Here is a 60948-nt window from a genome sequence, read left to right as displayed (position 1 = left end):
CTCGGTGAAGCTTGTAAAGCATCTCTGGGTGGATAACGCTGGAGAAACACAAGATGACCTCTCATTACGTCTCTCGGCCGTGTCATGCACGGAATCCCCATTGACACAAAAAGGCTTTGTGCACAAGGAACTAATGAAGAGTACGTGGTAGGGAGCTGTACGGTGGATAGCAGAAGAGACTCAAGCTCACGATTGCTTTGTTTGTTTCTATTTGCTGGAAGAACCAATCTAGTTTCTTGTGATTGTGATTAGGTTGTACCACATCAAATAAGACGATGTCACAGCAAAATGGGGCAGATCAGAAGGTCTTGTCTAAAATGAAACCCTTTTCTTGTAGTAGAACGAAGTGCCCAGGAACAGCTAAAAAGACTTTGGCTACCCAGTAATTTTCCCGTGTCCTCATTTTGCCTGTAAAGAATTTTTTTTCTAGCTGGGTATATAACGTGCACACACGTGCACAAATGCACTACCTTAGTGCACCGTCTCCTTCAGTCCCCAAAATACATTTCAGTCCATTAAAATTACAGCAGTAACAGCAAAGTGAATTCAAGCCCTTCGGAAATAAACGGGAGCCTCTCTCTCAGAGCTATGCTGACTTAAAAGACTGTCCATCCCTGGTGATCACAAAGTATAACGGGCTTGCATCGAACTCCAGCAATCACAACAGCCGCAATCTTTCCCTAGCTCCGGATCTGACAAGCAGGCCACACCGCCACCATTGTGCGTTCCCGCGCCCCGTGTCATTTGCTCAAGGTGTTTGTGCAACTGGATCTGCATCACTGTGGATCCACTAGCCACTGGTTGAGTCTGCCTCCGACATTATCCTCTCAATAGGGATTTCCAGGGCCAGGAAAAAGCTCACTTTGCATGAACAGAACCTGCCACATGGGTGCACTGCCCCTCTTCCCAACCTCTTTTTCAGCCATCAAAATTGGTTACACTTCTGCACATGCTTCAAGTCCCATGTTCTCCCATAAGCATTTATGGTGGGGGCAGTGAGCACTGGAGAAGTCTATTTTCTATGGGGAGTTCTACAGTGGGAAGGGTTAGCTGCCTCATTCCTTGGGATAGGATGAGCAACCTGTCCTGTTCCTGTTTTGTGGATGAAACTGAATGTTCCTGTTAAATATTAGACTGACAGAGTGCATCTACACAGCACCCTAAACTTGAAATAAGATACGCAATTTATGCTACACCAATTGCATATCTTCTTTTGAATCTATTTCAAAATAGTGTATTTTGAAATTTGGCGCGTCTACACAGTGCCAGATTTCAATATAACATGCTATTGTGGGCCATCCCTTATCCCTCGTGCAACGAGGTTTACCAGGATGGCGATATAGCACACCCGTTATTTTGAAAAATATTTTGAAATAATGGGTGGCTTGTGTAGACATGGGGTAGCTATTTTGGTATACCTCAGAGAAGAAGAGAAAGCACAGGTGCCATGGTGGCCACTGCATCCATAGAAATCATAGCTTAAATGCGAGATAGCATCCATTCAGCGTGGACGCTATCTTTCAAAAAAGCAATCTGCTTTTTTGATGCACTTTTGCTGTGTGGACACTGTCTTTCAAAAGCAGCTTGCAGTCTAGATGTACCCTCAGAAACTAACAAAAATATATAGTTTCGTAGGTAACACCCACTTCATCATATTTATATTGTTCAATATCTTCATCGATGATTTAGATATTGGCATAGAAAGTACACTTATTATGTTTGCAGATGATACCAAGCTGGGAGGGGTTGCAACTAATCTGGAGGATAGGGTCATAATTCAAAATGATCTGGACAAATTGGAGAAATGGTCTGAGGTAAACAGGATAAAGTTTAATAAAGACAAACGCAAAGTGTTCCACTTAGGAGGGAACAATCGGTTTCACATATACAGAATAGGAAGCGACTGTCTAGGAAGGAGTACAGCAGAAAGCGATCTAGGGGTTATAGTGGACCACAAACTGAATATGAGTCAGCAGTGTGATGCTGTTGCAAAAAAAGCAAACATGGTTCTTGGATGCATTAACAGGTGTGTTGTGAGCAAGACACGAGAAGTCATTCTTCCGCTCTACTCTTCACAGGTTAGGCCTCAATTGGAGTATTGTGTCCAGTTCTGGGCACCGCATTTCAAGAAGGATGTGGAGAAATTGGAGAGGGTCCAGAGAAGAGCAACAAGAATGATTAAAGGTCTGGAGAACATGACCTATGAAGGAAGACTGAAAGAATTGGGTTTGTTTAGTTTAGAAAAGAGAAGATTGAGGGGGGACATGAGAGCAGTTTTCAGGTCTCTAAAAGGGTGTCATAAGGAGGAGGGAGAAAACTTGTTCATCTTGGCCTCTGAGGATAGAACAAGAAGCAATGGGCTTAAACTGCAGCAAGGGAGGTTTGGACATTAGGAAAAAGTTCCTAACCGTCAGGGTAGTCAAACACTGGAATAAATTGCCCAGGGAGGTTGTGGAATCTCCGTCTGTGGAGATATTTAAGAGTAGGTTAGATAAATGTCTTTCAGGGATGGTCTAGACAGTATTTGGTCCTGCCACGAGGGCAGGGGGCTGGACTCGATGAACTCTCGAGGTCCCTTCCAGTCCTAGTATTCTATGATTCTATGATCAGCGGTTGTTTTTAAAGTTATTGACTAACACGGCTACCCCGTCTGAGACTTTGTGGAAAGTGTTCACCCACAGGTGACAGCATGTTTTTTCTCCGTTATTTTCCTGTGTGAATTCATTCCTGAGTGCAGTGATTATTTGGCTTACTCTCATCATTGTTATTGGGGGCATTTTAGTGGATGCTCAATGTTATCAGGGCACCTCCAGCATGGGATGGATGTCTTTTAACAAAAAAACACCTGTCCATAAATCAAAATAAATCAATACATAAGCAGCTGAGCAAAAGGGCTCCAGTCTGGGTTTGTTTTTGTCCCCATGGAGTCAGGGCTCAGGGGCCTATCTAGAATATTACATAAATTGCTCACAGGTGACAAAATGAGATAGTCCCTTGAACAACACAAATTCACCTCCCAGTTCTTTCAGATTCATTTCTTGTTTTCCTTTCTCCAAGAGCGTGGGGAAAGAGGGTGGTTGATGTTGTTGGAGGGGGGGCTGGTTTGGGTTTTTTGGTTGTTTTTAGCTGCCTCTGCTTCCCAGAACATATCCAATTTGTTATACTCTATTACTCTCAGCTTGGCCAGATTGCAGAGTGACACGGTCAGACTCTGACTGTGTCTATAAAGTGTTTTGAGATGACTCTCGACAGAAAGGTTAGGCAGAATGAATGTGCAAGGGCAGAGGTTATGCTTGGAAAGAATCAATTGTACAAAGTCCTTCAAATCCTGTTACTTGGTGCAGACATGACATATTTATATTGGCAACAGTGGGCTCAGATTACCTTTCATTTAACTTTCAACTAAAGCAGCAAGAAACTCTGTGGTTTTGGTACCTAGAGGTTGAGTCAAACTTTTTTTTTCCATTTTGCTTTTCATCAGTGCTCTCCATTTGAATTTCACTTTGAGTTTCAGGTTCAGACAAGTGTCAGCGCTTAAAACAACACTCGACCCAAGCTGCTGCTTAGAAACCAACCAGAGTCAAATGCTTCCCAGTGAAAATAATAAATCACATTGGGCTTACTCACAAATTTATTTCCACCAAGCTCAGGCCCCAGGTTTTCTTCAGGCCTTTCAAATCTTTATCAGCCCTTCAGTGAACCTGACTAGCAATTTGGAGTTTGCAAAGGGACCAAAAATGGGACTGTCAAAGTTTCACAGAGCTTTCATTTTAACTTTAAACAGCAGACAAGATAGCCAGTGCTTAGCTGCAAGCTATTTTTTAGATGGTCAGCCCTTTGAGATTGGTTTCCTTCTAGGTACAGCAAAATTCTGGCTGGCATCTTTAGGTGCTACTGCACTATAAAATATAATAATGGAAATTGACTTGAAATAAACAGATGTATCCATATACATAGACTTCACGGATGAATATAATTGAGATGTTCGGAGGTGAATGTTTGTTAACAGTGAACAGAAAAATGTCATTTGTTACTTTAAAAGAAGCCAACCCATGTTGGAAACAGCTATCTCTGTAAAGCACTTGGGCATCTTTAGATAGAAATCAACTCGAATAGGCAGAGAGATGAGTTATAAAGTGAGCTATTCTTAGAGCTCTTGCAACTTGTTGGCAGATGTTTTGATGTGCAGGGGACTGAGGGTATGTCTAGACTGTGAGCGTCTTTTGAAAGAAGCTTTTTTGGAAGAGACCTTCCAAAAAAAAACTTCTTCCGAAAGAGAGCGTCCACTCTTCAAAAGCACATCGAAAAAGCGATCTGCTTTTTCGAAAGATAGCGTCCACACTCATTGGATGCTCTCTCGCATGTAAGCTATGATTACTATGGACAAAGTGGCCACGAGGGCACCTGTGCTTTTTCCTGGAGGCCTCTTATTTCGAAAAAACTCCCTCTTCTGCCTCCACACCCACCTTTTTCCGAAAGAGCTCTTTCAGAAAAGGCATTCTTCCTCGTAGAATGAGGTTTACCCATGTCAGAAAAAAACCCTCTGTTCTTTTGATTTTCTTTCTAAAGAACACAATAGCAGTGTGGATGTAAGTGACTTTTTGGGGGGAAAACTGCCGTTTTTCCAAAAAAACCCTGCAGTCTAGACACACCCTGAGTGTATAATTCTGGACAAGCGTGAGATAGATTTGCCTTACGATGTGTCAGGTCTAGTTTGGAGAAATTGAGTCAGATGAAATAGAACCCCCTTCCCACCTGAACCTTTTGGTTGTTTTGAGAGCTTGAGTCCTACCCCCCTAACTTTTTTGAAGGTTCTAAAATATTTAGTGTCCTCCTCTCCCATTGTTCTCCATACCTCCAGGTTTTTTTCCAGGACTACATGGGGATGCACCATGATCTTCCAAGAAAGGCTCTTTTTGCCATATACCCAGCTTGAGCAGATGCAATGTGATGCAAATCTCATGCAAAGGCCTCTTCTTGTGGGGCATCCTGGATTGTAGGTGTGGTCCAAACTGTGTCCAAACCAATCCTGGAGGTGAGTGATCCTTCTAAACTGGAATTCTTAAATGTTCTCAGAGTGGAAAGCAGCTTTAATGGTGAGTGTTTCATAGATACCTTCCCTCTCCCGTGCTCTCATGCAGGTCCTCTCCTCTTTCAGTCCATGTTACAGAGCATTTCTGAGGCAACTGCATGGAAAAGTAACAATGGGAAGTATGTCATGTGGTTTTGGCTGTCTTCAAATGCACTTGAGTAACAGGAAATAAACCCATCAGCTTTTTCCGTCCACCACATCTTGAGACCCAGGATTTTAAAGTTCATGCAGCGTTTGGGGATCTCATGCCGGATTTTTCATTTAACTGATTTAAGGAACTCCCCGTAACCAGAGATAGAACTGTTCACTCATCACAGTGGAGTGGGGACACACATGCAATCCTGTTAGACAACAAGACAGTGCTTCCCATAAGTGGGTGAGTTAACACTTTTAGTTGCCTTTAATTCCCCCGGAAACCCCAGTAAAACTCGGCCAGAGTGCCAAATTATCTGCTATTGCATGGGTCAGAGGCTGCCTGTTGTGTACCAACACCTCTTCGGAGGGGAGAAACCACTTACAAGACCCTTGGTCCATGAATGGTTGTGTTGTATTTAAAGGACTTGCGAATAACACAGTCACCACATGCCTGTCTAACCCACATTCCCGGTAGAGCAGATGATGGAATCATTCTGATGCAGATCACTGGACTCGTTTAGTTGCTAAACTGCAGTGTCTAAAGTTTTCAGATGCAATCATTGCCACTGTGAAGTTGATGAAGGCTGAGCTGTTTCATCTCCCCGTGGAGCAGCATTAGCAGCGATGAAGAACTCTGGGCAGGTAGAACACAAGCTTCAGTTCCCTTCACAGTTCCTGATATTCCTTAGGAATTATAGAAGACAAAGAAATTTCCCTTTCATGCTTTCTAAGCTGTAAGATCAAAAGAAAAATGCCCAGTGGTGTCCATACTAACACTGAACATCCCTAGCCAGAACCGCTGCAACTCTTTGTCACTGGAAGCAAGAATCTGCCTTAAAATGGTAGGTGACTGTATAAGACATTTTCAGAGGTGCTGAGCATTTACAAATACCATTAATTCAGCATTGAATTAATTCCTTGATTTAAGTTACATTCTTAACTTTGCCCATCCAAGTCAGAACATTTGAACTCCAGCACACATGGCTGACGGATGATCATGAAGTGGAAGGGAGTTTGTGATCCTTAAATGCACCAAGTACAGCAGCCCCAGGGCCCGACCCATACCTTAGCCCAGTAAAGCAAAAGCCAGGAATAACTACATCCTTTGAAAAGATTGCTCCATTAACTTTTCATAGACTTCAGTTAGGATGGGCAGCTCCCGGCTTCAGTACATAATGGTCTCTTGATTGAAATAGTTCTGTCCCGCAGGCGTTTCAAAGACATGGCTGCACCTGCGCTTCTAGTTTCTGACTTACTGAAATGGTTTGGTTCTATCCTATAACTTTCTAGGCATCATTGCTTGTCGAGGGCAGTGAAGTGGGAGGCACACAGGTAATGTGTCACCTTCCCCTGGCATGCAGAATGCACCCCTTTCTCTCTGGTGGGTAGTGAAGGAAGGGAGTAACCTTGGTAGTGCCCAAATGGATAGTTTGCTATTGATTTTAGGAGGGAGGAGATATGACAGGGAGGGTGATCGGCAGCAGCATACCACTCCAAGACTGATCAACTGACAGAATAGGATAGAGCATTGGGAGAGAATGCTGCAAACCGTCCCTTGCACGGAAAGCAGATTTGCACTCAGGTCCTTGTACAAGGCCTCCCCTTGTGCCAAGCCTGTGCAAGTGGAAGGTGAGGAGAGCTCCTTGTTCCTTTATTTTGTCCACCTGGGAATTAGGCACAATGTCCCCCTTAGTTATTTTGGAATACTTGCGTGGGACAATGCTTCTTTATCAGAGGCTGGTGTGCTTTACAATGGCTAATTATATCATTGTCGTGCTTAGAGGTCCCAGTCAGGGATCAGAATCCCATTGATCTAGGTGTTATGCAAATGAGTAAAACAATGAGCTCAGAGAGCTCAAAGTATAGGACTTTGACAAGGAAACTGACTGTGGTAGCCTCTAGACACACTGCAAACCCCATTTTCCCCACTTGACATTGGGGAGTGTGGGAGTGGGTGTCATGGCTAGAAGCTGAAAGAAGATTTGGGGCAGGAGGTGTCTCACCATGTGGTGAAGAGGAGCAGCTTTGGACATGGTTCTCATTGGAAAATAGGTAATTTCCATCTGTTTATTTGTTTGTTTCAAAATAGGATGAATGGAAATTTGGCCCTGGAAATGTGAGATTTCTGTTTGCTTGTTGGGAGGTACTTAGTGGGCATGAGTGAAATTGAAAATATAACTGAACCCACTACACTCAGAAAAATCCTGGAATAGTAATTGATAGACCAATTTTATTTCCTAGCTTTTTGGCTTCTGGGGCCAAAGGAAAGGTGCTGAGGTTTTACTTTACCCAGCATCAGATACCTCTACATTTACCTAAAATCTCCAAATCTGCCCTGTGACTTCCAAACCTAAGCCCGCCTGTCCTAATTACTGGAAGAAATGCCCAAGAGTTTTTTAACTACTCGTGCTGGGGCTAAGGGAAACCTAGCAGGAGCGCTACTCCTTCATTTCAGTGACTGGAGTTGCATTGTTTTGCAGTTGGCCTGAATTTTGGCTCCTGTACTTGTACAGCTGGCAGGGACAGAACAGCTATAGTATAGAGGAAAACTTTATTCAGCCATTCTGCATAAGTCTGTAAGTGTGATCCAGTCTGTGCATAGTCCCCATCGCTGGAGGAATTATCCATAGGCAGCTTAGCTATTTTAGTCTGCCTTTTCCTGATTATAGCTCCTCAAAAATAGCCAGTTGAAAAGGACACAATTAAATCCTATCATTTCATTTTGTAGTTTGTTTTTGGAAGGGAGAAGGAAGAAACAGAGCTCAGAATATAAACTGCACATTAGAATCAGTACTAGGTATAATATAGTGATATATTTAACTATATAATGGCCAGTGACATGTAGGTCACAAGAGGGTGCTATATACTTATACAGAAAGCTGACTGGACTCACTGTAAATAGCACAGAGCAGGCTAGGTCTGTGTAATACAAATAGAGAACCAGACCAGTTACTCTGTCTTACTGGATTACTAGATAATTCTGCTACATCTCTGTCCTCGTACTAGGTTTCTGTAGTGGCGTAGCAAGGGGTGGCAGAGAGGGGCAGTTGCCCCCAGGCGCCATGCTAGGGGGGTGCCAATTTAGTCCCTCTCTACTCCCCCTGTCATCTCTTGGCTCGCCTGCTCCTCCTCCATCTGCTGCTGCCAGCTGGAGCCTCCTCCCTGCCTCTCTACCCCCAGCCCAATCCTCTCCATCTCTGCCAGCCGGCTAGTGTGTGCAGGGGCCCAGCCCCAAACTGGAGGGGACGGGGGAAGACACAGTACAAGCTCCCTCCCCCACCCAGGGTCGGGCTCAGCTGTGCGCCAGGTTTGGGGCCCTGCCACACGGCGATGGCCGGGGGGGTCACAAATTTTGCCTTCGCCCCCAGGTGCATAACACCTTCGCTATGCCTCTGGCTTTGTGGGACTGTTTTTTGGGGGGGGGGGGGAACATGAATGCCGAATGAAGTTTCAAAAGGAGGTGGGAGAGAGACTTCCAGTTCCAAGAGAGATGGGAAAGAGCCATCCAAACAAGTGATAGCCAAGGAAAGAGCAGAGCAAAGCAACAGAAAGAAGAGACACAGAAATGTCAAGACAGATTAAAAACAGGTCAGGAGGAAAACAGTAGAAATCAAGGACAGTAGAGGAGAGATCCCCGACTAGGGCGTAAGAAACAAAACAGCTGCTCCTCTATGGCCAAAGAGCAACTTTGTTATCCACAACCCGTGTTTGGATTGGCTGTAAGCTCCTTGGGGCAGAGGCTGTGTACTACATACTCACACCACACAGGGCCAGGCATTCTCCTGTCTGCCACAACATCACTGCAGTCTCTCGGCTCCCTGCCTTCCTCTGCATGTCTTGGACATGGAGTCTGCCTTCAAGCCACACGGAAACCTCATACCACCTTTACATGCATGAGGCACAAGATGACAAGCTAAGGACATCTTTAGCCACTGGCAGCCTCTTCTATCTTAAGGAAAGGAAGTGCTCCTTGTACTGACCACAGGCTTGCTGACAGTGGGAAGTGGGAAGCGAGCAGTTGTCCTGGGGCCCGGCAATTCAAAAGGAGCCCCGAGCCCGTTAAATTGCTGCTGGAGCGCCAGGTGGTATGCTCCAGGTGGCACCAAAAGACTGGCAGAGGGGAAGCTAGCTCCCAGCCCCACCCCTACCGCCTAGGGCCCAGCAATTCAGATGGCACCTAGCAGGCAAGAGAAGTGAATTCTGTTCCTATTTCTGCTGATAACATAATCTTTGGCAATTCAAGGGTTAATGTCTCCACGTTTCCCCTTCAATAGTATTGAGCTTTCTTTTGAATGAAAAGCATTATGACCGAGATTCTGCACTATGCACGTCAATATTGACATCAGTGGCTATAGGAAAAACCTCTATGTAAATTAAATGAATTATTATTACTTATTTACTTACAGAGACTTACATGACCAGGCATTGGGTCGGCTCTGTCTTGTGCTTGAAGGAAGCAGGAACAGCATCAGCTCTTACCTATTCACTAGGCTAAAGACAGAGAGGAACCTGTAACCCCAATGAGACTACATTCTGGGAGCAATTGTTTTCAAGTGGACCACAAGCTAAATATGAATCTGCAGTAGATTCTGGGAGGCATTAACAGGCGTGTTGTGAGCAAGACACGAGAAGTCATTCTTCTGCTTTACTGTGTGCTGATTAGGCCTCAGCCGGAGTATTGTGTCCAGTTCTGGGCACCACATTTCAAGAAAGACGTGGAGTCAAGAAAGACAGACAGACGCCTGTTCAGCCTCTGAGATTATGGACTCAATAGTGTTAGAGCAGTATTTAGATATCCTGCCAACAACTATGCAAACTTGGGTGCGCTGGCAGAACCCCGTTTCCCTGGCTGCAGTGGTCCAGAGCTCCGAGGATTTCCTGCTCGCAGCTGATCCTACTAATCCCACCAGGCCTCACTTGGAGGGCGGGCTGCCCCCTGGTGCGAAGAACGCCCCCGGGGCACAGAAAGAAGTATCTAAGCAACGATCGAGTGCTACCCCGCGCATGACCGCTCGGGAGCATCATACCTCGCCGAGGCCCTTTTCTCCCCAACCATCACCAAGTCCAGTTCCAGGGGGTCAAAAGGGGCTGAGTCAGATGGGTCCCACTCTGGGACCATTAATGTGCTTCCGCTGCGGGAAGCCTGGAAATTATAGCAGGTCATGCTCCATCATGGAGTGTGACTTTTTGGACTGTGGGGTTGCTGAGATGAGTGGTGGTTTGGACCCAGGGACTGACCAGCAGCGTAAGGCTTATGTGGTACTAGTCACCGTAGAGGGTCGCAAGGTACTGGGATTAATAGACTCAGGGTGCTCCCAGACCCTGGTTAGGGAGTCAGTGCTGGACCTTAGCACCCTCCTGTATGATAGATCTCTAAAGGTGACGTGCGTGCATGGGGATGTGCATCCCTAGCCTACTGCCTGGGTCCAAGTGAAGGTGAAGGCTTGTGAGACAAAAATCAGGGTGGGTATAGCCAAGTGCCTTCTCTGGCATGTCATAATTGTCTGGGACTGGCAACAGTTCCCCTCATTGCTCCCCTCACCAGACAGGGCTTCCCCTCCCGAGGAATCAGCCCCACAGTCGTTGTGGGAACTGTTTCCCATAGTGCAGCGGTTCTCAAGCTTTTGGGACTCTGGAGCCCTTTACATGCATAAAAATGTACACGGAGCCCCAGCGGTCCACTGCTTGTATGTGTTGTACTTATGCAGAGCCCCAGCGGTCCACTGATTGTATGTGTTGTACCTATCGATGTTTCCAGTTTGTCAACCTCACGGAGCCCCTGGAGATGTCTTGCAGAGCCCTGGGGTCCCATGGAGCACAGTTTGAGAAACACTGCGCGTAGTGGATTCTGACCTGTGTGAAGGACCTCCATCCCCTGAGATGCCAAGGAAGTCCCGTCGGGCCCGATGGAAGGAGGGTAGGGCTTGGCTCCAGACCCATCTGGTGGGGGAGATTGTCCCCGTTGAGGAACTGTCGCAGGCAGGAGATGCCTCCTCCTCCGAAGAGGGTACCCCAACAGTCCCTGGGCATCCCTCGCAAGAGGGCCTCCTCCTGGAGATGGATTTACAATATTTAACTAGCTCATATGATTTTATCCAAGGGCAAAAGGATGATGAAACTCTGAGGAAGGCATACTCTCAGATCGCAGTTACTGATGTGGTCATTATCCTGGAGACCCTGTCCTCCCAGTTTCCCCACTTCGAACTCCAAAAGGACCTGCTTTATCGAGTAGACAAGGAACTCGCTACTGGGGAAGGCAGATGCCAGCTCTTGGTACCTCTAGTGCTCCGATGCCCCGACTTCTCCCAACCATTCATCTTGCATACGGATGCTTCAACAGTCGGTTTGGGGGCAGTGTTGTCCCAGAATTTCCAGGGAGTGGAACATCCTATCCTGTACCTAAGCAAAAAACTGCACCTCCGGGAAACCAAATATTCGACAGTGGAATGAGAATGTCTAGCTATTCGCAGGGCAGTGGTAGCATTGCGCTACTACCGATTGGGAGCCCCATTTCACCTCATCACGGACCATGCACCATTAAAATGGCTGCAAGAGATGAACGACACAAATCCCTGAATAACATGGTGGTATCTCGCACTGCAGCCGTATGCCTTGACGGTGGAGCACCGACCAGACTCCCACCATAGGAATGCAGACTTCTTCTCCAGGGCAGTTGCAGAGGTGGTTTGTGGGGATACCCCACCCGAACCTCTCTGAGGGGGGAGGAGTGTGATGAGGTGGACAGAGCCCCATCATCCACTGGACGCCGTTCAGCACCCTGGCCAGCAGCAGGGACAGTGGAGAGGGCCTCCAAGCAGGGCAGAAGGGCAGCCAGCCCTGCAGCCAATCAGAGTTCGGCAGCCTGGTATATAAGGAGCTGCTGAGTAACAGTCAGTTAGTTCCTTCCTGGAGCTCAATGTGGTCAGAACTCTGGGCTGGCTGGGAGCATCAGCACTTGGGCCAGCTCTGAATGGGAGCTGGACCTTTTTAATGAACCAAGGCTAGATCCTACAACATGGAAGAACCCCGGGCAAGGGGGGAACCCTGGACCTTGACCACCAGTTAGACTGTATCTCACCCCGAGTGGGAGAGGTCATTGTTGTGAGCCCCCTTGTAGCCGCTAAGGGGTGCTCGCTGACAGGACTGAACCTGTTAGAGTGTGTCACAAGGAGGAGGGAGAAAAATTGTTCTCCTTGACCTCTGATGAAAGGACAAGGAGCAATGGCCTGGGTAGGTTTAGGTTGAACATTAGGACAAACTTCCTAATTGGCAGGATGGTTAAACACTGGAATGAATTGCTTTGGGAGGTTATGGAATCTCCATCATTGGAGATATTAAGAGCAGGTTAGATAGACATCTATCAGGGATGGTCTAGATCAGGGGTGTCCAAACTTTTTTCAAAGAGGGCCAGATTTGATGAAGTGAACATGCGTGAGGGCCGACCATTTTGCCTGACATTCTTTGAACCATTAAAATTAAATGCAAATTAACTATTTTATGCAAAGTTTATTGCAAACGGCAAACGACATAACACCAACTATACATGTTGTGTCCAAATATATTTATAACTGATTTAGACCAACTGACATTAACTGAGATTTTACAATGTATTCATCTCAATTGGAAAAAAAACTTGCCTACACTAATGTGAAGGGTGAAACTGAGATCTGGACTGCAGTACATAGGCTAGGTCTGGTTCAAAGGCAGTCCCTGATCTCAGCAGCTGCGGAGTCCGTCCCTGCACTCTCAGCCCCAAGGTAGAGGGCTTGCAGGGTCAGAGGCGGGTGGAGAGCGCAGGGCACGCTGGCCTCACGGCGGCCCGGGGGCAGGGCGAACCCGTAGCCAAGCGGGGGAGCGGGGCTGCGGACGTGCCCTACACGGAGGACTTTAGGACCGCAGCGGCCGCCATGGACGGCGGCGGCGCGGCCGGAAGCGGCGCCAGTCAGAGGAGCGCCGGGGAGCCAGGGGAGGGGGAGGAAGCGGGGGCTGTCCCTGCACTCTCAGCCCCAAAGCGGAGTGCAGGGGCAGGGTTTGGGACCGCCGCGGCGGCGGCGGCCCGAAGCGGCGCGCTGAGCGCGCCAGTTAAAAAAAGCACCGGGGAGCCGGGAGAAGTGGGGGGCCGTATTAAATCCGACCGCGGGCCACATTTGGCCCGTGGGCCGGACTTTGGACATGCCTGGTCTAGATGGTTTGTGGTCCTGCTGTGAGTGCAGGGGACTTGATGATCTCTCAAGGTCCCTTTCAGTTCTAGGATTCTATGATTCTGTCATTCTAAGACTGGACCTTTAAAGGTTAAAAGCCTGCAATTCTGCACAAAAAATATCCGTTCTAGTTCTTTCATGATGTTGACTGTGGATGAAGTCCAGGCCAGAAGGGATATGTGTTCTGTGGCAAGTTAGCAGCTGTCTCTGTGTGTTAATTTACTTATGGAATTTTTAAAGTCATGGTTATAAGAGTTTGTTGGACTTCTCTCTGTTTTAGGCCCACATGCAGGAAGTAAGTGGGGAAATCAGCCCCAGCCTGGGCTGGCCAGAGCAGGCTTACTTGGTACACCATCCACTCCAGCTTACGTCATGAAATGGATTTTAACTTTTTACCCATGGCAACTCATCACCTAATACATGTGTTAGTCCCTAAGGTGCCACAGGACTGCTCGTTGATTTCAAAGGGGGAGGGCGTGTGCCTTCCACTTCTTGGGGCCACCAGTATTGCCCCTCGTCAGGCTGGAGCAGCCCAGAAGAATGCCTTAATGTGTGTCCCTGATGTAATATTCGCTGGGCAGTTTGCAATGAGGAATAGCCGGAGTAGTGGGATATCCGACTCATGCCTCCTTTCTCCCATGCCCACTCTTCCTGCACCTGACACACCTCCTGTATGGATGCACATGGGGATTGGTGTAGCACTTCCTGAATTGTCTTTGCGCCCGCAGGAAAAGTCCCCTTGCTGGGATATTCTCAAGGGAGGGGGACTTCATGGCTGTTCTGCAACCCCATTTACACTGGCTATTTTTGCTTATCAGGATTACTTAACCAGGATGAATTCTCTTCTTAGTGCCTTACCCTGGCCTCCTTCAAATTCCTGCTGTAAACATCCTTTCCTTCACTTTCTCTGCACTGGTGTGCTCTATTCTGGTGCTGCACGCTCACCGCAACAGCTAGAAAACAATCAGAGCTAGCAAACGTGATATGAAACAAGACAAATCCCCAGTGAAGGTCAGTGCACCCCTGTGATCCATTTGTCATCATAAACACCTTGCCTCAGACCCGAAAGCACCACTACGGTGCAGTATCATCTAGCCAGAGTGAGAGGGAGCATCACTGCACCTGGCCATGCCTGTCTAACTTTCTTATGCCAACCCCAGTGAGACGTGGCATAATAACGCACAATGCGGTAAAGCAGGGCACTCCGTCTAAAAGAGCAGAGTGTGTGGAGCAGCCCCAATTTCAGGCAGTCCTACGTGGAGACATCTTCTTAAATTAAAGGCCAACGGGCTGTCTATTTCTAAGGGGCAAATAGCATAGACCTGGCAAATGCAGATGCTGCTCCCTTCACCGTTCCTAAACTCTGCTTTCCCTAGTCAGATGTAGCTCTAAGCATGGTCACATGTACAGGCTTGTTTAGAGAGAAAGGCACGTGGGCAGCCTGTGTAAAGTAACAGGGACTCCAGACACATTTCTGTAATCCACTATCTATTTGAAAGGGTCTGTCCATCTGTCGGTCTGTTTGTTCAAAAACTCCTAAACAGTAAGAGCTAGGACCACCAAATTCAGTACACAGCTTCCTCTTCCACCCTATAAAGCAAGGTCAGGGATTGGTTGTGCCAGGGAAATGGGATGTGCCTAGAATGGGATTGTGTCTCATAAAACCGTACAGAAAAGAGACTGAATCACCAGGCCGGTGAAAGGGTCTGGCTGGGGACGTGCCCCCATCTCTGGGGCTGCCCAGCTCCAAGTCTCCCACCCCTCAGGCTGTCTTTAGAGATAGTGGAGGAGGAGGGGACTGAAGCTCCCCTCTTCGATTCATATGGGAACATTTCTGGCTGTTCCCCTTTCTCAGGGAGTGAGGGGTAAGTGCACAGTTTGCTGCATTCCTCACTCTGGCTGGGGAGTGCAGAGGGCAGGCAAACCTGGACCTGCCTCACCTGGGGGACATGCACCCTTCCCCGGCTGTGTCTGCTGCAGCTGTGCCCCAGCTGTGCCCACTGTGCTTCTCACCTGGCCCCAAGCTGCTGTGGTTAAAGAGGGCTGAGGTAGGCCACCTGCATACTGAACCGCTCATCTTCGGCCCTACCTCAGAGCCAAGATTTAACCCAAGTGGACATTTTCATTTTCTTTTCCAAAAACAAATATGAATTGGGTTAAGGACCTGAGCGACACTGGGGACATTTTCTAGTGTGATGATAAACCAATGTTGCCAGCTCCCCTGGGAGTTTAGGGGGAGCTACTCAGAGGCAAAACTGGGTAAGCTTCCCAGTTCTGCTCTCTCTTCAATGGGAGCTAGGTGCCTAATGACCCATTGTGGTGTTGGTACATCTCTCCCTTTGCTCTCACACTGCTGATCCAGTGTTGGGGCCACCAGTCTGGCACTCAGCTCCCAGCAGCCGGAGGCAGGGCTATGTCCCACCGTGAGCGCTACTGGGGCTAGTGGCAGGAAGACACCAATGCTTCCATACAAAGGCATGCCTGCTGGGGGTGGGGAGCATGGCAGAGAGCTCAAAACCCCTGCAGCCTGATCTTCAGCTGATGTAAATCCATGTAGCTGCAGGACCTCCAGTTTACTCCAGTAGAGAACGGGACCCATATAAGCCAGGCTTGTGTCTGGCCTCCTGGGAACATGAGCAGTGCGAAAAGTACCAGCAGAGGATCATAAAAAAGTAGCATGTAAAATGCCTAATAGATCAAATGCCCCTGAGTTATGGGCCTATTCCCTTTGGGGAATGTAGGTCCTTTAACTGACATTACACTTGAGCCCAAGCATAAGAAGCCAGTGCTTTCCGGAAGGGTGCCCAGTTCGACCTCAGCTGAAAAGCTGGTCTGTGTCCTGGAAAAGAAAGGAGAACTCAGCAGTTGTCCAGGTTGGCTTCTTCCCCCTGCCCTCCCTGGCTGGTTTGGGGGCTCTGAACACTTAGAACTGGGGGGAGGAGAGGGCAGCCGGTGGAGGGGGGAACTAAAACTACTGGCTTCCTCAGCTTTCCCTGCCCGCTAACCAGGAACTAGTTAAACTTTCGCTGCGCCTTGCAGAGCCGCACAAGGGCTTTGGCTGGAAGAAGCAGGCTGCAGCCTTTGCAAGATCAGCCCTTCGCCCTGTCCTCCCCCCTTGCTCCGGCGTTATACATCCCCCAGCTTGTAGATCCTCCCCTTGCTCCCCTCCCCCAGCCTCCCCTCCCCTTTCCTCCCCAGCCTGCTGCTATCTGAGCTAGGATGGTACGTGATCTCTTGGAGACCAGCACACGCGCGCCAATACGCACACGCCCCGGCGGGCACTGCTACCCCGCGGAGCAACATGTCTTTCTCCTAGCAGCGGTGCCCCTCACAGCCTGCCAGTCCTTGACGATGTGGCCATGCTTTCCTCTCTGCCTCCTGCTTTCCCTCTCGCTGCTCCTGCCCCCGGGGCATCTCTGCCCCCCTCTCTGTAGCTGCCTGGACTACCACACCATAGACTGCCGGGACCAAGGGCTGCCCAGTGTCCCGAACCCCTTCCCGCTGGACGTGCGGAAACTCCTGGTGGCTGACAACAACATCCAGGCAATCCCGGCGGATTTTTTTATCTTTTATGGCGACCTGGTGTACCTGGACTTCAGGAATAACTCCATCGCCGCCTTGGAGGGCGGCACGTTCAGCAGCTCCGCCAAGCTGGTGTTCTTGGACCTCAGCTACAATAATTTAACCCAGCTGGAGGCCGGGATATTCAGGTCGGCGGAGAAGCTGATCAAACTGAGCCTCGGGAACAATCGCCTGGTGGAGGTGGACGAGGCTGCGTTTGAGAACCTGGAGCAGCTGCAGGTGTTGGAGCTGAACGACAACAACTTGCAGAGCCTCAGCGTGGCGGCCCTGGAGGCGCTGCCCGCCCTCCGGACCATCCGCCTGGAGGGCAACCCCTGGGTCTGCGACTGTGACTTTGCCAACCTCTTCAGCTGGATCCAAGAGAACGCCTCCAAGCTCCAGAAAGGTACAGCTAGCTGCAGGACTGGCAAGGGGCAGCCTGTGTGTGTGTGTGTGTGTGACACGTGTGTGTGTGTGTGTGACACACACACTCTTTCAGGTAGTGTGTGAGACAGGTGCACTCTTCCAGTCAGCTTGTGTGTGTGCGCATGTGTGAGACGTGCACTTTTCCAACCAGCGTTTGTGTGTGTGAGAGACAGGTACCCTCTTCCAGGCAGCATGTGTGTGTGTGTGTGTGTGTGACACGTGCACTCTTCCAGGCAGCTTGTGTGTGTGCACATGTGTGTGAGACGTGCACTTTTCCTGGCAGCGTTTGTGTGTGTGAGAGACACGTGCCCTCTTCCAGGCAGTGTGTGTGTGTGTGTGTGTGTGACACGTGCACTCTTCCAGGCAGCTTGTGTGTGTGCGTGTGTGTGACACGTGCACTCTTCCAGGCAGCCTGTGTGTGTGTTTCTGTGTGTGTGAAACACGTGTACTCTTTTAGGCAGTGTGTGTGAGTGTGAGACACACACTCTTGCAGGTAGCTTGTGAGTGTGTGAGACATGTGCACTCTTCCAGTCAGCTTGTGTGTGTGCATGTGTGTGTGACGTGTACTTTTCCAGGCAGCGTTTGTGTGTGTGACACATGCCCTCTTCCAGGCAGCTTGTGTGTGTGTGTGTGTGTGAGTGTGTGAGACACGCACTCTTTTAGGCTGTGTGTGAGTGTGTGAGATGCACTCTTTTAGGCTGCGTGTGAGTGTGAGACACATGCACTCTTCTAGTCAGTTTGTGTGTGAGACAGGTGTGTGTGTGTGACAGAGAGAGAGAGATGCGCACTTTTCCTGCTAATCAGCTTGTCCGTCCAGTGACCTTTTAGTACTAACATCCTCCTCCCAGGAAATGGGATATTTGGGCCCTGTGATGAAACCTCTCCAGGTGGAGAAGAGCCTTTTCAAACCAGGTGGCCGCACCCTGATTCTCTTCCAGGCTTTAGTTTCTATTAAGTAAATGCATAGATTGCCTTTAATAAGCCCTTGGAATGGCTGACTGTTTGTGCCAGCACACGGGGGAACTTGATTTTACCCTGCCTCGATTTTCTAGGAAGCAGCCCCGAGAGCTCGAGCTGCCAAATCTGGAATTACCCGACATGGCAAAGCACTTAGTCCTGGGGTTTGGCTGGTTATTTTCAGATGCACTTTGAAATGATATTAAAGGTGCCATGTGCAGGAATCCAGACATGCCCTGCCCAGCCCAAGGCTCTTCATAATCTGACAAGCTTTAGCTGGAGATCAACCACAGGTCAGGGTTCCCAACAAGCACCGGGGTGAGAAACTCCTGCCATTAACCCCCTCAGAGGCCCATGGGTACCAAACAGCCAGGAGTGGACGTGGTGATGGGGCTACTGGAGGGCACACAAGGTAACACCCCTCATGAGATCACTGCTGCCTAGTCTGCTTCTGAGCTAAGCTGTGTTTGGCTGGGGTTGGGGGGAGGGAGGGGGATAAAAGGCTGAGGTTTGATCACCAGGGAGAACAGGAGGTGGAGAAAGGAAGAAGCCATTCTCTAAAGAGCATCTCTGGGTATTTCCTGCAGTGTCGGAGGCAGAGGGAGAAAAACACTGAATGAGCCAAGAAAACAATATCAGGAGCTTTTCCCTCCTGTTTGTCACTAGAGGCTGTCACACTTGTGTGAGCTCTCCTTGTGCCCGTCCCCTTGGGGGGCACGTCTGATACATGAATTTGCTTTGCCCTAGATGCTCAAGGATGTCATGAGACCTATTAGAGATGGATGAAGTGATTGGGGGAGAAAAATGTTCGTCTCCCCACCCCTGCTGGGCGGGAGCCTAATCTCGACCAGCTTCCCCCAGCAAGTCTGAGCCAGCTTGAGTCTGTCTTGGACTCAGAGCTGTGTGTTGGCCCACCTCCCCTGAAGCATGTGAGCCCATCTCTTCCCCTTATCCAGGGCAAACCTCCAGTCGGCGGCCCCTCTGTGTTCCAGCTGAACCTTCTTCCATTTCCCCTACCTGCTCGTCTGAACAGTGTGCCGAACCTTTAACTGATTGAAGATTCTGATCATTCCTCCCTTCCTCCATACACAACACTTCATCTGAGCCAGCAATTTATCCCTCATTTCCTCCCCATTTACTTAGTCAATCTTTTATCCATCCCCCCTTAACCCAAACCAATCTGTTCCACCTTCAAAAATATCCTAATAATGACACTCTCTTTTCCCCAATTTGCATCCCCTTTCAGCATAGCTACTTTCACCCTCCCATTGCTTTTATGCCTGTTCCTAAGTGTGCCTGTGTTTCTTAGATCTGCAAATCCCTAGAGATCAAGTTTTCTTACAGGCTTTCCCCATATTTACTGGGGTCAGCCAGGCTAGAAACACCTTGGCAGCGTGTTTTGTTTCAGCCATTTCCAACCCCAGATGAACCCAAGAATATCTATACATTTGTTCGGAGGTTCAGAAGGAGTTAAGAGGGAAATCATCTGTAAGTCTCAGACTCTGGGCAAAAGTAAAAGAGGTAAATAACTACGGTAACATGGTAGGGAGCTGCCAAATCAGAAAGAGCAGGTAGAGGAGACATTTCTAGAACAAATAACAGACAAATCCAAAACACAAGATTTAGAAGTAACGGAGGACGTTAGCTATCCAGATATCTGTTGGAAAAGTAATATAGTACACTCCAAAATTCCCAGTAAGTTGTTGGCATGTATTGGGGACAATTTTTTTGTTTCTAAAAGTGGAGGAAGTAACCAGAGGATGGCCATTTTGGACTAGATTCTGACCGACAAGGATGAATTGGTGGTGAATCTGAAGGTGGAAGGAATTTTGGGTCAAAGTGATCATGCTGAAATCATAGGCGCGGGGAGTAGGATGCGAGGGGGGCTGTGACAGCACCTCCAGGTTTGGCTTCTTGGTGCCCATAGGTTGGCCATGTTTCCGACCTGCTGTCAGCTCTGCTAGCCCTGCGTCCTGGCCTCCAGGTGGCCCCACCCATCCCAGGGTCCCACCACCAGCCAGCCTCAAGGTCCAGGCCACTGGCCCTGGAATCTCCGCTGCCACATGGGGTTCCACAGCCAGCCAGGCTCTGCTCCTCACCTGAGCTCTGCAGCCACTTCCAGCTGTGGCTAGATTTGCAATTCCCCTGGACCAGACACATCAGACTGAAGCTATTTGTTATTTGCGTCAATGGCATCCGATCTGGGAGAGTTGGCAGCCCTACGTGTGACCCCAACTTGGGGTGGTGAGGTGAACAGAGATAAGGGGGGCACAGCTCAGCACCCCCACCCTAAAATAGTTCCAGCACGACTGTATGACTTGATAGATTTCATTACTCTAAGGCAAGGTGTGATCATCAGAATAAGGGTAATGCAGCTCCTAAAAAGCTGACTTTAACAAACTAAGAGAACTGGGAAATAAGATCCCATGGGGGGGGGAAATCTACAGGAAAATGGAATTCAGGAGACTTGGGAGTCTTTCACACAGATGGTATTAAAAGCCAAACTGCCAACTAGTCCAAAGTGAAGGAAAGAAAGGAAGAATAATGAAAAATATGGCTCCATCTTTAATGGCCTGAAAATCAAGAAGGTATTCTACAAAAAGTGGAAACAGGGACAGATTGCTAGGGAGGAGTTCAAAAAATAGCACAAGCACGTAGGGACAATATTAGAAAGGTAAGGCAGAGTGTGACTTACACCTTGCAAGGAACATAAAAGAGTAGGAGGTTCTATAAATACATTAGGAGCTAGAGAAAAAAAGGAAAGGATCTGTCCTCTTCTTAAGGGGGGCAAAAATTAGTAATTGATGACATCAAGAGGGTTGAGGTATTTAGTGCCTATTTTGCTTCAGTTTTCACTACAATGGTAAATTGTGACCAGGGATTTCAACAATTTCCACCCCAATATCAATCTCAAACTGGACCAGTCCAGACAAGAGATCCCGTTCTTGAAAGCTACAGTACAATTAAATGATGGTCACATAAACACCACTGTACAAGGGTGGTCCTTCGCCCCCCCCCCTTTATACGTCCTTCAGTTTGGCTTTGTGACCCGAATAAATAGGTTCAAGCCTAGCCACGCCCCTTTGTCCGGTGTGTGCGTCTAAATTCGGGTCTACCACCCTTCTTTTCCTCTGGTCTATGGGATGCGGGGTAGGGGGGCCCAAGACTGCCCTCTCTTATGGGCCCCAGACCAGGGCCCTAAGGACAGGCTCTCGTAGTGTCCTGTCCGGCTGGTGGGGTTAATACCCGAAACTCCTCAGCCCACCTGCAAGTCCTCAAATGCCTTGCCCTGGGATGCTTCCTATCCCGCTAGCCGCGGTGGCGCTCTCCTTCCCTTGCTCTCCTCCTCTTCTCCAGACTCACCTCTCGCTTTCCAGACTCTCCTCTTGCTCCCCAGCCTCTCCAGGCTCTCCTTTCTTTTCCCAGTCTCTCCAGGCTCTCCTCTCACTCCCCCCAACCTCTCCAGGCTCTCCTTTTCATCCCCTCCTGGAGTCGTTCTCCCTGACATCACCCACTGACCCCGGGGTTGGGGTGTTCTGACACCTCCGACGTAGCCCGGAGCGTGGGATTCCCCCCGGCGTCCGGCCCCCGCGTCCATCAGCTGGGCCGTGGCCACCGAACAGCACGCAAGGGGCCTGTGTTTTCCGGCTCACCCCGAGGAACTCATACACCACCATGGGAGTAGTGCAGGGCGGCTCGGCCCCAGCTGAACGAGGCAGCTCCGACCCGTCACAACCACCCTATACCAGAAACCTACTGACTGCTATTCTTACCTACATGCCTGTAGCTTCCATGCAGGACACATCACATGATCCATTGACTACAGCCAATCCCTAAGATACAACCGGATTTGCTCCAATCCCACAGACAGAAACAAACACCTACAAGATCTTTATCGGGCATTCTTAAAACTTAAATACTCACCTGGGGCAGTGAGGAAACAGTGACAGAGCCAGACAAGTACCCAGAAATCAGGTACTTCAAGACAGGCAAACAAGGAAAATAACAGAACACCACTGGTCATCACCTTCAGCCCCCAGTTTAAATCCCTCCAGCGTATCATTGACAATCTACTGTTTATCCTGGAAAACAATCCCTCATTCTCACAGGCCTTAGGAGAGAGGCCAGTCCTTGCCTACAGACAGTCCCCCAACCTGAAGTAAATACTTAGCAGCAGTCACACACAACACCATTGATACATTTACCCAGGAACCTACGCCTACAACAAACTCCATCGCCAACTCTGTCCACACGTCTGTGTAAGCGACTCCATCAAAAGATCTAACCATATAAACCACAACATCAGGTGTGCATACACCTGTACATCCACTAACATGATATATGCCAGCAATGCCCTCTGCCATGTATATTGGGCAAACCAACAGTCTCTCCACCAAAGGATAACTGGACACAAATCAGACATCAGGAATGGTAACACATATAAAGCTGTACGGGAACATTTTAATTCTGTGGAGATCATGAATTTAAAAGTATCCATCCATTAACAAAATAGTTTTATCACCTGATTACAGAGGGAGACAACTGAACTGTAGTTCATTTACAAGTTCAACACTATCAACTTAGATTTGAATAAAGATCTTAACTGGTTAGCACACTACAAAGGCAATTTTTCCAACCTTTGATATTTCCATATCACATGCTATGAATGAGACACACCCAGCCTGACTTAATTAACTTCATTAACATTGGTCCTACAATTGCCAGGTAACTTCTTTTACTATTATATATACCATAGATTCTGTAATTTCTACTCCAACTCATCTGATGAAGTGGGTTTTATCCACAAAAACTCATGACCTAATACATTTGTTAGTGTCTAAGATGCCACAGGACTGCTTGTTGTTTTTAAAGATACCTAACATAATTAATATTAACAAGAGGGAAGGAAGAAAGCCAAAATAGTGAAAAAACAGGCAAAAGAATATGTTAGATGTAGTCAAGTCAGCAAGAGCTGATGAAATTTATCATAGGTTACTTAAGGGACTAGCTGAAGAAAGTTTGAAGCCATTTGCATTTATCTTTGAGAACTCAGGGACTGTGGGCTAAGTAGGGCAGCCAATGTTATGCCTGGAAACAGTCTAGAGAGGAAAGACAGGGACAAATTGTGCAGGTTTCAAGATAAAGATCTGAGCTCAGCACCATGCTTTCCCTTTTCACGTCTATAGCAATTCCAGCGTTTGACTATCACAATACATGTGAATTGGGAAAGCTGAAATACGTGGAACTGGGAAATTTAAGGGTGGAAGGACTGATTCATTGGTTCCCTGTGCCCCTTTGCACCATCTCTAATGCCCCATTCAGTGCATTGGGCCCTTGGCAGGCTCACAGCTGGTTCAGGACATCAGGGTGGATAGGAGGAAGACTGAGCATGCCAGGAGAGGCAGAAAGCAGACTCCTGCTATTCTGTAGCCACTGTAACACCCCAGAACTGCAGCATTCAGACACTACTGTGAAATATGGCCCCTGCAAGGATTAGAGACAGGTGGAGGAAACAGAAAATAAGTGGCTGGAAGAGAGAAACTTCAGGACAGAGTCAGATGCTGTAAATTTGTCTTGATCGTGAGCTTAAAATAAGAAAATGCAGTTTAATGTGCCCCGTCTCTTCTGTATAACAGAGAATGAGACAAACTGGAGATGAGTATTGAATCTACCAACCAGTGGAGCCAACAGACCCGTCAGGCCCCAGGGCAAGATTGGAGAGGTGGCTCCACTCCTCTGAAGGGGTGGAGACTCAGGTAGAAGGGGCAGGGCGGTATCTCACGTCCCCCAGGCATCCCTCAGTGCTGACCACCATGTGCCATGCCTATCCCTGTCAGCCCTCCGTGTTGCCTGGAGCATGCTGGGCAGCACTCCGGCCACCACTGCTGTGGCAGTAGCAGCAGCAGTAGCCAGGAGCCCTGGGTCCTTGTGAACCACCAGGCCCTGGGGCAATTGGACTTGGCTCCCCTCCCCACCTTAAAATGGGATCCTGGTCCAAAAATGCCTTGGGTTTTGACCTGACAAAATAGATACCCAGCTGATGGACGTTGAACCCCTGGTGGATGAAGTTTGAAAAAAAATCAAACCACCAGTGTAGTTCATCTGAATAGATATCCCATTCTGCTGCAGCAGACACGGGCCAGTCCCCAGCACAATTCATCCCAAATGCCCTCTGTCCCCCTACACTCCAAATGCTTGGATCAGTCGGTGACTTGGATGTGAACCACAATTCAACCCATGACGTCTTGCAAGACCTGCCTTCATTGCGCCTGGTTTCTAATCAGCAGGGCAGCTACTGAAAAAGGCTGGTGATGTTACTATTTCTGCTGGTTTGTTTCTGTTTGTCCGGAAAGTCTCTTCCCAGCTGAGCTGCTGCTGCCTAGCTCGCTCTGTTGCTTCACACAAACAGCAGGCATTGGATTCCTTGCACAGATCTTAGCCTTTCTGCGCCCCAACCTTTAATTCTAAAGAAAACTTTACTCTTCTTCTCACACCCTTAATTGCAGGCAGACTTGCAATTTATTGCACTCAAAAGTTTTGCACTCAAAGCTGTTGGCTTGACCAATGTTACAGAAGACGAGTTCTTTTTAAAATACATAAAAATGTTGAATTTTCATCACAATCCAGAACAAATGTCTAGGTTGTTTTCTGATCTAAATTGTTTCACTTTTAGTGAAGGCAGAATTTGTGCAGTGCATCAGGCTGCCCAAAGAAGTGAAGATCCCTGTAATAATGATATTTTGATTGTAGATAAGCGGGGAGCTCAACATTTTTTTGACCTTCCCAACATGCTAGAAAAAACTCCATGGCCCAGCTATGCCACCACAACTACTTTTCTGTATATAAAAGCCGGGGCCAGGTAAGGGATAACAAGCAGGGGAAGTGTCCGGGGTTGCCCCGTGGAGATACATTGCAGGGTTTTGGCTTTCTGCCTTGGTCCCTAGTGAGTCTAATATGGGCTCTGCTTGGTGGTCCCCCTGAAACCTGCTGGGAGCCCCCCTGGGAGCCACAGACTCCTGGTTGAGAACCACTGGTATGGGCGGAACCTCTGTAAACCGGGATTCTCTGGTCCGGCAACATCCATGATCCACTAGGACTCCAGATGTTCCTGGTCCAGAGAGCCCCAAAAGCCAGGAGTCCAGTGGCAGGAGGAATGGCAGCTGGGAGCCCTGTCAAGGCTGGGAGCTCAGCCTGGCTGATGACTGGAGTTTTGCCGGAGCAACAGCAGCAGGGTCAGTGGCCAATAGCAGGGCTGTGAGCCCTGCAGGGATGATGGCAGAGGAGCCAGTGGCAGTGGGGCTGTTAGCCCAGCCGGGCCAGCATTGACCTCCTCTGGTCTGGCAAACTCCCTTGTTCAGGACCAGTCATGTTCCCAGGGTGCCCGCCAAGGGAGGTCCAACCTGTATCTGGCATCTCTTCTCTGAAAAGATGCAAAAAGTGCTTTCCAAACTATGGATGGAATTCATTCCGATATATACATTTGGTGCAGTCTCTGCACCGGGGGTGAATTTCATTGTATATATTCATGTGGCACCACTGAATTGCAACAGCCAGGTGGGTGACGGGTGCACAGAATGCTAAGAATAGTAAGGGGAGGAAACCAGGGCCAATGTCTGCTTTAAGAAATCTTCCATGAGATCCTTTAGAACCTCCACAAAGTCCTTCTTATTAAAGGTTCCATTTGAAAGATTCCCCCAGGCACTCACCCATAGGCTATGTCTTCACTGCATGCTTATTTCTAAATAACTCAGGTTATTTTAGTAACAGAGTGTGTGTCTACACAGCAAGCCCATTATTTTGAAATAATGGGCTTCCTATTCCGACTTCTCTACCTCTCATTTCCCAAGGAGTAAGGGAAGTCGAAGGAAGAGTGTAGGCAGCGCCTAAAACCGAGTTCAGATACTTCAACTTCAGCTGCGCAATTAACATAGCTGAAGTTGCGTAGCTTAACTCAACTTTAGCCCACCGTGATAGTGAATGCCTGGAACTCTACACGAAAGAAGGGCTGAGTTGGCTTTGCCAGGATTTGACTCCGTTGTTTGCAGGAGTCAAGCACATTCACATTTAGGCTTATACCATTGTGGCATTCCCCCTGCTTCGTTCTGTTGACTCCATAACACATTGCTGGGTTTTACTGGAGGTAATTGACAAGGTCCACATTCACCAAAATGGAGACTTTCAGAGGAAAGAAGCTCTCATGGGCTCCTTTAAGGAACCTGATAGAAGGAGGGTAAGACATGTGTGACAGGTTGAACCTCTCTAGTCTAGCACCATAGGGACTTGACCAGAGCAGAACCAGAGATTTTGCCAGACCACGGGAGGTCAATATTGTCTATCAGTATTACCAACTCTGCCACTGCTCTCTGGGCTGTTAGAAGACATTTAGGGACAAATTAGAGCTAAATAACACCACAAAACACTGAGAGCCAGAAACTGTAAACAAACTCTATGGGTCTGCAGGAAGCTTGGTCATATCCATGATAAGTGGATGTCCAGCTAACTAAAATCGTGCCAGACCATGGAGGTTGCCGGACCAGAGTGCCAGACGAGAGAGGTGATAGAAATGTAGCCATGTTAGTCTGGTGTAGCTGAAACAAAAAACAGGACTATGTAGCACTTTAAAGACTAACAAGATGGTTTATTAGATGATGAGCTTTCGTGGGCCAGACCCACTTCCTCAGATCAAATAGTGGAAGAAAATTGTCACAACCATATATACCAAAGGATACAATTTAAAAAATGAACACATATGAAAAGGACAAATCAAATTTCAGAACAGAAGGGGGATGGGGGGAAGGTAAATGTCTGTGAGGTAATGATATTAGAGGTGATAATTGGGGAAGCTATCTTTGTAATGGGTAAGATAACTAGATCCTTTGTTCAGACTCAGGTGTAAAGTGTCGAATTTTAGCATTAATAACAGTTCTGAGGATTCTCTTTCAAGTGCAGTCTTAAAAGGCTTTTGAAGCAGGATGCAGGTAATTAAGTCGTTGAGACAATGTCCTTTCTGGTTGAAATGGCAAGAAACTGTTTTTTCTTTGTGATCCTGTCTAATATCTGTTTTGTGGGCATTGATCCTTTGACGAAGTGTCTGAGACGTATGTCCAATGTACATAGCAGACGGACTAGAGAGGTTCAACCTGTATTTAAAAAGTGAGAGCTAATGCAGGGCATTTGGAGGATTGGTGTGAATAACTTTGAGGCCCATTCACTCCATCCAAGTCCATTGGGTCTGCAGAACTGGTCTAGGTCTTGGATGAAACCATGACCCAACAGAAGTCGAAGTCCAGGATTTCATCCATCGTCTCGTCAGATTTCTGGTACTTGCTGCTTCATGAAGAGCTAGCAATGTCATTAAAATGCAACCCTGTTGCTCCTGCTGTCTGCAACAACCTTCCTGTATCTCCAGCCCTCATCTGCTCACTCTCTCTTTCTCTCTCTCTCTCTCTCTCTCTCTCTCTCTCTCTCTCTCTCTCTTGCTCATTCTCATCTCAGCTGGAAATGCATGTTTCCTCCCTGGCCTAACTATCTTAATTTCACTCTTCCAGTGCTATTATTTACTGCTGCAGACCCCGATGCTGCAATTTGCGGCTTATAGGTGCACCATGAACTGTAGGATCAGGGCCCAACTTTGCCATTTTATCATTTAACCCTGAGCATGCAGCTTGGAAGGAAGATGCTATTTTAAAAATTAAACGCTGTAAAAGGACCCCGTTGAGTCTCCCCTCGCAGGTGCCAAAGCTGGATTCAGATGTAACACAGGTACTGACGGGAATTCAAGTCGCCTGGGGTGCCCATATTTAATTAAGTGCTTTGTACAGGTCTCTATTGCTATTTTATTCCTTGCATGGACATGCCTTGGGTAGCTGTGAGCGTGACCTTGTTTACTAATGGCTAATGCATTTTTAACATGACTTTTAATTAGAGTTTAAGTTGCCCTTGAAGTGTGACTGTGGTGTCTCCTTTCTGTCATCTTGCCCTCTTTCCACCCCACCTCCAGCTAGTGTCTTAGGAACAAGCTTTTTCAGGAAGGATGAGGACGCAGCTGTGCTACATTGGTCTCACAAAGAGCAGCCATCGTGTCATTGAAACCAGTGTCAACCACACAGGCATTCCCCTCCTGTTGCTATTCAATGCACATCCCAATTAACCCCCCCCCCCTACACTTGACAGGAACAAAAGGCTTTGATGGTCTTATTTGCTGGCCTGCTGCAGCTGTAGAACTATGTGAAGGATTTGTATCCATTTCAGCCAGGGCTGGGGAACCTGTTTTGGGCCACGGGCCGCAGACCCACCAAAAAATCAGTGGGGGGGGCTGCACAAAAGTGAGAAGCAAAAAACCCCCAAACAAACCCTCACTGACGTGGTCCCCAACTGAGGAGAAAGACACCCCCCCACATTCCCCTAGCACAGCAGAGCGTGGGGGGTCCAGACGAGTAGATTTTGTATGCTCCAGCCCCAGGCAGAGCACCATCACGGTCTCCCCAATAATGGGAGAGGGCAGCCCTGAGCCTCAGGGGCTGGATCCAGGCAAGCCGGGGGCTGCATCTGGCACCTGGGACTGAGGTTCCCCACCCCTGATTTAAGCAGAAGGTGGAGACTACGAATGGTGTCTAATAAAGCAATATGGTATGATATAATCCATGGGATGCGCCTCCTCCTTTTCTGGTCGAGGTTGCCCACTATGCTTGCCATTTACAAGGTTCCTACCAGAGATGCCATGGTTATAAATGTAGGAAATCAATGATCTGGGATTTAGGGAGTGCTAGGGCAGCTAGAGAACTGGTTTTCACTTTGCACCATTCATCACTGTTTTCAACATGGTTTAACGGCACAGTGGGTTCAATGACGGTGCTGCCTACACTAGTGCTTCTATGCAGGCCTGCCACGGGGGGAGGAAAAGAGCAAAGAGAACAATTGCCCCAAGGCCCAGCGATTCTAAAGGGTCCCTTATATGGCCACCACAATGCATCCCTTCCCGGTGCACTCTAAACAGCTCTAAGGGCTGTGGGGGAGCTGGAGAAGTGTTGTAGTCAGTTTAGCTACCTCCCCGATATAGAACGCTTAGAGATGAGCTGCCCAACAGAACTGGGGAGAAGTCTAGGAATGAGCGAGGGAGAAGAAGAGTGACGGTGCATAACAGGTGCAGCTGAGATTATGGGCAAGCTTTCTGGAGTGAGGAAGTAGAAATTAAATTGAATGCAGTAGCAGGAAACCAACGCGGGCTTCCGGGGTGGAGGAGGTGGTTGGAGTAATGGAAAAGAATGACTTTAGGAACAGAGTTTTTTTGTGCACTGGGGAGAGGTCAAAGGGGAAGGTTACAATGGGCGAGAGTCCAGAGATGATGGAGTCATGCTATGGAGTCTAAAATGGTATGTTTTAATGTGTCTGTATTCTATTCACATGGGTTCTTACTGCCAGCAGACATGACATCGGTGGCTCTAAAGAACTCGGTGAAAATGGTAAATGTTAATTTCAAAAGGTGTCCAATAAGTAAAGGCAGAAGTTCCATTTAAATGTCTAGGCAGCTGGAAAGTTAGTCAAACTAGTGAACTTTCTGTCACTCCTATCTTCTGGCTGTTAGTATCTGTGTGTGTTTATCGGTTATACACACTAGGCTGCTTTTCCACTGTGTGCTTGCATAGAATTAGAACAAGCTTCCACTGAAAAGGCAGGAGATTAACTGCCAATGTTCCATCTGATTTTTTCCTCACATGTGGAATAAATTTTACCATGTGCACTGAGGTATGTGAGGATGTGCACCACCAGTAGAAACACATACCACTGGCTGTGGGTGCTCTGTCAATAACTGGGTAGCTTTTGAATTTCTCCCGAGTGGCCACCCAAGTACACAGTTACGGGAAACACTGCTAGGGTATGTCTAGACGATGGAGCCATGTAGATTTGTTGTTTTGGAAAAGGGAAATGAAGCCGCGATTTAAATGATCGCGGCTTCATTTACATTTACATGGCTGCCGCGCTGAGCCGACAAACAGCTGATCAGCTGTTTGTCGGCTCGCGCGCTAGTCTGGACGTTCCCCCTGTCGACATCAAAGCCCTTTGTTGGCAGCCCCGGTAAACCTCATTCCAAGAGGAATAACAGGGCTGCCGACAAAGGGCTTTGATGTCGACAGGGAACGTCCAGACTAGCACGCGAGCCGACAAACAGCTGATCAGCTGTTTGTCGGCTCAGCGCGGCAGCCATGTAAATGTAAATGAAGCCGCGATCATTTAAATCGCGGCTTCATTTCCCTTTACCTATGTGTCTAATCTACATGCCTCTGCCGACAGAGGCATGTAGTCTAGACACAGCCCTAAAGTCCATTTCTATAGCACAGTTTTTCATTGGGTATCAGTGCATATGCTGGCACATCTGACACATCATTAGTTTAGTACATAATATACAAGGCCAGAAATGGAAATAAAAGCTCTGAGACATCGCATACATTCAGTAGCTTTTAGTCTGTTCATGCAGAATCTCCTAACAGAAGTAAGATTCCTCCACAAGAGCCCTGCAGTGGTTTCTATATGTATGCTGAATCCTGCTCATTTGCAGAAAAATAATTGGTCACTGGCTCCTTTGGCTTCTTTTGTTCCTTGTTTTTAGGGTTTTCAGGAGAATTTTGGTAATTGCTATTTTACAAAATCACTCTGGCCGAAAGTTTTGGGCTGAATCAAAAGTATATTTAGAATCCAGACCCAGTTGTTCGATTTCCAAAGGTGATGAACACAATCAGATCTAACTGAAGGTAAACTGAAGTGAGTGCGAATTGTGAACACTCACCTGCTTTAAAAAAATAATCTTTTTATCTGAAGTCGGTTCCTTACTGCATACATCCAGATTTGATTTTGTTTGTTTGTTTTTTGCTTTTCTTTTTTGGTAGCCATAGGCAAGAGCTGAATGGCATTTCAAATTTCCTTAGAGCAGAACTCCTCCTTGGGACTTATTAATACATCAGTGCCAGTGTAAAAGCAGAAGAAACAGATATATAACTAAAGGCAAAATACCATACAAGGAATATAATGCCACATTTAAATAATTTCAAGTCACTTAAACCTCTCTAACATCAGCAAACAGCTACAATTTGACAAATATAATTTCCCATTTTTCTAGACAAGTCGGTGTGGAATATTCAAATGCTCTTCCTAACTCCCTCATGCAGGTTAAAATACAGCTGAGGGAAATATTTGCAGTAACTAATACATTTAGTTCCACTTTCTGCAGGCTAATTGCCTGCCACCATACGTAGGTTTTACAAATATATCAGTTATTCAATGGATAATTTACATTGACTTTTAACTAAGGCAACTGTAACTTTCTGGTATTAGGCAATTATAAATGTTAGTAGAAGTTGTCGTAAATAATTAAATTATGGTAATATCTGGAGGACCGAAGTGGGATTTGTGGAGAGTACTGTATTAAAAAAAGAGGCAATCCCTAACCTAGAAGGAAAACAGACTAAAGCAGTGGGGGGCAATCTAAGCAAGTGAGCAGGCCACATGAGTGGCCTTCCTTCATCTCAGTGGGCCGCAAGATTGTCATAATCGAGATGGTCTCCCGGGATAAGCTAATTTTGCTCACTGCGCTTGCACACCTAGAATTTGCCAGCTGAATCACAACAGCACTTTGATTGGATGCAGAGGGAGTGCATGGCTCTCACATTCAATGTTGTGTGCAACCTGCATGCACCTCACTCCATGCGCCTTTGCTTTAAGCACATGCCACTTTAGTAATACTGGTAGGAATTATGCAGACAAAACCAGCAAAATCTGGCAACCCTGCACATGGGCAATGGTAAATAAAATGTCTCATGAGCCACACATAGAACCCCGAAGGGCTGCACATGGCCCTAGGACCACAGGTTACTCTCCACTGGACTAAAGTGATTGGATTGCGATACAAAAGGGCTTCAAAATATTCCTAATAAAAGGTATAACTAATACGAATATTTCTTACAACATCCCAAGGATTGGGAATAAGCATGGACAGCCTGTACTCAGAAGGTCCTTTAAAGCGGAGTCCAGTTAACCTGAGGCCAGGTGTGCTATTTGTTGCTTATCTTGAGCCACAGGAACATAAATGCAAATCAGAGGTTACCATCCAATATATCATCACAGGTTGCAGACATCTGGGGAACTATTTACTTCAGAGCCAAGAGGAGGCGATTTCAAAACAGTCAATAAGCCAGATGGGATGTAGCTAGAAACTTGTTTGGCTAAAGAGCACCAAGGACAAACATGATTGAATGACAGATCTTGAAGGCTGAAGAATTCCTACACAGCTCAAATGGACTGGGGTGTTTTGTGCCCTGTTGGGGTGGGGTAGGACAGCAGGGTCACATCCCTTTGGGTGGCCCAGTGTTTCTAATAGAGCTGGTTTTCTACATTTTTCCCTGAAACTTTCTTCCTTTTTTCTTCCCACTCCCACTCTCCAGATTAATTTTTTTCCAGACTGTATCCATTTTCAAATCACTAAGCATGCACACAATCCTGCTGCTCTCCCACCTCCCTATGGGTACGTCTAGACTGCAGGCTTCTTTCGAAAGAGAGCGTCCACACAGCAAAAGCGCATCCAAAAAGCAATCTGCTTTTTCAAAAGACAGCATCCACACTGAATGGACGCTATCTTGCATTTGAGTTGTGATTACTATGGACGGAGTGGCCACCACGGCACCTGTGCTTTTTTTTGGAGGCCTCTTCTTTCAAAAAATCGCCCTCTTCCATGTCCACACACGTCTTTTTCCGAAAGAGCTCTTTTGGGAAAGGCGTTCTTCTTTGTAGAATGAGATTTACCAATGTCAGAAAAAACCTGCGTTCTTTCAATTTTCTTTCAAAAGAACGCAATAGCAGTGTGGACATAAGTGAAGTTTTTTCAGAAAAACGGCCATTTTCCCAAAAAGCCCTGTAATCTAGATGCATCCTATTTAGGTATGAATTAGCCACAGTGGGAGTGTTTATACCTGATAGAGCTTTACCCCACTGCAGCCAAAACAACTAGCAAGACTCCTTAACATTTCCCTCTGTGTTGTGCGACCCATCCCAATGTCACATTCTTCTACCCCTGAACAAGGAACTTTATGAAAATAAGTACAACTTTTGCTTGGAGCCTTCACACAGCACTTTCTGCTATTTAAAGAAACAGTAAATGTATCCTGATGAATATCAGCATGGTTCTAGCTCCATCAGTTCCAAGCTTTCCACTTTATTTAGACTGTCAGCTCTTTAAGACACAGGCAAACCTTGTCAGTCATTATATGTAGAAAAAGTGTAGACACAGTCCTTAGCTACCGCTCAGTGCCTGATCTCTGCCTCGGGTTCTAAGAGTTGCCATAATAACGAGAACAAGAAAAAAGAGGCTGCTTGCAACATTAGTACATCTGTCTTTCTGCAAATGACACAACAGAAAGATACAGACTGTGCGACCTTGGGACAGCTGGAGTTTAAAAGATAAAGTGTGACCCCTGGCCAAAATAACATAAGTGACATATTTATAACTCTTGTTATTTCAATTACAGATTTGGGTTTGGTATGAAGAAGCGGCTCTTCTGAACACTGGGTAGGAGCAAGATGATTTTTATAACTATCATCTTTCTTAGCTCCAACTAATATTTAAACTGCAAATGTCCATAGCCCCCGTGAGACATTTTTTGATGGGAAAGCCAGGTGGAATTTTCAAAGGGGTGAAATCAACAGCATTCTAGAGAAATTACTCGGTAAATACCCTATAGAAATTAAAGTACATGAGATCCTCACGCCAGTGAGTTGTAACCATTTGACAGATTTGTGTGAGGGGTGGCTGGGTTATTCAGGATCTTAGTTACGTTGCTGAGGATTGCTGGTTTGAGTCTCAGCGTGGATCACCATCTCCAGTGTGGTGGGACATGGTGCTAGCCATATCACTCCTACGTGTGCCACTGGTCGTGAAAACTCATGTCCCTTTGTCATGACCCAATGAGCCTTTGGGAGACTTTACCTTATAACATTGTGCAGCAGGGATAAAATTCTCTATTAAACTGAATAGGATGGTTCAAAAACCCCTAGAAAAGGTAATACTGCTATTATATCCTATTTGGAACTATTCCTTATGGGACTGTGGACTTACAGAAAGCACCCGTTCAGCTGCAAGGCTAAATTTTTCACCATTAACAGGGTTTTATTTCCAAGGGAATCAGGGGACCACATTCTTCTTGGACCAAAATCTCATGCTGCAGGCAGTAAAATCACTAACAACTTGAACAAGTCAGCATCTGAGACTGAGAGAGACAGCTGAATTAGAACTCATTTGCAAATTCAAAACTGTCAATTTAGAATTGAATAAGGATCTCAACTGGTTAATGCATTACAAAGGCAATTTCCCCTCTTTGCATATTCACATCTCCAGATCAAATGCTGTGAATGACTTAGTTGCACACTGACTTGATTAGCTTCATTAATACATGCAACTTCTTCCTTATATATACCCCTACTTCTATAACTTCCGCTCCAGTTCATCTGATGAAGTGGGTTTTCCCCACGAAAACTTATGCCTGAATAAATCTGTTAGTCTCGAGGGTGCCACAGAACTCCTGGGGTACATCTACACAGCAGGGCTTAACTTGAAATAAGCTACGCAAATTGAGCCACGTCAATTGCATAGCTCATTTCAAATTAGCTTATTTCAAAATTGGGAGCATCTACATAGCACTTACACAAAATAGAGGACTCTTCTTCTGACTCCCCTTACTCCTTGTACAATGAGGGTTACAGGAGTTGGAGTAGGAAGTCCTCCAGCCTGACAGTATTTCAACATTATTTCGAAATAACTGCCCGCTGTATAGACATACCCCTATTGACCATGCAGTTATTTGTGCTATGTCTACACTATGAGTTTTCTCAGCAAAAAATATGCTAATTATGAGTCACAATCTCAATTGCATATTTTCTGCCGATCCATTTTTGCGCTAGGGGTTTTTGTGCAAAAACGAGCAATGTGTATGTTTCCTTTTTGCCCCTAAGCCCCCTTTTCCACACGATCCTTATGCCCTAAAATTGAGGTATACCGATCTCGCAGAAAAAGGGGATTTTGCACAAAAAGAAAATGTCCACACTGCTTGTTTTCGTGCAAAAGCCCCTAGCGCAAAAACAGATCTGCAGAAAATATGCAAATGAAATTGCGACTCAGGCAAATGAGTCCCTCATTAGCATATTGTTTGCCGAGAACACTCGGGATGTGTCTAGACTGGCAAGTTTTTCCGCAAAATCATCTGATTTTTGCGGAAAAACTTGCCAGCTGTCTACACTGGCCACTTGAATTTCCGGAAAAGCACTGATGAGCTTATGTAAAATCATCAGTGCTTTTCCGGAAATACTATGCTGCTCCCGTTCGGGCAAAAGTCTTTTTCCGAAAGACTTTTGCACAAAAGGGCCAGTGTAGATAGCATAGTACTGTTTTCCGCAAAAAAAGCCCTGATCGCGAAAATGGCGATCGGGGCTTTTTTGCGGAAAACCGTGTCTAGATTGGCATGGATGCTTTTTCGCAAAAAGTGCTTACGTGGAAAAGCATCCTGCCAATCTAGATGCGATTTTTCCGAAAATGCTTTTAACGGAAAACTTTTCCGTTAAAAGCATTTTCGGAAAATCGTGCCAGTGTAGACGTAGCCTTGTAGTGTAGACGTAGCCTGACTCTAGGCTTACCATTTGTGTCAAGCAGCATGACATAACTGGGACCTGCTCTGTGTCAGGTTTCAGACAGCAGTGAAGGACTGCAGTGATGCATGTTCTGTAGGGCTCCAGAGCACAAACAATGTTATTTGCGCATCCGTGCACTCATTCTGCCCACTTCTGTACAGTTTGTCTTCTGACAAGAGTGCGGCGATTTGTGAGGACACTCAAAATGGTTTTTATTACTCACCAGAGAGAAGATCCTATCTCCCATCTGGTGGCAGAAAGACCTAGTCTAAACAAGCAAGACTGGAGCTTCTTATTATGCAACCACATCAGTAATTCTAGCTGTGCGTTACTTGACCATCTGTTATCTAACGTACTGTGTTCAGACCCCTCCGTTGCCTCGGGAATCATGCCTAGGAAACAGTCTAGGCTAGTGGTTTTCAAACGAGGGGTTGTTGCCTATCAGGCATTGGGTCTCGTTGTTGCAGGATGATCTGTAGGGATGTTAAGAAGTGGCCAGCGGTAGGTCCGGCTCCTGGGGGAGGGGGGGGGCAGAGAGCGCATAGGGCTCCACACACTGCCCCTCCCATGAGCACTAGCTCTGCACTCCCATTGGCTGGGTCATCTGCTGCTGTTTGTTCTGGGGCGCAGCATGGTCTGCCAGGAAGGCAGGAAGCTTCTGTAGCACCCCCCTGCACTGCTGATGAAGAGCCACTTGGGGTAAGTCCCTCCTGCACCAGCCCTGATCCCCACCCAAGCCAGAGCCCCCACCTACAGCCCAAAGCTCCTCTTCAGCCCCATCTCAGAGCCCCCACTCTAGACACATTATGTTGGGTCATAGTACTGGTAGGCCCCGTCCCTCTCTGGAGATACAAAAGCTGGAGGAGCAGCCAGCCAGAGACCCCCCTCCGTGGGTGCTGCATGGCAGGCTCCCGTCATGGGGCCTCAGGCTCCGTTCCTTGGCCACACATGGCAGGCTCTGGCCCCAAACTCATACTTCCCATCACGGTTGGCCTCTTCCTTCCTCTATCCCTACCTCCCTACCCAGGGCTTAATTTGTCCCCAGGCTTGCTGGGGCTACGTCAGTCTGCTGCGAAAAGTGATATTGGTATGCTAATACATTTCACAGCAGACTGAGTAGCTTGCAAGTCTTTAAAAAAGCAACCAGCGAAGGAAAGGAAACCAGAAAAAAGACAAGAGGGATTTGTGTTTCTGTTCTGCTTAGGCCTAGTTAAGAATAGAAACCACTATACGTTATTTGTAATACGGAGTCTAAAAAAAAATCTGCATAAATAAATGGCAGTGATTTGGACATGAACCTAGGAATGTATTTGTTTTTCAAGTACAGGCAGTCCCCGGGTTACATGGATCCGACTTACAAACAGGGTGAGGTAACCCCGCACTAGCTGCTTCCCCCCAGCAGACCAGGGAGACGCGAAGCTAGCGCCCCCCCCCCCCCCCCCCCCCAGCAGACAAGGGAGACGCGGAGCGGCTTTTCTCAGCAGACACCTCAGCTTGAGAATAAAGGACTGAGGGAAGTGAGGTGTGGGAGAATAAAACTGAGCTCTGGGGAAATGTTTGGCTAGAGTTTCCCCTACAACATGTACCAGTTCCGACTTACATACAAATTCAACTTAAGAACAAACCTACAGTCCCTATCTTGTACATAACCCGGGGACTGCCTGTATTTGAAGAGAAAATGTCAGAGTAGCCACCAGCCAGAGGCCACCAAAACATTTTGATGTGAAAATCCCTGCTCTGAATCACATTCCATGGAGGCGGGGGCCTTTCCCGCATCTCCTATAGACCATGATGCAGTCCTATCCTTTGACTTGCATGACAGTCCTTGGGGCAGATCTGTCTGGGTGCTTACCCCAGTGCAGATACAGAAAGGCGTCAGCTTGCTACCTTCCCAGCTCAGAGGGTGAAGCCTGATCTCGCCCCCTGTTGCAATGACCGCAGTCTTCGACCACTGGAGCAGGGATGAAGAAACATAAGGGCTCAGGTCTATGCCCCCTCTCTCTTTGGGCCTACCCATAGCATCCCTCCTGTGCAGGTCCATTGTGGAGGCAGCACAGAGCTGGTGGACCAGACTCTATCTTGGGAGGCTGCTGTACTAAGGGGGTACACTGGGGGCAGGGGCACTTATAGCCTCCATGGGCCCCTGGGTAAGATGGGCGGGGGCTTGCTCTGCACTCCCAGAAGGGGTAGGGCCATGGGTGGAAGGGGCAGGGAGCCAGGGCAGCCAACCAATAGCACTGACCCCACCCCCCAGCTCTCAGAACTCCACAGAGCACGTGGTACGGTACTCCACCAGTGATTTAAAGGGCCCAGAGCTCAGTTTTTGTACCAACGAACATGCTGAAATTCCTGCCAAGTGATTTTTTTTTTAGGCCTTCAGAAAGGCGACTGTGTCTTCCTGACTGAAGCTTCTGGCTCTACTGAACAAATATTAAACATGAAGATTAAATAAAAGGTGCTAGGATTCTCCGTCAAGTCTACAGTACTTTGCAATGCTTATTGGCAAGAGCTTGTCATTGTAGGCTCTGGGATTTGTAGACATTGAAGTGAAAAGGGCCTTATCTAAAACAAATCCCAGATCCCTGTGTGCTGCCTTTGCTAGAATGGCTTGGTAGATTAATAACTGTGTGACCCATTATCAGCTATAATACATCAGTAAGGGTTAAATCGTCCCTACTGCTTTTCACAGCAGAGAGGCGGAAAGAAGCAAACACTCACAGACAAGTAAGCAATCCATCTGTCATAGGATGAAGGGCTGAGTTTAATGTCGTCATTCTTCTGTCCCGCTGACCCTGGAAGGTGGAGAGGAGATGAATCCGTTTGGGAAACCACTCTGTACAACATCCGCCATGTGGATCTAGATGTAAGACAGGCCTGCTCCTGGAATGCAGAACATCAGTACTTCCAATATAGTGGACTAAAGTGTCATGATGGTGAGGATGACACCTTTCAGTAGTATGGAGGGTGTGCCACAAAGCTATGGAAGAAAGGAAAGGAAAATGGATATGGTCCACAGATCTAACAACATGCATCATAGGTTGCCCAAGTAGGGCAGCACTTCCAGTGAGCATTCAGTGGGTGTGATGCAATGTGTATTTTCAACCTGTGCTTCGCAGACCCATGGGGGACCCTGGACTATGCCTACGATTTTCAAAGGGGCTCTGCAAATAAAAAAGTCAAAACCCTCTTCTGTACTTTTATCTTGGAACCAGTGTGTCACTTTGGAAGGAGATGCCCCACGTGCCACTGGAAATATTGCTATCATTGTTACTGCTGTTATGAATAAAGGACCAGATCCAAAGCCCCATGAAGTGAACAGGAAAACTCCCCTTCACTTTAATGGGCTTTGGAATAGGCTCACAATGCAGAAAATTAAAGCTAATTCACCAGTTTGAATGGAACAATACATGGTCTCCCTCTCCCACCTCCACTGACCCCAGCTCCCCAAGTATTGCGGTCTCATTAGCTTATTGCCAAAACAGCTTTTCCGGGCTGTTTTTTTCCCCTCCTGTCTCACCGAGAAGGAGAAACATACACAGCACGGATGAGCCACAGCTGGGAGCTAGCAAGGCCTCTTTTGTCACAGGCCGAGCTTTGCCCGGTGGCATCTATTAGTCTCTATGACTAAGAACTCTGTGAAAACTCCGGGCTAAACTAGCACGTTGGAGTGTGTGAGAATCTAGCAAGTAGAAAATTCCAATCTCATCTGGTTTGTTTGAGAGCGTGACCTAGATTCCAGGACTCACGGCTACACAAAAAGGAGCACTTTGTGTGTGTCTGTGTCTGCCTGTGTCTGTGTGTGTTGTTTTATAATCAAGCTCTCCATCACTGCAACATACTCTAGTTCACGCAGCAGGAAATATTCCCCAGGGCTTAGTACAAGGCAAACGGTCTTGTGCCTGCTTGACATCCTGATTTAAGGTGAAGACTGGAATGTCACATAGGGAAAAGAACAGAACTGGCATATTCCCTCTGGACCTGATCCTGCCCCCACTGAGGTCAACGGCAAAACTACTATTGACATCAGGTCTGCAGGACTGGGCTCTCATCTTTTGCTAGTACCACACAAAGAAAATTGGCCTCTGAGATCCAGCTGCACCACCACGCTCAGTTAGTTCCAGGCTCGGGGATATCTCTTTCCCCTGATCCTCTCCATTTTTTCCTGTTCTTTTTCTCTTTCTTGTAATGCAAGCAAATACAGTGTGTATCTTGGCTCCAATATGCCTGGGCACGGAGTAGACCCGCTGATGGCAGAGAAAAGGGGGCCGAGGGCAAAGAGTAAAGTTGCCCTTGGCCCTTTAAATCTCCATGGGCGCGCCGCTTGGTCTGTGCAGCTCTGAGGACTGGGGAAGGCATGTCACATTCCGGGCAGTGCCAAGGGCTGGTTTCCCCCAGTCCTGCCCCTTCCTGGAGCGCAGAGCCAGCCCCTCCCACCTTGTCCAGGGGTTAGGGTTGCCAGATGTCCGGTATTGACCCGGACAGTCGGTATTTTTGCCTCCTGTCCAGTAAAAAAAATTTCAGAAAATACCGGACACTTAAAATGTCTGGTATTTTTTAATATTTTTCCCGGCCAGGAGGCAAAAATCCCGGGTGCTTACTTGGTTCCACAGGGGAGCTGTCTGGCCCGGAGCAGGAAGACAGGATGGGGGACAGCTGCCAGCAGCCTGTTAGGGCCAAAAAGCCTCAAAGGCATTTCTTAAAGGGGCTGTGCTGGGTTTTTATTATTATTATTATTGCTTAATAATGCTTAGGATCCTTTTTCTCTCTCTCTTTTTTTTTGCTCAACAACTTTGGCCTCCTCCCTTTTTTCTAAACAGAATTTTTTTCCCCTGTGTTTTTTTTTTGGGAGGGGAGGAGGTTCGGTATTTTTGGTTAACCATTTGGCAACCCTACCAGGGCCCATGGAGGGGTCAGCTCCCCTGTCCCCAGTGAACTCCCCCTTAGTACAGCAGCCTCCCATGACAGAGTCTGCTCTGCCAGCTCTGTGCTGCCTCCACGATGGACCACTATGTCGGCACCCTGGCGTGGAGGCTACCTTGTGCCACTACAGCACCCACCATCACCAGAATGCTGGTGGGATCTAGACAGCAAAGGATTCCTCCTGTACAGTCACTGCTACATGCTGGGCCATGGGGAGCAGCCGGGATGGACTTACATCAGGCTGGTCTCTGGTTGCCGGAAAACAAGCAGACACCTGGCAACTCTACTTGTGCTGAGTACAACTCAGCTGAACCAGAAAACAAGAGCTCTTTTTATTAAAGTGTCATTTCCCATAACACTATTTCTCCCTCACATCCCCCTTTTTTTGGACCAGTTCACTATGGCTACATCTACACTGGCATGATTTTCCGGAAATGCTTTTAACGGAAAAGTTTTCCGTTAAAAGCATGTTTGGAAAAGCACGTCTAGATTGGCAGGACGCTTTTCTGCAAAAGCACTTTTTGCGGAAAAGCGTCCGTGGCCAATCTAGACGCGCTTTTCCACAAAAAAGCCCCAATCGCCATTTTCGCAATCGGGGCTTTTTTGCGGAAAACAAATCTCTGCTGTCTACACTGGCCCTTTTGCGCAAAAGTTTTTCGGAAAAAGAATTTTGCCCGAACGGGAACAGCATAGTATTTTCGTAAAAGCACTGACAATCTTACATGAGATCGTCAGTGCTTTTGCGGAAATTCAAGCGGCCAGTATAGACAGCTGGCAAGTTTTTCTGGAAAAGCGGCTGCTTTTCCGGAAAAAGTGGCCAGTCTAGACACAGCCTATGTGTAACTGGAAAGGAAAGTTTTCACTCTGTTGTCTGTGAGCTGTCCCCTTAAATATATTGGCGTCCCCTTGCCTACTGCATGGGTAGCTGCTGTTTTGAATTTAGTCCAGATGATGAATGTGACAGAGGGCAGGACTGTGTTCTTTCTCTCCTGGGAGATTTATGACTGTTCTTTCTTTTATTCTACCTTTTGTTCTTTGTTTGAGAGAAATGCTGCCTGTGTGACCAGGGCGTGACAGGCAGGAGTGCAGGTGACAAACAGGAATAAATATTCATTGACTCCACTAGCTGTACTGTTGCAATCTAGGCCAAGAAATACATGCCTTGAATTCTTTTATATGAGCAAACATAACTGTTTGGAACTAGTTTCTCTGAATGATATTCACAAGCCAAATATAGCTATGGAGGCTGATAGGGGGTCAGCCCAAACTAGAACATCGGATCTGACCAACTTTGAAGAAGTTTGGCTGTAGCTGCGTATCCCAACAGTATGATTCTCATACGTGTGTGTATGTGCTAAGAATGATCATTATAACACCACTCATTTCATGGCACAAGCGATGGTGCTTTTGCTAAGGGTGTACTGTAAAATGAAAACCGGGCACGCAGCCTTACAAGTTTAAAAAATAACACACTATCAACTCGTTTTGACCTAACAGGTTATATTGGGTCTTGACCCTTGCTGCTGGTGTCAATGGGATTGCGATGATGTTAGATTGTCTGCTCTGTAGGGTGGGGTCTGACACTTATTCCATGTTTGAACTTATACAATGGAGCCCTGATTCTGATTCGGGGCCTGTCGGCACTTTGGACGTACAGTCAGTCAGTGCAGAATTGGATTCCACGCAGAGGCCACTGGTGAGGGGAAACTTGGGGGGCCACTGGCCACCCTTCCCTGCTCCTGCTCTTCCCTCTCCCCATCTCCTCCCCATCCTTGCTCCACCCCCACCCCTTCCCCCAACGGAGGCAGCCCGGGGGACTAGAAGGGCCAGAGGCCAGTGCTGGCTGCAGGGGTCCATCCCCCGCACACTCACCAGCAGTGATGGGGGAAGTGGAGCAACATGGCTCCAGCTTGCTCTGCTCCTCTGGCCATGTTGCTCCGCTTCCCACAGGTGAGTGGGGGCTGGGTCCTGCCCCTGTGCTGGAGGGGTGCACTGGGAGAGCAGAGTGAGCTGGGGCTGACTTGCTCTGCATCCCCCGCCACTGTTGGTGAGTGCCGGGGGGCGGAGTCCTGCTGTGGGCACCAGTCTCCCCCTCCCCTTTAGCCCTCCCACTGGCTGCTGGCCTGTCCCTCCCTCCCACAGCATCTGGGGGCACACGGCCTCTTGTGCCCACCACATGTCACCCATGGATGAAATTCAGCCCTGCGCAGAGCCTCAGCGCAAAGCTCATCAGTCACTTAATTTGCATTTAAGCCCAGGCAGAGCAGAGGTCTGGTGCTTGTGAAACGCTGGCAGAGTCCAGTCATCCAAGGGTGGGATGGAACCTGGGGCTTCCAGGGTTTAGTGTATGAGCCTCCACCAGAGGAGCTAAAAGCCACGTGTGTCTGAGCTGAGGCCGGGTCAGACTTGTCAAGCTCAGCATGGTGTAGGGCAGGGGTGGGCAATAATGTTTTGCTGGGGGCCGCTTCAGAAATTTTTGAAGTGGCCAGAGCCTCACCCAACGGGGCAGGGCCTCAAGCAGAAGGGGCAGGACCAGGATACTTCCCTGCTTCCCCACCCACAGACCATGACCGGTCTGTGGGTGGGGGATCCCCTTTGCCCCGCCCCCGGTTTTCCTAGGCATCCATGCCCCTGGCAGTGGGAGGAGACTTCGCATGCTCCCCCTTCTGCCCCCAGGCCAAGGCCAGGAGCCTGTGGTGCTTCTAAGTGCCACACTCCTTGCAGGGCAGGGTGGAAGAAACTTTGCATGCTCCCCACCCCAGGCCCTAATTGGGCTGAGGACAGGGGAGCAGCAGGGCCTCTGCAGGCTGGATCAACTCACTTGGCAGGCCTGATTTAGCCATTGGAGGCCCTTTTACCCACTCCTGGTCTAGGGGGTGCCATGGAGGGGGCAGAGCAGTGCACCAAACAGGATAGGTTGCCAGTAGCACTGGAACTATTTTTAGAGTGGGGGTCCTGATGTGCACCCCAGAACCTTTTTGCACCCATCACTGCCCCAGGCTGGGGTCACACCTAGAGTTGCACAATCTCCAGTAATGGCATCTGGTCCAGGATAGTTGGATACCCTGCCACAGCTAGAGGTGGCTGCAGAGCCCTGGGCTGGCAGCAGGACCTGGCGTGGCAGTGCAGCTTCTAGGTCCAGTGGCCTGGCCTCCACAGATGGTAGGCAGGCAGCAGGATCTCAAGCAGAAGCTGGCAGGGCCAGTGGGACCCGGGAGGGGCTGCCTGGATGCTGGAACTCAGGGCTGGTGGGAACCCGGAGGGGCCACTTGGAGGCCAGGACATTGGGCTGGTGGAGCGGGTAAGGGGTCTGTCCTTGGGGCATGAGATAGCCAGGGTGATAATTGTGGCTGATAATTTAACGCAACCAGACTAACTTTGAATTTGCAGTGAAATGCGCAATAGCTCAGAGGCCCAGCATCCCAATTCGCCATTGCTTTGCTGCAACACCCGCGATGAGCCTGCCGTGTTGTTCAAAGATGCTCTCCGGCACGCTTTGTCATTTCAGAAAGTTTCTTCCTCTCCCTTTTTCATTTCCTGGCCATGTCCCTTCATGAGTCATGACTTGATTCTTTCGCCTCAGTGTGATGCAGCAGCCAAGACATTTTTAAAGCCTGGATTTTTCTCAAAGGTTCAGATGATGAAAGTCTGGTTTTTCAGCACAGCTAGCCCAGTCGGGTCCCTTTGATGTTACAGAATAGAATTGTAGCAGCCTGACATGAAGCGTTTTTCAGGAAATAGCCCAACAGCAAGGAAATGTCTCAAAGGCAGAAGGAAAGAAACTTGGTTTTGGGAGAATAACAACTGTGAGATCCTCTTTGCAAGCTACCTGAAAATCAGGCAGGGCCCAACACAGGACAATGGGAGCAGGGCTCCAGGCCCAGACGGTGGATAGTGAATACTCATAGGGTTGCCAGTTGTCCGGTATTGACCCAGACAGTACTGTATTTTCGCCCACTGTCCAGTAAAAAAAATCAGAAAATACCAGACACCTAAAATGTCCGGTATTTTCTGATTCTTTTCCCAGGCAGGAGGTGAAAATACTGGACACCTGGCAACCCTATGACACAACCCAGCCCCCGGGCCCCTACCTCCAGACTCCCTGCTTACCAGGTTCCACAGGGAAGCTGCGTTTTGGCTTAATAAATAAAATAAAATGGCCACCAGAAAAAAGCCTAAAGACCAAGGGTCATAGTGCCTTCCCTGGGTCATAGTGCTCAACCGCTCCCCTGTTCCTATCCCTATTCTAACTCTGCACTCACTCTTAAAGGGGCCATGTTGTTTTAATGCATAATGCGTTAAATGCAGATTTTAGGGCTTTAAAATCTGATAGAATGGAGCGTATGATTTAAAATTTAGGACTTAACCTCCCTGGCTCTACATTTTTGCTTTAATTTTCCTTCATCATTTTTGCTTCTTTCCCAGGGATCTTGGAAGGAGAAAAGCTCCTCTTCCCATCTCATTTTGCTTTTCATCATTGTTACCACTGGATAAATAACTGGGGGTATGTCTACACTACCACCCTAGTTCGAACTAGGGTGGTTAATGTAGGCAACCGGAATTGCAAATGAAGCCCGGGATTTGAATTTCCCGGGTTTCATTTGCATGTTGCCGGGCGCTGCCATTCCTATTCCGAACTACCTGTACTCCTCGTGGAACAAGGTGTAAAGGTAGTTCGGAATAGGAAGCCAAATCCGAACTACCTAGTCCATGCCGCGTGTAGCCACGGGCGCAGAGTCCGAACTAGCCGGCATTTAAAAATGGTGGCGCCCGGCAACATGCAAATGAAACCCGGGAAATTCAAATCCCGGGCTTCATTTGCAACTCCGGTTGCCTACATTAACCACCCTAGTTCGAACTAGGGTGGTAGTGTAGACATACCCTAGGTTAGAATGGCTGTCCCAAGGTCATCACTAAGGGCAAATGCTAGATCCAATGCAAAGCTCCAGTGAACACTGGAAAGGTGTCCAGAGGATACAGAAAACTCCCCTGAAAGCTATTGAGAGTCAGTTCCTTCCTCCAACCTCCTCCAGCTAGTCATAGGAATTATAATGAAATTATGCCCTCCTCCCACTATCTGAGTGCACTGATCCATCCCCCTGGCTACACAAACTTAAGGGAATATTGATGAACTTGGTTAAATCTGGAGCAACCCCAACTTCTCAGAGAACATCGGAAACCTTTGGCTTCCTCAGCTTCCAGAGGATGCCAGCCAGCAAAGTAGACACGATGGTTTCAAACGATCCACATAGCCAACCAGCCTGCTTAGCCATCTAACAGACATTTCCACTGCCCTCCAGCCTTAGAACACAGACCACAACTTCTCACTGCCAATTTGCCACGTGGAAATTGCTCAGTAGCTTCCTCTGCCACACACAGCCCTGGGCACTCTGCCTGGAGTGCTCATTTGCTAGCATGCTTTGAGAGGCTGGTTGGCAGGTCTGTGTTGTGCTGTGGGTGAGAGGAACGTGGGGCATGGGGAAGATGACAGAACTTTGGGAGAAATAAGCAGGATTATGCCGAGAGGTTTAGGAGCCAGAATTTGGTAAACTTGGGTTGTAACACTGTAGGATCGAAAAGAGTGAAAAATTGAGCCTGTGGTGGTCCTTACCTAACCGCATCCCAAAAGAGATAACGAATATGTAACAGCTAGGCTGGGTCCAGACTGTCACATCCTGATTCAAACATCTCCATCTCCAATGCTGCCTTGTTGAAACAACGACATTAATATGCAGCGGGAACTGTGTTTATGCAGCCATGGACAGTCCTGCCCCAGAAACACACCTTGAACGGTGACAGGTGCCTGTCCAGCTATTCTGTGTTCCCCAGCTTACAAAGGGAAGAAGGTATCAATTAGATCAGTAGCAACTCCCAGGCTATTAATACACATTTCTCATGTAGTACATTCTGATCCCCTTTACATTTCTAGCCTCAATAAACAAGTAAGGTGCCTCTACACTGCACCTGGAGTTCGAAATAAGCTACACAAGTTGAGCTATGTAAATTGCATAGCTTCTTTCAAATTACTTTTGCAATAGCTTCTTTCAAAATTGGGCGCTGTCTACACAGCACTTATTTCAAAATAAATCACTGTTCCAAAATGCCCCTTACTCCTCGTGGAGTTTACAGGAATGTTGGAATAATGAGCCCGTTGTATTTCAAAATAACAGGTGCACTCAAAAGATGCGGCATAGCTACTTCAGAACACCTCTGGTATCTCAAAATAGTGCTGCAGTGTAGCCGTAGCCGTAGAATCCATCACACTAATAATTCATGAAGTGTTCACTCACTTTACCCGTCAGTCCATCAGTGCATTTCCTTGGCACCATGAGAAATATTCTGTCTAGTTTGTTTGATACAGACAGGACACCAGCAAAAGGAATTTCCTCCTTGCAGAGCAAACTGTATTCAGACTTGTTTCTGAATTTAGATTTCCTAATTTCATTGTAAAGAAACCAGACTTTTACACAGCACCAGGCTGTTCTCAATACTGCATGGAAAAATCATATTTTATAACAAAGTGTAAAGGAGAAGGTGAAAGCTGATCACAGAGTTAATCAAGCATTGGTTGAGCCCAAGCAGTTATTTTGATCCGAAGGAAAAACATCACTACCATTTTATCCAGACGGGGTGGGGGATGAGGTGAGAGATGAACGTTCATGACAACAGCACCAAGGGGAGTCAATCTTTTCCCTTTATTCAGCACTGGTGAGGCCACATCTGGAGTATTGTGTCCAGTTCTGGGCCTCCCACTACAGAAAGGATGTGGATGCATTGCAGAGGATCCAGCAGAGGGCAACCAAAATGATTAGGGGGCTGGAGCACAAGACCTACGAGGAGAAGCTGAAGGATTTGGGCTTATTTAGTCTGCAGAAGAGAAGAGCGAGGGGGGATTTTATAGCATCCTCAACTTCCTAAAGGGAGTTTCCAAAGAGGATGGAGAGAGGCTGTTCTCAGTAGTGACGGTTGGCAGAACAAGGAGCAATGATCTAAAGTTACAGTGGGGGAGTTTTAGGTTGGATATTAGGAAAAACTATTTCACGAGGAGGGTGGTGAAGCACTGGAATGGGTTACCTAGGGAGGTGGTGGAATCTCCATCCCTACAGGTTTTTAAGTCCCGGTTTGACAAAGCCCTGGCTGGGATGATTTAGTTGGGATTGGTCCTGCTTTGGGCAGGAGGCTGGATTCGATGACCTCCTGAGGTCTCTTCCAACCTTAGGATTCTATGATTCTATGATTTATGATTCTAACAGCAGCAAGGGGAGTGCATCTCTCTGCAAGTCCTTGGCTTAAAGAAACAATGATCAGTTTCAATCAAGATCATTACAAAGGGTGAAATGTGCCCATGTGCAAAGGGCAGCACAAGACCGATGCATTATTCAAGCCTCATTTTAACCCTCAAAATGAAGAGTAATTGGGTTTTAGCACAACACTGGTAACCCTCTCTGCAGAGAGGAATTTTACCCAAAGTAACCTCCTGGGTGGTTTTTGTTGTTGCAAGTGGGGGAGGGGGGAATAATCCCACAGGAGAATGCACAGGTATTGTTGGGAGGTATATGAAAATACTATGATGTGAAGTTGAAGGCTTCCATTTAAGAAGCTGATTTATTTTTATAGGTTATAGTGAAAAATACATGAAAAATACCCCAAACAGACAGCCCTGAAGACTGAAGTGCTGTTGTTATTTACAGAACATGTCTATTGCAGGCTTTCCCACCCAGACTCACTCATGTGTCTCAAACCTGCTCTGATGGGATAAAGAGGAGAGCATAGCTCAGTCCACAAACCCATTCCACTCTTGCCTTCTTTCTGAGGTCAGCACTAATGCTATATTTTGGGGTTGTGCCAGCAAGGCCCCTCTGCTATTGGAGAACCAGACACAATAGAATAAATGGACACAAATCAAACATTAAGAATGGCAACATTCAAAAACCAGTGTGGGAGCACCTTACCTTCCCTGGACACACAGCATATGTCTAGACTACATGCCTCTGTCACTAGAGGCATGTAGATTAGGCTACCCGGCACAGGAAAATGAAGCGGTGATTTAAATAATCACCACTTCATTTAAATTAAAATGGGTGCCGCGCTGAGACGATCAGCTGTTTGTCGGCTCAGTGCGCTAGTCTGGGCACTCCACGGTCGACATCAAAGGCATTTGTCGACCGCCCTGGTAAACCTCGTCCCACGAGGCATAGTGGGGCAGTCGACAAATGCCTCTGATGTCGACCGCAGAGCATCCAGACTAGTGCACTGAGACGACAAACAGCTGATCGTCTCAGCGCGGCAGCCATTTTAATTTAAATGAAGCGGTGATTATTTAAATTGCCACTTCATTTCCTATGCCGGGTAGCCTAATCTACATGCCTCTGTTGCCAGAGGCATGTAGTCTAGACATACCCACAGTTACTGACTTGCAAGTTGCCATTCTTAGGCCAAAAAAAGTCAAAAAAAGGCTGTAGCACAAAACTGCTGAGCTGGAATTCATATGCGAACTTGACACCATCAGAAAGGGTCTGAATAGAGACATGGAATGGCTCTCTGATTACAATAAGTAATTCCCCCTTCAGATACTCTCTCCTCATCACTATTGTGGGTGAGCCACATCTACCCTGACTTAATAAGCACTAGTGTTATACTCCCATCCCCATATTCTTGCCTTTCCTTCATGTCAAGCATCTGAGGAAGTGAGCTGTAATTCAACAAAGCTTGTGCCCTAATACATTTGTTAGTCTTTAAGGTGCCACCAGAATCCTTGTTTCTGTTGACACTTGTCCAGATACCCCCCAAACTTATTTTGTATCGGTTGTGTAATAACAATCAACCAGAGATACCAACTTTTAGTTACTGCCTTCCTGGCCCGAATGCAAACTTAGAAACTTAACGGTGATCCTCAGACAAATCCCGCCATGTCTGGGTCCCAGCTGTAATCAGGCAAAGGGTTGAGTGGTGCTCTTCTCACCGCCTTTGTTTTTTTCTTTGCAGGTCTCCATGAACTTCAGTGCTCCCTGCCTGTGGAAAACAGAAGAATCTTTCTGGATGAATTATCCGAGGTCAGCTTTAGTGAATGCAAATTTAGCTTGTCGTTAACGGACCTTTTTATCATCATCTTCTCTGGAGTGGCGGTCTCCATCGCTGCCATTTTGTCCAGCTTCCTCTTGGCGGCACTGGTGCACTGCTTCCAGAGATGCGCTCCTAGTAAAGACGATGACGACGATGAAGACGACAGTGAGGACTGAACTTTTCCCTGTATTTAAATGTCCCTTGTGGATCAATTGCTGGATCCACAGCCAATGTCAAAGAAGAAGAAAGAAAAGTGAACGTAGATCTCTCAGCCCAGGGTCTGTTTCTGTGAAGCTCAATCGAACATTGCATTAAAAGTCAGGGTGGGGGTAGGAGAGGAATAAAGAGGGGAAGGATATCAAAAGAAACCCCTGTGTTTGAACAAGATTGTCCTCATGATAGCCCATAATAGATTGTTCTAATTGCACGCTAAAAATGACACACTATAAGCAGCCTAGGTATAGAGCTTTCCATTGGAAATACAGAAACAATTTCAGGCTGTCTCCTTCCTCTCCCTGGGAAGGGGGAGAGTCAGACAACCTAACCCCACTTCCCAAGTGACAAAATTCAAATTTAAAATGGTTCACAGAGCTATAAAAAACATTCTCGGAAGTTTCACGTTTTCTTGACACACAGTCTCTCTGTCAATTCCTCCTGCAAGTCCACGGCCCATATCATGAGGCACATTCAAGCAAAGAAATATTTTAAATAAGCCAATAGTGTTCTAGATCTCAACAACAACAAAACCCCTCTCAAGCATTTGCTGCAGTCCAGAAATTTCCTGCAGCCCAGCACACGTTGGTCAGGGTATAAATAATGATAGATTTTCTCTTCCGTTTCAGGTGCAATGAAGCAAAGACAACCCTTTGCTCTATAATGCTGGGTACCAGGATCTTTATCTTAGTGTATGGCTCAAATCCTGGGACAATATTGTCCATCCCGGGCCACTTGCACAACTTCACTGTACTGATATACGCTGGTGCATTCATTCTGCTTCAATGTAAACAGAGCTTCTTGACCCCCAAGTTCATGATGATGAGACCTGAGCATGAAGCAAAATGCTGCATTTGAAAACCCCCAATGTTGGAGTGATTTCTCCTGAGTTGGCATTTTTAAATGGGTTCCCCTTGGATGAACTGGGAAAACCCCAGGCTCAGGGCATTTGCAGTCAGGGTCACTTCAAGGCCATGCCTGGTAAGAGGTGGGTTCCGAGTAGGAGCGTACAGAGTTCCCATTCTGAAACAGAAAACAAGCCACTAAAACGCTCATACTTAGTGCGATGATTTACTCTCGGGAAGTGGAGAAATAATTGGATCTGGATTTCGATTACCCACAATACTGGGGAGTTTGTCCTGGAGGTTTTCACTCGGCCCTGTCTTAAGATGAGGCCAAGGGTAAAACAGGGCTCTGAACCGGGGTTCAGATCACAAATCCCCATGTGCATTTAGTCGCTGATGCACGGCAGGACTCAAATATGTGCCGAAGCCCCTGTGATTTCAGCAGGATTGAGGCACATGCTTTACGTGCTGTCCTGACTAAGGATGGTTTGATGAATCAGGGGGTGCTCATAGGAGAGATGGCTTCTTGCCCCCTGCCTAGCAGAGAACAGTCATCCCAACAGCTTTGTCACTGGATAGGAGGACTGTGTTGCATTTTCATGAGGCAGGAATTGCTGGGGAGTTTGTTCGGACAAACAGAGGCCTGGGCTTCCTCCTTTTCTTGTGGTGCTCGATCCCCACTCAGACCCAGCTCCCACCCCTATTCTACCCCTTTGCATAAAACCCTTCCCCAACCTGCCCCTTCTCCTGAGTGTGTCCCATCCCTGCTCCTCCTCCCAGTGCCTCCTGCACACAGTGGAACAGTTGTTGCCAGTGCATAGGAGCTGCTGGAACGGGGGTGGGGAAGTTGATTGGCAGGGCTGCTAGTGGACAGGAAGTGTGGGAGAGGGGGGAGGAGCTGGCTGCCGGTAGAGGGTAAGCACCCACTAATTTTTTTCACAGAGTGAGGATTTCTGCAAACAAATCATTGATATTGAATAAATAGACATAATGAAACATGTCACTGTCATGCATGGAACTGGGATGAGAGATCAGAAGGAGAACTGAGGCTCGTCTCCTACTCTTGCTCTGGCAGCGTGACATAACCACGGAAAATTATTGGCCAATAAGGCCCTGGTCTTGCAAGCAGATGCAGGAAGGCCGATCCTTGCGTCCATGCACCTCTTACTGACTTCAGTTGAACTTCAAAAAGGAGCAGGAGTCTACTTGCAGAATCTGGCTCTTAATTATTGTTTTGAAATGCTAAGGGCTACATTCCACTCATGGTTACACTGGTACCAATCCAGAATTACACCAGTGAAATCAATGGAGTTAATCCAGATTGGCATCAGTGTAAACAAGCGGAATCTGGCTGTAGGATATATCAATTCTGGCTGTACTATAGATCTTGTAAAAACTTGATTTCCTCTATACAAGGGCAGATATTTTTGTTAAAAAGATAAACGAACATTTATTATAGGAGATTTTTGGAATAGTGCTGGACAGTTTTTTTGGACAAGTATATTTTTAAAAAATTTGTCATGGAAATATTTTTTTAAAAGTGTGCATACTTGAAAATATTATTTAAAAAGCTGCAAAGACTGAAAATAGTACCAAAAAAAGTCAAAAACAAACAAAAAAAAGTAAAAGCAAGCCAAGAATTATGCTCTGTGGTAGAAGACTCGGATGTAACCATCGCATCTAATTACTGTAAAAACCGGTATTGTCTCTGTAAAACTTTTTTTTGCTATGATATTGCTTTGCACAATTAATGTAGATTGATTTTATGGCAATCACCCAAATCCCTTGTATCTATAGTGTATGCTCATTGCTCAGGCAGATGGGAGTGAAAATTAATTTGCCTATTTGACAGGTCATCATGGGTCAGTGGATAGGGAACAAGACTGGGACTCAAACGACCTGTACTTGGTTTCCAACTCTACCATGGGCCTATTGTGTGACCTTTGGCAGGTCACTTTCCATCTCTGTGCCTCAATTTCCCTTTCAGTACAAGGGGGATTAATACTTTCTTATCTTTACGAAGTGCTCTGAGATCTGTGGGTGAAAAGCATTCTGTTGGAGCTAAGTATTATTATTACATAAGCTGGAGCACAAAGATATCTAGTAGGTCTAATTCTGATTTTACATCAGTATAATTCCATTGATCTCTATGGAGTTAACTTCTTATGTACACCACAGCAAGATCCGAATAAAGCCTAATGTAATTCAGTTTGTCATTGCACCCTCTCTCTCCAGCTTCTTCAGTGTGATGCAATGCTACAGTGATACTCATGAGACTACTCTTTCTGGAAATACCCTGGAACACAATTAAATGGTTCAGTCAAAGGATATGCTGCATCCATGCTCTTTTACTCTATTCTCTTTCAAGAAACTGAAATGACATGATTTTCACTATGTAGTGCCATGGTTACAAATAACACAAATATATTTCTAATGAATACATTGCTGCTGTTGTGTATTTGTATCTGAGAATGAAATCCTTCCCCTGCATACAAACCCCTAATTCTGTTTTTACTAAAAAGATACTTTCTACAATGTGATTGAAAATACACAGCTCCTTTGCCTGACTCACCTAGTGAATGGAAAAGGTTCCATTTGCACTATACACCGATATGTTATACATAGTTTTATAATTTATGCTAGATAAAGCTAGATAGATTCATGGAGGATAGGTCCATCTAGGGCTAATAACCAGGATCGGAAGGAAAGGTGTCCCTAGCTTCTGTTTCTCTGGAAAAGGGAGACAAGGGAGGATTACCTGTCGTGATCTCTCCCTCTGGGGCATCTGACAGGATGCGGGGCTAGATGGACCTTTGGTCTGACCCAGTATGGCTGTTCTTATGTTCTTAATAAGAGTTGGGCAAAGAGTTTTTAGAGAAATCTAAACTAAGGGGAATACTTTTCTGCTTTCAAGTTTTATTATGGCTCCAAAACTTGGGCCAGATTCACCAAATGGTTTGTTCTGGCAAATTTTCAAGTAAACCTTTACTAGGTTATGGGGAGAAATGTAAAAAGACTTAAAAAGACTGGGACTTTTCAGCTTAGAAAATAGGAGACTAGGGGGGAATATGATCGAGGTCTATAGAATCATGACTGGTATGGAGAAAGTGAATAAGGAAAAGTTATTTACACAATATAAGAACTAGGCGTCACCAAATGAAATTAATAGGCAGCAGGTTTAAAACGAACAAAAGGAAGTTTTTCTTCACTCAGTGCACAGTCAACCCTGTGGAACTCCTTGCCAAAGGATGCGGTGAAGACTAGGACTTTAACAGGGTTCAAACAAGAGCTAGATCAATTCATGGAGGTTAGGTCCATCAATGGCTATTAGCCAGGATGGATAGGAATGGTGTCCCTAGCCTCTGTCTGTCTGTAAATGGGTGACAAGAGAGGGATCATGTGAGGATTACCTGTCGTGTTCCCTCCCTCTGGAGCAACTGGTATTGGCCACTGTTGGCAGGGCAGGCAGAATACTGGGCTAGATGGACCATTGGTCTAACCCAGCATGGCCATTCTTATGTTAAATCTTATGGGGATAATCTTGTTTTCCTGTTTGTGCAGTGCCTAGCTTAGCAGGATCCTTGTCCATGATGCACTCACGGTAGGATCAAGCACCCTCTAGCTCATCCCTGACAGATGTTTGTCTAACCTGTCCTTAAAAATCTCCAGTGTGGAGATTCTACCACTTCCCTGGGCAATTTATTCCAGTGTTTAACCATCTTGACTATTAAGGATGTTTTTCCTAATGTCCAGCCTAAACCTCCCTTGCTGCAGTTTAAGCCCATTGCTTTTTGTCCTGTCCTCAGAGATCATTTTAACAATACAATTCTAGGGAGACATTTATGGTTTTGCTTCAATGTCATGAGAAGCACAGCAATTTTGAGTGCTTTTTTACCTAAACTAGGCAAGACTCTGGCTATTTTGATGGGGTTCTGATTTGAAATTCCAGGTTCATTCTAACTTGTTATAGATGGCTTTGCAAAATAAAGATCTGAATTTAGAATGCTTCCAGGCTTAGGACTGCTGGCATTTGAAGATTTTGGTTCCACCCATTGCAAAGATAGAAGTCTTTTGATTAGGGTCTAAATGCTCCTTGAAACTCAGGGGATGAGACCCAAGCCAAGCTGAAACCCAGAATAGTTTGCAAACCCATTGCCAACTGAATGGTGGAGTTTGGCAAAGTTCTGTTTATAACAGTCGCAGTCTCGTGTTTAAATGACTTTTGCAAAATATGTTATCTTCAAGATCAGAGCACTTCATTATAGAATGCTGCTGAATAATATGTCGTACATCAGTATTATACTCAACTTGGAATCATTTTTGAATTGTGTACATGAGCACTCAAGTGCCATTAAAATGGATTTCAATCATTTTTACTTGTTATTTAATGTATCGGAACTTAGATTTATTTCTCACTGGGTTGTTTATTATTGTTATTTAAGATCAGTAGTGAAAGGAATGTTGGTCTTGAGCAATGTTCCCTCTCATCTTTACCACCCATGTGAGGATTTTTCAACCCATGTGCAGAATAAAATTTGTTTGTGCATCGAGGCATGTGTGAATGTGCACCACCAGTAGGGAAAAAAGACACTAGCTGTGAGTACTCTGCTAATCAGCTGCGTAGCATTTGAATCTCTCCTGAGTGGCTTACATGGTCTGGAGCTAAAGCACTAGGCTGGAATAGCAAAGACCTGGGTTCAGCTCTGCCACATGCTTCACAGTGAGCAAATCAATTACTCTCTCTGTGCCTTGGGTCTCCACTTATAAAATGCAGGTCATCAAATTTCCTTGGTTGTTCTTGTTTGTGTAGACCATGAACTTGGAGCCGGGACTATCTATTAGTGTGTGTTTGTACTGTGCCTGGCACATTGGGACCCCTACTTCAATTGGGCGCTGCGATAATATTAATAGTAATAATAATAACAATAACTCTCGGCTTTCACGGGTGAGGCCCAAAGGGAGGCCTTATCCCCAGTGCTGCATGCAATAGCAATGCTCCTGCTGGCATGGTTGCTCCATGAGACCTATTGTGGGTACCATATCAGCAAAGAAAGGGTAGCACCCAGTTAACTATTCGTTATACATGGATGATCTGAATCTACAGGTTGGACCTCCCTAGTCTGGTACCCTCAGGACCTGTGCGGTCCCAAAGGAGGGTTTTTGCCGGACCAGGGGAGGTAAAGCCTCAGGTTCTCCCAGGGCTCCCCTCCTGGCCACTAGCTCAGCCTGTGTGCTGCTCTCAGCCACACGGACTCATTTCCTGGCTGGTGGGGCTCCCAACCCCCGACTGGCAGAGCTCCACTTCCAGCCGGTGGGGCTGCCTGCCCTTGGGTGGTGGAGCTTCACTCACAGGCACTGGGGATCCTCACTGGGCTCCCTGCTCTCTGACTGGCCTGCTGCCATCCCAACTGAGCTCCCAGCCACTGGCAACCTCTGAGGCTGAGGTTCTCTGATCCAGCAACATCTGTGGTCCAGCCAAACCACAGATGTTGCCGAACCAGAGATCCTGGACCAGAGAGTTTCAGCTTGTATATGGACAATCCCAAAAGGAGATGCAGAAACTGACAATGTGGCTGATGTATTTGGTGAAGACATAAAGCTAGGAGCTAACCTGGTTAAACACGCATCCACTTCTGTAAAGAAGGGCAAACTGGTACACAGGGGCAGATGACCGTTTTGCGGGGCCCCGGGCAGCATAATTCTGCGGGTCCCCCCTTTGCCACGGTGCATGCACAGTGACACCATGCGCATGCACAGCAGCGCCATGGCACATGTGCGGGGCTTTCTGAAGCGCGGGGCCTGGAGCGGCCGCCCCATTCGCCCTGCCCTATATCCACCCCTGCTGGTACACATGGATGGCAAACAAGCTAACGAAGGTGCTATCAAAGATATATCTCAGCATAATCTCTACAAATACTTCGGAATCAGGGAACTGTGTGAGTTATGACGTCAGGCAGTCAAAGAAGAAGTGAGGGGGGAAAATAGTCCAGCCAAATAAGAACCACTCTAAGGACAAAACTCAACTAGAAAAAGTTGATCTGAGCCTGTAGCATTTGGATGATATCGCTATGGGCATGATCAAATAGAATCAAGGAGAGAAGAAAAGAAATTGATGTCCAACCAAGAAAGCTCCTGGCAATGCATAAAGTAATGAGTATCAGTCAAGATGTGGACAGGATGAATATCTAACACTGTGATGAAAGAAAAGGTCTGCTACCTCTGGAAGAACCAAGGGACGATGAAGAGCATAATACACGAATATACGGAGCCAGCCAGCCAAAGTATAAGATCATCTGGTCAGTACAACAAGTGATGACAGTGCATCCCAGCCCAAGACTGCACAAAAGAAAGGAGAAAACAAATTGCCAAAGACTCAAAAAACGTCCACGGAGATCAGTGCACAGACAGTGGTGGAGAGAGAGCAAACCCATTAGTGATCCAAAATGATCGTGCTCGTAGGAGGAGGGAGTCAGAGAACCTCATCGCGAGTGCACAAGAGCAGTCCCTTCAGCTTAATGACATTCTAAACAAAAGTAATTGACAGCGCTGCTCCCTGCACTGCGGAATGTGTTCGGGAAAGGAAGAGATGGTGGAGCCAGAGCCGAGAGCCTGTAAGAGCCTGGCTGGGAGAGAATATCTGAACAGACACAATGAGGTCACCCAATGTCTGCAGTGGAGTGTCTGTGGCAAGTACACATTTAAATGAACCATGCAGTGTTATGACCACCTAACTGAAAGCGCCCTAGGAAAGAAGAGGCCAAAAGTTTATAGGATCTGCCAATTGTCATAGACTGAATGGTGCTGTCAAACAGGCTGGACAAGTGGTTGTAGAAATGAAGAAAAAAACCCAGACCATGTTATTTGATCCTGAAATCCCAGCTGACAGAAACATTTAAAAAAAATCCCAGGCGAAGATAGTGCAGTATGAAGAAGTCTGCCACCAAGTGGAATGATTATAGAAAACTAGAATCAAGGCCATTCCAGTAACTGTTGGGAGCCATCGGAGTGATCCCTATAGATACAGGTGAGCTGCTCAAGAACTATTCGGGAGTGCAAGACGGCAGGATCGGTGGCCTCCAGAAAACAACGTGCTTAGATGCCATGAGAATTTTAAGGAAAGCCCAAGAGGATGGGCACATCTCAGCAGCTAAAATGCAAGAATTCTGTGAACGGTTTAACAAAACTCCTGACTACTCAAGCCAATTCATGATCAGGATTTATTGGTGACTCACAGGGATAAATTTTAGACAGTAGAAATCCCCTTTTTATGCTCAGAGAGCTTGAACTTTGTGAAGGTTATTTGCTTTAAAATGTCTACAATGTAATACACAAGGATAACATTTGTAATAATACTGCCGACACATGCAGTCACAATCAGAACAGGGTTTTGTTGGGCAAGGGGGTAAACATTTATGAAGACTTGGTCCCTGCCCAAAGATCTTATGAAAACAAGGAGCAGGTGGATAGAGTTACAATCAAATATGTACAGATCTATGTGTGTATTATATTAAAAAGCTGGTAAAGTATGCAAAACCCAATGTGAAATGCATGTTAATGTCTTGCACCACATATATTGACAAAGATAAATGTGTGTACAGTTGCATTTTCCTCCTATTAATTAGAAATCCCCACCCATAATACACACGGTACCTAGAAGGAGAGATACATGATACAGCAGTACAGCAGCCATCTGGGACTGACAGTCTGTCTTGAGCTCTTCACAGACTTGCAGCAGGAATTTGGACAAATCATTGAGCCTCCCTGTCCCTCAGTTTCCCCACCTGCAGATTGGATGACAATTAATTCCCTACCTCAAAGTGAGGTTGCAAGACTTAACAAAACGTTTGTGAATCACTTTAGAACTCTTGGATGGGAGATGCTGCGAAAGTCCAAAGCATCCCATTCTTATTAGCACCTCTCCCCTTTTCAGAACCATTTGTGCTGTACTAATTGCCAGCCAATTACTCTGATTTATTCCCCATAATTGAAATGACTGATTACGCTCTCTATGCCATACTAAAGCAATGAAGCGGGGACTAGCTGCTCATTAGTCAGTGGAGACGGCAGGCATTTGAAAGTGGGTAGCAAAAACTCTACTCTACAGCCGCAGGGAAAGATGATGGGACCTAGTCTATTGTCAATGACTCCGGTGTCAACCTGGAGTAACTCCATTGATTGTGGTAGGTGTCGTTTGTAGTATCAGGGCACCTCAGGTGTCAGTGAGCTGCTTTTACTGAACAGCTACGTCCACGCCATATTGCCTGAAACTGGATTGACTCAGAGAACCCCTGAGCTCTGTCTGTCTGCCTCTGTCTTTCTCTAGCCTCTTTCCTGTTAGATACCCATAGGATCCACAAGATGGTGCTGTGCCACAGTAGAGATGCTCTGATTTACTCCTGTGACCATAAGGAGGCAGTACTAGCTCCGTAGGGCCCAATTTTTCATCTGAGCCCCAGTTTTCACCCTGCAGAACACACGGGAGAGCCAGCCACCAAATCAGGTTTTCTGGGTCCTGTGTAGATACTGGAGATAAGAAGGAGGCCAGGGCCAATTGATGCCATGCCTCTGCTAGGCATTGGGACTCCTCCTCTTTCCTTCCCTCCTCTTCCCTGCCCTTCATGTCCCGGGTAGTACAGCTGCAGGGGAGTCTCACAACTAGCAGAGGGAATCCCACCATTAAGAGTATGACCACGATTAAAGAGAGACTAGTGTCTTTCTACTCCCAGCTCTATATGGCTGGGAGGGTCTGGCTAATCCCATCCCTTCTGTGCAGAAGTGGGATATTTCCCTCTAGAGAGGAGATGATTGGGCACTCTCTTCTCAGTTCCACTGGTGTTAATCTTGAGTTAAACCCTATTCAAATAAAGGTTTGTCATCAATACAGAGGAGAGAGTTCATTTTAACTCCCTACGCAACCAATTCAAAACAAAGAAAACACAAGACTCTTTACTGGTAGCTTATTAAAAGCACTTGCTCAATAGCAAAGCAGGAGCATCCTCCTAATTTACAATTCCCCTTGTAAAAATGGCTTTGGGTTTGCTGTAATGTCTCCTGCTGTCACCCTGAAAGAAGCAAATGTTTTACCTGCTTCAAGGGAAGAAGAGATACTTTGTGTGACCTAGATAAAATGCGGCAAAGTGAAAGAGCCAGGAAGCAGCTGTTAAATTGCCTGAGGTTGTATCTCCTTGACGAAATGCTGGAACGCCATGGGGCTGTGCCTTTAAAGGTCTAAAATGTTGTGCAGGGAAGCACATCTTGGAGAAATGGGCACTGGATTTTTAGAAATATGCACCTTCGACTTAGAAAATATTGAAGTAAAACGCCGTCTGGAATGACGATATGGGCCTACCATTTCATCCTCAAGCAGCCAAAGCTTTTTTGAGCCCACTGTGTCCTTGCTGTGGATTATATTCAATTAGAATATGAATGGGCCAGTTTTTGGAGCAATAAAAACATATATTGGGAAAGCAAGTCAAGTGGATGGTGCTGGGAACCGGTCAATGGCAACACAGAAGCACAGTCCAATTGAAGCTAAGGGTAAGTAGGCCCTAGGTTGCCAGTTTGAGTCCCTCTCAGGACCCACTTTGTAATAACAAAATGTGCTAATCCTATAGGCAGCAGACGGAATGGCCTAACTTGCCAGTGATCAACTAGCCATGCAAATGATTCTGATGTGTGCCAAGTGAACCCTCCAATTTAGTTCTCCCACAATTCTGTGACTTTTGTCATCAGTCCAATCCACATGCAAATTGCCCTCGCCAATGGCTGGTATTAGTGCTGAAGCACAATCCCATGCTTGCGATGTCTACCTGCAGCTTCTCCTCTTCGCCATCGGATGTGGCTGGCTGAGAACATCTGGCTTTATCTG

The 60948-nt window shown here is 47.0% G+C and overlaps 1 protein-coding gene across 2 annotated transcripts; it reads left to right on the top strand.

Moving 5' to 3' along the window:
- Window positions 1–16570: 16570 nt before the first annotated feature.
- Window positions 16571–53518, top strand: LRRC38 (leucine rich repeat containing 38). 2 transcript variants are annotated; one of them, XM_075906487.1, is made up of 2 exons: window positions 16571–17395; window positions 38732–39276. In XM_075906487.1, exons 1-2 carry the CDS (start codon window positions 16648–16650, stop codon window positions 38788–38790), a joined length of 807 nt encoding a protein of 268 aa, XP_075762602.1. In that variant the 5' UTR covers window positions 16571–16647; the 3' UTR covers window positions 38791–39276. The 2 variants fall into 2 exon arrangements, with proteins under 2 accessions (XP_075762602.1, XP_006127961.3); XM_006127899.4 differs by lacking the exon at window positions 38732–39276 and adding an exon at window positions 49945–53518 and having other exon boundaries at window positions 16583–17395.
- Window positions 53519–60948: the final 7430 nt, after the last annotated feature.

The sequence above is a fragment of the Pelodiscus sinensis genome, chromosome 23 (genome assembly GCF_049634645.1).
Source record: "Pelodiscus sinensis isolate JC-2024 chromosome 23, ASM4963464v1, whole genome shotgun sequence".
NCBI classification, from domain to species: domain Eukaryota; kingdom Metazoa; phylum Chordata; order Testudines; family Trionychidae; genus Pelodiscus; species Pelodiscus sinensis.
Note: the sequence above shows the minus strand (reverse complement) of the source record. Positions and strands in the feature narration are given on the sequence as shown.

Excerpts from the sequence above, each read along its gene's own strand:
- LRRC38 (XM_006127899.4), top strand. The coding sequence starts at position 16,648 with ATGGTACGTGATCTCTTGGAGACCAGCACACGCGCGCCAATACGCACA. Across the intron at positions 17,396-49,944 it reads CGCCTCCAAGCTCCAGAAAG|GTCTCCATGAACTTCAGTGC; the intron begins GTACAGCTAGCT and ends TTTTCTTTGCAG.